The 72,089-nt window shown below is 37.3% G+C and overlaps 3 protein-coding genes and 1 pseudogene across 3 annotated transcripts; all 4 read left to right on the top strand.

Moving 5' to 3' along the window:
* The first annotated feature begins 14,394 nt into the window (after positions 1–14,394).
* LOC142855773 (taste receptor type 2 member 124-like) lies at positions 14,395–15,324 on the top strand. Its single transcript, XM_075982183.1, has one exon. It carries the CDS (start codon positions 14,395–14,397, stop codon positions 15,322–15,324), a length of 930 nt encoding a protein of 309 aa, XP_075838298.1.
* An 8,469-nt stretch (positions 15,325–23,793) lies between these two features.
* Positions 23,794–24,729, top strand: LOC142855774 (taste receptor type 2 member 102-like). The gene is given in 1 exon segment (XM_075982184.1): positions 23,794–24,729. A coding segment is annotated over 1 exon segment (930 nt). The 5' UTR covers positions 23,794–23,799.
* Positions 24,730–44,042: 19,313 nt separating this feature from the next.
* Positions 44,043–47,089, top strand: LOC142855909 (taste receptor type 2 member 14-like). The gene is made up of 2 exons (XM_075982517.1): positions 44,043–44,436; positions 46,596–47,089. Exons 1-2 carry the CDS (start codon positions 44,043–44,045, stop codon positions 47,087–47,089), a joined length of 888 nt encoding a protein of 295 aa, XP_075838632.1.
* LOC142855908 (peroxisomal membrane protein PMP34 pseudogene) lies at positions 44,432–45,480 on the top strand (annotated as a pseudogene).
* Positions 47,090–72,089: the final 25,000 nt, after the last annotated feature.

The following is a 72,089-nucleotide window of genomic DNA, read 5'->3' on the forward strand; positions in this document are numbered from 1 at the left end:
TCAGCCTGGTCTACAGAACAATTTTTCAATACAGTCAGGGGAACACAGAAAAATTATGTCTTATAAAAACAAAAATCAAAAACAAGCACAAAAGAGCAGGAATTTTGAGGCCTGGGAACATGAGAGAAAAAGAGCAACAGCTCCATGCCATGCTTTGCGCCTGGGGAAAGCAGGGCATAAATAGGTTATGGACCGAGTACCCCAGCCATGCCAATCTTCGTGGCCTACCCTGACACCTGGAACCATGGTGACATCCAAGCCTACTCATTGACTAGAACTTTTCAATTGTGGAGAATTATAATGTTACACATCCAAAATGAAATTATCTTTGGCAATCCTTAGTCTCCTTAGTAGCAATCTATTGTCCAATTGTGTGTCTGATCCCTACTCTTTCAGTTATGAGTAAAACCCTTTTGCATATACTAACAAAACACTCACATCTACTAACCTCAAAAGTTATGAATATCTTCAAATCATACGGAAAAGCATTAGCAGAGTTTTGTTCTGTGAGCGGTGGGCCCGTCCCACCACCTGGCTAGCTTTACCCAAAATAATTACACGGAAACTGTATTCTTTTGAACACTGCCTGGCCCATTAATTATAACCTCTTATTTGCTATCTCTTACATATTGATCTAACCCATTTCTAATAATCTGTGTAGCACCACAAGGTGGCTTACCAGGGAAGATCTTAACCTGCCTCTGTGTTGGGTGAAAGAATCATGGCGACTGACTGACTAGGCTTCTTTCTCCCAGCATTTTGTTCTGTTTACTCCACCTACCTAATTTTCTGTCCTATTAAAGGGCCAACACAGTTTCTTTATTTAATCAATGAAATCAACACAAAACAGAAGACTCTCCCCCATCATTTTCCCTTTTTCTGTTTAAACAAAACACCACTCTGTTGTAGGAGCTGCAGGCCGCTTACCACTGCTCAGCTCCCGGCTACTGACTAGCTTTACCAGAAATAATTACATGGAAACTGTATTCTTTTCAACACTGCCTTGGCCTTTTAATAGGACAGAAAATTAGGTAGGCGAAGTAGACAAAACAGAATTCTGGGAAAAAGAAGCCGAGTCAGACAGTCGCCATGATTCTCTGACCCCAGATGAATGTAGGCTAAAATCCTTCTTGGTAAGCCACACCTCGTGGGGCTACACAGATTATTAAAAATAGGTTAATCGAGATGTGAGAGTTAGCCAATAAGAGGCTGGAACTAATGGGCCAAGCAGTGTTTAAAAGAATACAGTTTCCATGTAATTATTTCTGGTAAAGCTAGCCATTGTCCGGGAGCTGAGCGGCAGGAAGAGTCTTGCAGCTCCTACAACAGAGTTCCATCTGTTTTTCCGTAATCCACTTACCAGCTGTTCATACCACTGCAGCACATGTGAGAAATGCCTTGTTTTATGATTTTCTTTTATCTGTAACTAGAAGAAGTTCATGCTACCATTTTCATGTTGATTTTTTTTTTCTTGGGCAACCTGAATTTGTGTTCTTGGCCTATGGTCACAAGTCTTTGCTTCAGAATGAACTCACATTTTCTTATTAAATATTTGCTTTGCATTTGCCTCTCTGAGAGACAACTCAGAAAACTCCAACCTTACACATAAGGAGGTTTAAACAGAATCTGTGTACATACCCTGGAATTTTTTATGAACCCTCTTTGTTTCTTAGGAAGTTTTTTGCTTTTGTTTTCTGTAAGTGTACTAGAGTTTTGTTTTATTCGTTGCCCCAAGCTTATTTTGACAGACTAAAATGTGTATTTAAGACAAAAGGAGGATGTTAGAGGAGAAAAGCGTCATCAGAATGAAAAAAAGATAAAAACTTCCAAAATCATGCAAATTGGCTTTTTGCATATCATTACATGAAAATTGAGTATTTGTTCCAGCATTGGTCAACTATAAGACTGCAGATTGCTTTGTTCAGAACATCCTGCATCTGTTCCGAGCAACTCTGTGTCTGGAAAATGACAGTGTCCTGGAGACCTTCATGTTTCTTGGCTTAGCATTGTATCAATGTATCATTGTATCAATGGGACAATATTTTGTAATATTCAATAAATACCACTGCCACTTGAAATTATTTCATTAAGGAACTTAAGAGTTGTTTTAGACTTCCTGCATTATTTATGGACAATGGGTGATCTCAATCAGAGCCTCTCTGTGGCCATTCTCTTTGCAGGATTCATATTTGGAATCTCAGCAAATGGATTCATAGCAGTGGTGAACATCATGGACTTGGTCAAGAGAAGAAATATCTCTTCAGTGGATCAGATTATCACTGCTCTGGCCATCTGCAGGTTCACTGAATTCTCATTTTTAATTATAATTGTATATCTATATAATGTCTGGTCAGATTTTTTGATTAGTGAGAATATGATAAAGATAATTACTGTTTTATTGACAGTGTCCAATCATTTCAACATCTGGCTTGCTACATGCCTCAGTATCTTTTATTTTCTCAAAATAGGTAAATTTTTCAACTCTATCTTTCTTTACCTAAAGTGGAGAGTTAACAAGGTGGTCCCAGTAACACTGCTGGCATCTCTGTTTCTTTTATTTTCTAACATCATAGCTACAGACATACAACTTGATTCCTGGTTTGATGGATTTAAAAGTAACATGTCTTATAGTTCTATCTTGGAGAATTTTGTGCAACTTAGCAAAATTATTTTATTTACCAAATACATATTCACATTCATACCCTTAACTGTGTCCTTAATGACATTTCTCCTGCTCAGCACTTCTCTGTGGAGACATCTGAAGATCATGCAACTCAATGCAAGAGAATCCACACATGCAAGCACCACAGCGCACATCAGAGCTCTACAAACTGTAACTGCATTTCTCTTGCTGTATGCCATTGTCCTTCTGTTATTTTTTGTTCTAATTTCAAGATTTGAAATCCTGGAGAGAAGCATGCTGCTTTTTTATCACCAGATTATTGGATATGCACATCCTTCAGTCCACTCTTGTGTTTTGATCCTGGCAGACAATAAGTTGAGAAAGGCTTCACTTAAGGTACTGTGGTGGCTGAGGGGCAAACCCCAAAACACTCAGCGCCTTGGTTCCTAAAATAGTTAGGGAATATGCTGCAATTTCTGGGGATTGTCAGGCCACACGAGACATTTGCATGCTGGAAATTTATGAATTTCTATTCATTGCTTTGGAGAATAACACTTTTGTAACCTGAAAATGTATGGTTGGAGTGAACTCTAATTCAACACACTGCGTTCATAGAAATATATTTATATAAAAGTACATTAGTATAATTATATTCAGGGATATATTAATATAAGATGATTAACTATTAGACATCATTCTATTAATAAATATAGAGAATTGTCACCATGAGGCTTTCTGAATGTTTAAAATGAAAAAAAAAAAACCTATGTTATATACAGGTACATATGAGAAATAAACACTATGGAGAGAACATTATAGCTTTATTTTAATAAATGTAACTTTTAATGTTACAAATCCTAAACATTTTAAATTAGAAGATTAAAATACGTGTTGGAATTCAGGTATTCTGCATACCTGAATTCAAATGAAAATTCCAAGAAGCATTTTTTAAATTTCTCCATATCACAAGGTCACATCATCCTCATTATCCTATTAGAGTCTTTGTTTCAAATTAAAGAAATAAGGAATAAATCATTCTGAGGTACAACTGTGGCCCTTAGGCGGTACTCATTTTGTGATGCAGTCATCAGGAATGTAAGAAAACATTTGAAATTTAATTTGTAAATGATGAAATTATGACTGATAGTAGTCTTCTAATTCAGTATCCTTCTAGGAAAGTGTACGTCCTTACTTCATTGCATCATATACCTATGAGGTGAGAAACAACTGAATTGTGCTATGAATAGAAATGTAAAGAAGCCTATGGGGCACAGTCATATCATTAACAGGAAAATGATCTTATTTGACAGAAATGAAAATAAAGTAAACAAAATTGGTAATCTGTTCAAGTATGTTCAAGAGTTGAAATAGAGGAGATAAAAATGATCATGTGTTCTGTATTTTCACTACTAAATCTTCATTAAGTTATCAACCTATTTCTAGAAATGGAAAATTCATTATTTATTTCTGTAAAGAAATGCTTTAAAGTGTCGAGTTCTGGTTTGCAATCACTTTTTATGTTCTCTTATTGTTGTTCATTAATTCATTCATTCATTCATTCAGTCACTAAAAAGTCTTACATCAAATATTGTATGACTATAACAATTGTGATATAGCTGGTATTTCTCTTTGCTGATGGAGAATGCCATTGAAGTAACGATAAGCATGCTACTTGCATTTTTGAGAAATATTGATGAAAAGTGGTGAAATAATTGCCAGGGGAAAGAACTGAGTCAGGTCCACCTTGACTAAAGATCAGAAAGTTTAAGCTTATTCTTTTTTCTCAAAGTTGTTGACAATAGGTGTGGCTACAAACAAGAGATCCTGATTCAGGGTGTAATTAATTAGCATTTTGATTACAGAGGTTGATCTACTCTCTCTTGACCAAAAGATCAGAGAATTCAGTTTTATTCTTTCTCCTTCAAGGAGATCAGCAGGAAGTGCTAGGATATTTGGGCTAAGGGTTTGGTAATTACATGTCCTTTCCAATGAGCAAAATGCTTGACTGAGGATGCTCTGTTTATTCCTTATATCATGTTAATGAAGTCTGTTGCCTGCCCCTCTGCTTATACAGGTATTTAAGCATGTGGAAAATAAATATAGGCAATGTCAGTATTGATGGAATTTCCCTTCCAGTACTGTTTTGTGTTTCTGTCTTTTATTTCTTTCGTATCTCTGTTCCATTTGCTTAATAACTCTAATCCTTACTCCTACCAAGGCTGAACCATGACAGGCAACATGAGAACATAGGGCCACCTCCTGCCAATGGTGGGACCACCAAGACTTCTAGGAGCTGCTGCCACAGTTAAGTCAATCCCTGCTCTGCACTGAGTCAACCAATGAGCTGCAGAGGGAACTTGCACGCCATGTGGCTCAATAGAATGTTGCAAGCTGAGGACCCAGGTTCCCTGAGGGAAGACCAAGCAGCAGAGAATGCAGCTAGCTGTCCTAGCCTTGCAAAGAGACGTGGGCCACAGCACAGCTCTGCCCATCCAAGTAAGCATCTGTGAAAATGTAAATGATCAAATTGCTACCTGACAGCTAGTGATACTTGTAGCTTGGATTAGAAAGATAGCTTAGAAAGATTAAATGATTTCAGAAAATATTTGGGAGTTATCCAAAGGCTATGCTCCTATGTATTGTTGTTTACAAGGGATATTGAGCCTCTTGGTTAGGTTACTAAAGGGAATAATAATTCTAATTCCACCAGTAAGCTGACATAAGCTGATAAACAAATTACTGGCCCTATAAATCAAACAGTTAACGTGTCCATAGAGCTCTGAAAACACAACTTTAAAAAAAAAAAACAGGGGATTTATATGCTTATTCTATTATGGAAAGACCCAATCCTATTTTAATATGGGTTGAGGGTATGTTTGTGCTTTGTTTTTCACAGGAAGAAACTGTCTGGAAAATAGAGGAGTGCCAGTCCTGATGATATTGTAGCCACTGGTTGCCCCACAAACACGTTGGAGTGAGAACCTTTGTTCCTGATTATCTCATCATGCTACAGTCTGAGACAGGAAGAAAGATAGTAGTGATGATTGGTGATACCTGTTTTCTTGGTGGACCTACTGAACAAATTTCTGAACCTCGGTGTATCTTGTTTACTTTGGAACTAATTCTAGAATGTTGATGGAATGTTTGGCAGTTTATCCATACTATATCTTGGGATTACATTTTTCTCCTCTTGTGAAAAAGACTCATTATGGAGACAAAGATCTACTAGAGTCCTTATTCAGGAATTGGGAGGAGTAGCCTAAAAGGTTTTGTTGCTGCTCAGAGACTGGTACAGTTCAAACTTATTTTTTGAAACTTAGAAGCAGCAATGCAAATGGACTATAGGAGAGAAAAAACCCTCAAAGCTCCCCGATCACAGAAACCTTTTCTTGTCTTCTGATTAGACTGGATTTAAAAGAACTGTGATTTGACAAATTGTGTGTATATTATTTTTTTCTATATTGTGTGCTAGAATTATAGAATTGACCTGTTAATGTTTGTAACTGCTTTAGTTCATTATGAAGATACTACTGATTATAAAAAGGTTAGAGCTTGTCTGAAAGAATCTTGATATTGCCAACATATCCTTAGATTTGATATGCTTAAAAGGAAAAATTTAGATTTTGATTGTAGCTAAAATTTTTAAAGACATCCTAGAATATTTAAAAAGGCAATTCCACCTCTGATCTTCCTCCACTCCTTTGTTATGAGATATTATATCCATAAGAGTATATGTACCACAAAGCATTATCTGCTTGCATATCATTATCTTATTTCTGGTTAACTCTCTTGACAGAAAACTGGCTCAGACGTACACGGAACCCAGAGATGACCTCTTCCATAGCTCTTTATTTACAGAGGCCAGTAGCCAATGACAGATAAAATCTTTCTCCCCCAAAGGACATATGTGACAGAATGTATTTATTGAGGACAGGTAAGTCTGAAAAATGGGAAAAGGGCCCCTAAGACAGGCACGGTCATGTGTCCTATAGCAGAAGCACAGGATTTATTGCATAACTAAAAAAGGAGTAATTGCCAGGGCCCACAGATGTGAGTCCATTCCACCTTGACAAAAGGTCAGAGAGTCTGAGTTTATTCTTGATTTCTCAAAGTTGTTGACAATAGGTATAATTACAAACAAGAGATACTGTCCTAGGTTGTGATTAATTAGTATTTTGAGTATATAGGTGGATCTGTTCCACCTTTTTCATAGTTTAAAATATTCAAGTCTATTCCTGCTCCTTTAAGGGAATTGGCAGGAGGTTCTAGGGACTGACTCTCTGCAGGATACTTGGTCAAGGGTTGTGGTTGCTACATGTGCTGTCCAAACAGTAAAGGGCTTGACTGAGGATGCTCTGTTTATTCCTTATATCATGTTAATGAAGTCTGTTGCCCGCCCTTTGGAGTGAGGTATATAAGCAAGTGGAAAGTAAATGTGGGTGATTTCAGTATTCGCTGAATTTCCCTCCCAGTGTTGTTCTGTGTTTCTGCCTTTTATTTCTCTCACATCTGTTCCTGTTGCTTAATAATTCTAATCTTCATGCTCCTACCCTGGAATGAGTGAATCCCTGGAGGCTGGTCCATGACAAGTATAGTGGGTAATGTTTTCTTCATAGCTTTGTAATAGTTGCATGTACAGAATACAATCTGTCATGTGAAGATGAGAATGTGATGTTAGAAGATGTAACTAGACGTGGATGAAGCTGTCAGCTGTGAGTGCATTAAGAATTGTCTGTACCTGAATTTCAGATAAAAAATCTGGAGACAGAGGTTGCTCCCACATGGGATTCTGTTAGTAATGACTGAGAAAAGGCACATTTGTTAAATGTGTTTGTAGCTCTTTCAGGGGACCCAATGAGTTTCCTTCTCAGCAACCATATTAGGTGGCTCACAGCAATCTGCCACTACAGTTTTAAGGTATCAGATGTTCTCTTCTGGCCTCTCACCTGTGCTCACATGACAAGACAATACCAAACCCATTATCAAAGACAAAAATCAGTATTTTAAAAGTAAGATGGGAATTTGTAAAATAATGTATAATTTAGTTTTCAAATTAAATGTTATAAAGTTTTATGAGATTGGGTGCCAGATGATAGACACATGGCAAGGTATAACTGCTTTTTATTTACAAGATGAACAAAGTTGTTTGAACTGTCAGATATACTTTTGGTTTTAATTTTATTATTTTTGTCATTTGTAGACAAAATTATAACACATAAAATGCCATGTTTATTTTATTTCTTAGTTTTAATGATTTATAAAATATCTTATTTATATTAGATTATAAAACACAATGATTTGAATATTCAAAACACTAAGTGATTGTGATGTTATCTGATAGTTCAATTTCCAGATGGAGAATGCCAATGATCTAAGAGCCTGTTACTGTCTTAAGCTTTGAGACAAATGCTTCATTATATTATTTGAAGGTAGCACTACAATAAATCCTGTCATAATTTTGACATGTTGTACATTCTATGAGTTTAACCATTATATAAATTCATGCATCTATACGTATACATAGGCCATAGTAAGAATCACATCCTTTAAAATTTCCTGGTTTTTCCCCTCTGCGAATAGTCATCATGATTCCATGATTACTGAAAAAAAATAAAACGACATGTGATTTCTGCTTCTAAAGATTTCCCTTTCCTAGAATGATACTTTGGGAGAAGAGATGGTAGATAAAGAAGTGTCACCTTTCATTCAACATAATGTTCTTGAGATTAATCCATATTTCGTCAAGGAGTTGTATTTTATTTATGGGTAAGGCATAGTAGTTTGATAATCACTCAGAAGATATACATCTTTTCTTGCCTTGGGCACCAAAAGTAAGAGGATTGGGCAGATGTTAGATGCCAGCTTTCACCTGGCTCCATGGTGATGGTAGTGAGGAGTAGACTAAGGAGGGAGGTCTGCCTGCCTCCTGGGATCACCTTAATGTCTGGATAAGATATCTATGTACCAAGGGCCATATGTGGATCTCTGGGCCTACAGTACCTAGGGTCTATGTTTATATCTATGATTCCTGTTGCTGTTGAGTGCCATGCTGACTCCAGGGGGATAGACTGCCTCTTGGGGCTGAGATGAGGTTCAGAGCCATTCTGCCACTGGGATTATACTGATCTTCTGGCTTTTGCTGTCACTTAGGGCAAGAGTAACATCCAGGCCTAGGCTGCTGCAGGGCACCATGTCTGTGTTTGTGGACCTAGTGCAGCTGAGGTCTATATAGATACCCATGTCCCCAAGGTGCTACCAAAGTCATATAAAGCCTGAGGTCTGGGCCACATCCTGAGACATTGTTGATGTCCAGAGGCTGTGCTGCCATCATGAGTTCCATAGCTACTGTTGAGCTCTAAAGCCCCACCAAGGAGGAGGTCACCCCAAGAGACACTCCCGGCATGGTTGATGCAATAACAAGAGGAATTTTCATTCTGCCACGGCAGAGGTCCCTGAGCCTTGAGTGGAGAAGGACACCTGCTTTGTCTATTACGAGCTCTTTTAAAGGAAAAACCATAAAATCAGGGAGTGGGTAATACAGAATCAAAGGGAAAGTCCAAAAATCATTTGTCAACTATTTTGACAAGTTCATTCAATGGTCAGCTAACTCTACTTGATCAATGTTATGGCGATTACAAGGAGGAACACCTGGAGGTCGTCTCACCCCAGTTCCAGGGTCTGGGTCTATTGAAGAAAGACTACAATGGGAATGGAAAGTATTCAAAGCTCCAGTACATGCGTGGTTGGTTACGAGGGTCCTGGTTCCCAGGAAGGGGGGTGCAGTAATGCTAAGGACCTGGTACCCAAGTAGGGGGGTGCAGTAATGCTAAGGTGCCTCAAAGTCTTTCAGTACTACTCAGACCAAGGATGTTGACCAGGCCAAACTGCTGCCTGAGGCCATGTCTGGGTTCATGGTCCAGTGGCAGTTGGGGTCTGCATTGATCTATGTGGCACAGTTTATCACTAGGGCCCATAAAGATGTTCATGATATGAGCCTAAATCACAGCAGAGGTCATACAGATTGGTGGACTGTGCTACCACCCAGGTCCAAGTTGCCATTCAGGTCCAGGCTACTGCCACGGGACATGTCTGGATCTGGGGTAGTGTAATGGCCAGAGTCCAGATTGACATATGTGTCTCTGGTTGCCCCTAAGTGTCATGAACTAAGAACTCCAGGGTCAAACCAGCAACCTGAGTCTGGATTTGTGACTGAGGATGCATTCATGTCTGAGAGTCTTCGCTGCTTCTCAGTGATATGGCTACGTTTAGGCCCGAGTTGCAGCTGAGGACCATGTCAGAGTCTGTGGCCCTACTACAGCCATCCTCTGTGCTGATGGCCAACGCTTCTGTTACCGTCGAAGGCCTTTCAGACACCCAAGATCAAGGGCCAAGTTATTGTCTTGGGGCCATGCTGCTGCTGGGAGATATGGTGATGTCCAGATATAGCTGCTGTTATGAACCATGTTCGGGACCACGGTTCTACTGTGGCTGGGGGTTTGACCTGAAGTCCGGCTCCTGCACTGTCACTAATGGTTACATAGAGCCACAGGGCTGGGGCTCCAATCTGAGGCCTTGGTAGTTTTCAGTGATCACACAACTGTCATAACCATTACCACCTGAGTAATCTTTTCCTCCACCTAGAGCCACGATGTCATCAGGGCCTGAGCTATGACCAAGGGCCAAAGTATGGGTCTATGTTCCAGCAGAAACTGGGGTCTGTGTTGACATGTGTGGCCTGTGGCACCTCAGGAGGTCTTAGGAATCATACAAGATGAAATCAGAGGACCATACTGAGACAGTCCCACTCTTCATTGCTTTGGGACAACTGGCCATGCTTCTTACCACTCAGTACAGCAAGAGAGCCAGCTCCTTCACTTGAAGAGGGAATCTCCCTACTCCTCACCACAGGCAAGGGGCGGACCTACTCTGAGGGCATGCGTGTTGTGGAGCTGACTTTGCCACCACACTTGAGGTGGCTCCATCTGACCTGACTAGCTAACACCCAGTGCAAGAACTGGGCCTTGGATTGAATCTCTCTAGCATCTACTCCATCTAGGTCCTACTGGAGCTCATGAAGGTACTGGTTCTACAGAATGATACCTGCAAGATCTCTAAGACACAGGATACTCCAGAAGCGACTCAGTGAAGATCCAGTGAGTATGGTGAACCATAAACCAGAGGCCTTGAAACAGACCATGATTCATTGCAGTGGACAGTTGCCAGTCAAACTGAAGGGACAAAGGGGTATACTGAATGACATATTGACATCTCCAATGCTATCAGAATGGATGAAGAGATGATGGAGAAACATGAGGGAAGGAGAAGTAGAGATTTTGCTATTTCAGATGGGTTTTTTTGTTGTTCTTGCTGTTCTGTGTTGGTTTAATGCTTTTTTCCTCTTTCCATTTCTTTCTTTTTGTTTTGTTCTTGCTTTTGCTTGCTTGTTTACTTTGTTTCCTCTTGTTTTTTTGGGGGGGGAATGAAACAGGGATTAGGTTCTTTTTTTCTTTTTTGGGGGATACAGCAGAGATGAGCAGAGAATATGGAGGGATCAGGAGAAGAAACTACCAACGATTCAATAAAATAAAGTGCTAAAAATTAATGTTTACATTGTATTCTTATACATAGATAGCTAACATTACTGGCTTGTAAATATTACCATGTTTAATCCCAGGAACCGTAGCACATTTTTTATGCTTAAAGAAAAAGAAGAGATCATGATTCTCTTTCAAGGACTCACAGAAGCAAAGTGAAACACTTGAAACATCAGTACACCGATGAGTTGCTCCCAGCTTTATCATGGTCATGCAGCCTTGCGCCATGACCTGTAAGAACTGGATTCATCTCTCTCTGTATATATCAGCATTTGTGAATACTTCAGGGCCTTGGATTGAATTTCATATTTCCTTATAAGTAAAGCCTGCGCTGTCCTTTATGTGACCAGTGTTTGCAGATTCCTAGTGCCATTATGATGGAGGAGGGTCATCTGTCTATCTGTTGCTTTCATTGGTTAATTAATAAAGAAACTGCTTGGCCTGATAGGGCAGAGTTTAGATAGGAGGAGTAGACTGAACAGAATGCTGGGAAGAAGGGAAGTGATCCAGTCGTCATGATTCCCCCACCCTAGACAGACACAGGTTAAGATCTTTCTTGGTAAGCCACCACCTCGTGGTATTATACAGATTATTAGAAATGGGTTAATCAAGATGTGAGAGTTAGCAAGTAAGAGGCCAGAGCTAATGGGCCAAGCAATGTTTAAAAGAATACTGTTTCCGAGTAATTATTTTTGGTAAAGCTAGCTGGTGGGCGGGAGCTGGGAGGCAGGAAGTGCCCCGCCGCTCCGTCTATACCATTAAAGTCTAGGGAATATCACTACATTTTTTTCCTAAATATAATAGAAAACTCTCATTTGCTCCTGGAATCAAAAGATATAAAGTAGTATTTTTTCAGACCTGTGAGATTAAAATTAAAAAGCTCCAATACAGTGTATCTACTTATTCAGACATTGTAAATATCTAAAGCTAAAAAATATTATTGTAGATTTTTTATTTTGCCTGAGTGAATATAGAACTATCATGAGGAGAGTCTTGGGTTGAGGTGAGACAAAGGAAGGGGATATCTAAGCTCTCTGCTTTCCAGATATCATAGGGGATATGAATATGATAACATTCTCTGGCTGGTGTGGCATGGGTGGTTGATCCAGAGTTTACAAATGTCACTTGTAGGCAGCTACATTATGTGCCTCTAATACCTATACAAAGTTTGTGACCTTCTGTAAGGAAAGATCTTGATATAAAGAGGAATTCCTATATTACAACCTAAAGCAAACTGTTCTAATCCAAAATGGAAGAGAAGACCCAGCTGAAGATGAGATTAAGAAATGGTAAAAGTAATTGTTCTTTTAATGAGATATGTGCTTACGAACCTAAAAGACTTCCCACTTAGATGACTGGCTCACAGGGTTCACCTGCAGTGCCTTTCTGCTTCCTCCTTTCTACCCCAGAAAGCAAGAAGATTACTAAAGAAGTAGATAACCACCTTGTTCTTTAGGTCAGGGAACCTAAGGTTAGGGGGAACTACATCTAGAACACCTTCCCCCAAAATGCGGTTGGAACAAGCAAAAAAAATTATAAATAAAAATAAGAGAAGATTTAGTAAAGTGAAAAGAGAAAATACATGTAGAAGGTTCAAAGTTTGCTCAGCAGAAAGAACAACAACAAAAATCTGTATTCTACATCCGCCAATGTTTTCATTGAGGTGGGAATAAAGGCTATGTATTCTGCTCTGGGATGTGAGCCTAGCATGTAGAAAGTTCTGTATCATGTCAGTCGAGTCAAGGAAACAAATAACTGACGATATTCCACAGCTGTCAGTTTTGAGTGATGATCAACTAAAGTCTGGTCTACTTTGGCTCAAATTTAGCTTGCTTGAGATAGGAAATAGTTGTCCTGTTCACTACCACAACATTTCCTTTTAACTCTTTCTAACTTTGCACACAAAATGTATAACAAGCTGAATTTATTCCCTTCATTCTGCTTATTAGGTTTTGGGATAGTTTAGGGGCCCCAGATACTTGCCCAGTCCTCTCTGGATTAAGCATTTGCAAACATTTTGAGGATTGCTTTTTGATATGTTAGCACTTGCAGATATCTTGAAAATCCCAGTTACTCCACTCACTGCCTAGATTTTTTTCTGATGTCCTCTCTTTCCATCTCCCTGCTGCTTATGGCTGCTGACATCTGGAGCTCACCTACTCAGCAAATCAAATAACCACTTTCCTTTCTCAATCATTCCCTTCTGCCTCAAATTTTGAACTTCCTTGATAATGCTATATAAGATTGAGAATATGGAAAAAGAACTTTGTACGCTGCCATTGGGAACAATACAACTTTTTAAATTTGTAAGTCAAATTTGAAAATTAATTGTAAATGTCAAAGTGTTCTGTATGCCACCTGAAAAATTTTGAGTGATTAATAAAATGCAAAGCTTTTCAATTCATAAATTGCTAATTTACTAAATATTTTTATCAGGTAGAATAATAATATTTTATATTAGTCAAGGTTAAGGCAATATTTATAATATTTTATTAATATGAATTTCAAATTAATCATCTTACTTAAGTCTGTATTTTTGAATTCTGACTTCTTCTTTTCTTCTGGCAGAGAAATGTTGACTCTTTAAAATGAATCTCTCTTTCATTGTTTGAAGCAAGTTTCTGCTCTCAGAGTAGAAAAAATGGAGGCTCAGTTCCATTGGAATCTGAAGTTTTGTTGACAAACACAAACCTGTACCACAAGTCTTTTGCGTCTTCAGTGGCTTAAAATACTCTTGAACACAAAACCTCCTTTCAATTTTATATTTGCTGAATCAGACTTTTGGAACTTTGTACTTTAGAGCTCAAGTTGGCACAACCAAATTTCCTAAATCTGAAACATGCCAAAGATGCAAAAGAGTGGGAAAGAGTATTTCTTAATTTGCATATCAGCAAATTTGAGCTTGGTTTCCACATCATCTGCTGGATATTATAGCCCAAGGCAAACATATAAAAACATTAGTTAGGACTCATTGGAGAACTGCAGAAAAATACCTAACATGAATATGTGCAAATTCAATGCCAAATGGGAGATGACTGTCTTGCTTAAAATAGGAGACTGGAGAAAGAGGAGGACAAAGAGGAGGAAGAATTTAGCTGCACATTGAACCATATGCCAGACATTTACTCAGCACATGATAGGCGGTGATATTAGACTTTGAGTTTTCTGTGTTTCATCATGGGACCTATACTGCACAGCATCTCCACTACTGTAGTAGCTGCAGAGTTCATTTTGGGGAATTTGAGCAATGGATTGATAATGGTGAAAAACTGTATTGACTGGGTCAATAAAGGAGAACTTTCTCCAATTGATCAAATCCTCATTATCTTGGCCATTTCCAGAATTACTCTCATTTGGGAAGTACTATTTATTTGGGTTAAAATTCAATCAATTTCATTTATTACCAAAGAAGAATTAAAAATAGCTATGTTCTGCATTATACTCTCTGGCCACTTCAATCTCTGGCTTGCCACAGCCCTTAGCATCTTTTATTTACTCAGAATAGCTAATTTCTCGTGGCAGATCTTTCACTACTTGAAATGGAGAATTAAACAACTGATTGTGGGGGTACTGCTGGGAAGCTTGGCCTTTTTGTTTGCAAATCTGATAAAAACGAGCATCACTCTTGAAGAGAGATTCCATCAATATGGAGGAAACACAACTGTGAATTCCATGGAGACAGAGATTGCACTATTTTCAGAGCTGTTCTTATTCAACACAGCTATGTTCTCTCTAACACCATTTTCATTGGCTTTGATCTCTTTTCTTCTGTTAATCTTTTCTTTGTGGAAACATCGACAAAACATGCAGCTCAATGCCAGAGGACAAGGAGACCCCAACACCAAGGCACACACAAATGCCATGAAAATTATAGTCTCCTTCCTCCTGCTCTATGCTACTTACATTCTGTCCCTTCTGACAGCATGGATTGCTGAGAAGCATCACATTGAACTGATTCAAATTTTTTGCATGATAACTGGACTCATGTATCCTTCAGCCCATTCATTAATCCTCATTCTAGGAAATGCTAAATTAAAGCAGACTTCTCTTTTGATACTGAGGCATCTGGGATGTAGGCTGAAAGAACAGAAAATCCCGATTACATGAAGCATCTAAACAACATGCTTTGTTGTAGAGAAAAAAGAAATGAGCAAGTAGTTCAAGAACTTTTTTCCTTTGCCATAAAATTTATTGTTGTAAGCCTATATCGACTCAGGAACAGAAAACATAGTTATTTTAATGCTTAATTTCAATGAAATCAAAACAGAAGTAATAGTATGCTATTTTACCCAGAACTCCTTTAATCCCAGCACTCAGAAGGAAGGTAGATCTCTGAGTTCAAGGCCAGTATGGTCTACATAGTGGTTTTCAGGACAACAAGGGCTACAAATTCAGTTCAACAGGTTCAAATTTTGAAAGATCTTCTTTCATAAAATTATTTTCATTATATTTGAGAAATCATGGGACAAGAGTCCCTGGAGTTTTATGCAAATCACAAAAGCTCCACTATAACCATTTTGCCTACAGATAAATATATCCTAAAAAGAAGTGAGTAATAATGGTAAGAAACTAAATCAGCTTGATGGAAATACTGGGTAGCAGATATCTGATTATGAATCTACATTATGTATTCTTGGTTCTGGTGGCTATAAATGCATCTTATTTTAAAGCATGTAGATCCTATTCAGCAAGTATATAGGCTGTAATAGTATATATGCTATATTGAAAATAGTAGAATTTATTTACCCATTTCACTTACCTTTCCTGTTGCTGTAACAAAATGTTTTAATTAAAATAAATTTATGAAGAAAGTTTTATTTCGGCCTACAGTTCAAAAGTATTGTATTCCTTTTTTTTCTAACACCATGAATATCACTGCAGTCTTTTTTTCAAAGTGTATATACAATTTCATCTTACCTAAAAATGTTAACTATTTATGACGAACATTTTTGTATTATATACAATTTATAACCTTTTAGAGGAAATCATGAATAGTTACCCTTACCAGTTAGAAATGGCTACAATTAGTTATTTATATTCTACTTTTGATCTTCAAACCTGTTGGCTGTAAGTGACCCATTTTATGTTATACATTGTAGAAGGCACTTGATGTAATTATTTTATTAGATCAAGAAACTATGTTTACTTGAATTAAGGATTTTGAATGAAGTTATTTAGAACTGAAATAGAGAAGTTTTGGCTTATTAATTTTGCTCATAATTACAGTGTATAAAATAATTTATAAGTATGGAAATACTGCGTTAAAGTTAAACCTTTTCATTGATCAATCTTACCTCAGGGTTTTGAAATTATAGTAGTTACTTTACTGACCCTACTTCATTGACCCAGAATAGCCCTGCAAATCGCAAACATGGAAATCATGGAGCCTATATGGGTCTGTGGAAATATATTTTGGTTGTTGCTTGGTGTTTTTGTAGAACTCCTAATAGTAGGAGTGGAGGTATCTCTGACCCATTTGCTTGCTCTTGGGACTTTTTTCCTCCAGCTGGGTTGCCTCATCCAGACTGATAAAAGGATTTGTGTCTAGTCTAATTGTAGCTTGTTATGCTTTGTTCAACTGAAATCTCTGGGAGGGCTGCTCTTTTCTGAAGGGAAACAAAGGAGGAGAGAATATGGAGGACAGGGGACATGTTAGTAGGGGGTAGGTATTGGGAGGAACAGAGGGAGAGAAAACAGAGGTTGGAATTGTGTGAGAGAAGAATTTTAAAAAAAAACCTCAAAAACCCTTATCCATACGTTACTTCCAACCTTTATGGTGGATATTTGTTTTTCTCACAGTTGCTTTCTACATGTTGGCTGCTTTCAGCAAATGAAAAAAGACTAACATAATTAATAATAATATGATAATATAAAACTATAGCCTTTCTATTGAACTATGTTGTACATCTGCATAAATGTGTAAATTAAACCAAGCAATTTAAAATGAGTATTATTAGCATGCAATGACTATAACAAAATAAAAAATTTTCTATGATTATATTATTGTGGTTCCCGGGTGGTCCTGGTAAGTGGTATTCCAGAACTGTAATGGATAGTACATTGAAGATAAGCCACTTTACCTTCTGATGACCTATAAATGGTTTCCAGTCATTGACCATTATAAATAAAATTTATTGGTATTAACTATCCTAGGTCAGAGATTCTTCAGCTCTAATCTTCATTTTAATTTACTTAAATACACATAAAGCAGTTATATTTGCTGCTATTGTTTTTCCTGAAGTTTCAATCTTTAAGAAGTGCAATGCGTTCATTTGACTCCTTCTAACTTTGCATGCCTACAGGCAAATCATTATCCTTGATATCAACTGCAATCATTTATAGGTGGATCTTTATCTATAAATTTAATTCAATCATTCTCAATATAGGATTGTTAGTCACATTATAAAGATGATTGTATCAATTTGGCTAAATTTTAATTTGTTTCTGATAATCAAATGCTATTTGATTTTGAGAAAGAAATAAACCCTTTCAAAACCATAAGATTTTTGTGTTTCTGGAGTTGCTGATATTTTTCCTAAACATACAGTATTCTGATTCATTTTTTTCTCAGCTTAATTAAAAATAAATGCAATCAAAATATTACTAATATCATCCAAATGTAATATTTTCCTATGGCATGAGAAAATTCTTAAATATGTTATATTCCTCCTGACAGTTTAATAACTGTTTACTCTTCTTATTTTGTTTATAATGAGTTAAATATCAGTTTTTGGTTGCTGTTGAAGAAGGATTCAAATATTGATTCAATGTTTTATTAATATTTTAAAATTATTTTATATTATACATCTTATTTAATTATATGTTACAACCATTATGTATTTTAGTTATAGGTCCTATAATTTATTATTACTAATTCAATGTTTCAGCACCACATATAGTAAACACTGAACAAAATGCTGATCAAATTATTATATTAGACACTTGCTTCAAAATCAAAACCTCACATTCTCATTTTTCTTAAAGAATTGTGCTATATCTGCTTATATGGTTTGTTTAATCGTCCTGCTGAAATTACCGGGTGCGAGCCAGAACAGATCACAAAACACACAACAAAACCCATATGAAGAGCTTATTAAAAAGAAAAACATGTGCATAAAGGCCTGAGAAAGTTGCAAGGAGAGCATGGAGTGGACATGTCCAGCTTTTAAAAGCTACCTCGTGTATGCACACAGGGCCTTACTTAGCTGGGTCATGCATAGGTGATGTGATCATGTTGAATTTATGTCACATAAGGCCTGAGGATCCTGAGTGGCTATGTAATTTGCCTGACTGCTTGTTGGTGCATGGATGGCCCTGGAATGTCGAAGTACTAGCCACAGCACTGTGTGATGGGAACCATAACACCTGTGGTCATAGAAGGGTGTATATTGATGAAAGGTTTTTACATCCCAATAAACCTCTCCACTAATGCAATAATCAAAATCAGACCAAATAAAACTGATTTTTTTAAAAGAAAAAGCCCAGGTTTAATGGATGCCAGTGCTCCTAGGTGCCCTCATAGGCCCTCAGAGAGTAGATGGGGAAGGAAGGCCAGAAATCTACATGTTTGCTCTCTGGGAAGCAGTTTAAATACCCTGTGGGAGTGGTCTTGAACATCACTGAGGAGGGGCTACCATTTGGCGGGCTTTCTTGGGGGTGGAATCTGGACTGAGGCAACTCCCATAGGAGGAGCTAGTGATGGGACTTTCTAGAAGTTTTGGATATATGGATGCCAGGGGCTGAGGTGAAGCCTTAATCTAAACATTCCATACTCTTTGGGCATATGCGTTTCAGCATCTGGGGTGACACTTTCAACCAAACATCCCATACTCTGTGGGTATAGAGGTACCAGTTCAATTCTGGCTACTTCCTACAGGTATAGAAGGAGCAGTGGGCTGCGTTCCGATATCCAGCGGGCAATACCTGAAATAATTACTTGGAAACTGTATTCATTTAAACACTGTCTGGCCCATTAGATCTAAACTCTTATTGGCTAGGTCTTACGTATTGATTCAACCCATTTCTTATAATCTGTATATCACCACGGGGTTATATCTTACCAGAAAGATTCTAACCTACGTCCATGTCGGGCTGGAGCTTCAATGGCATCTGCCTGACTCTGCTTTCTTTCTTCCAGCATTCAGTTCTGTCTATCCCACCTACCTATGTTCTGACCTATCAGACCAAGCAGTTTCTTTTTTAACTGACCAATGAAAGCAACACATAGAAAAAAGACCTTCCTACACCATTTCCACTTTTTTCTGTTTTTTAAAAAAGGAAGGCTTTAACTTTAACATAGTAAAATTACATATAACAAAACAGTTATCAAGCAAGAATTACAGTTACAATATTTATATCTATTTTATCTTTTACCATAACAAAGGAAAACTATAACTAACCATTTTCAACTCCATCAAAGACTCCAGAAGGATAATATTACCTAAGTAAACAAGAAGTGAGAAACTTCCAAAACTCTAGTAATGACAGAGACATCTCGTTGCCTGGACAGTCACCCAAAGTTCCTCTGTACCGTAGGGGCATCCATCTTCAGCCTACAGGCCCATAGTATCCAGCAGACATTTCCATGAAGCAGGAAATTTTAAAGGCAGTTCAGTCACTTTCTTTTGTGTCCTGCAGAATGTCTCACAGACAGACTCCTTCATGAAGCAGGAACCCTGAAAAACCATCTCACCTTTAGGCAAGTTCAGCAGTCCTCTTTCTGCAGGTTCTTTGTGCCCAGATTATGCAACAGTTCAGGCAAGAGCAGTTTCTTGCCCTAATGGCTATCAAACTCCATAAGTAGGCTCTTCGATGCCCTTCTTCCTCTTGAAGTAGATTGGTATTGCCAGGAGCAGACATGTCTCACTGTCATGAAAAGCCCTAAGTTATTAAAACATTAAGTGCCATATTCTGAAAGTCTTTGAATGCCTATCTAACTGAAATATATCTCTATATCTAGAAAATCTAACTAACATGACTACAAGCTTGGTTATTATTGATGATTATTCATTAACAGCCCATATTTCCTAACTATACATTATATTTTTAAATGAACTACATAATCACAATACCTTAATCAAGATCAGAAATACATATACATATAATAAAATTGACCTTAAATTTCTATCAATAAGGCAAAATTTATACCAATGTAAATTATTCATATTTATATCATCTCCCCCTTTAAATGTAAAAGAACATTTATAAACAATATCTAGGAATATGGACTTAGTTGTTTTTCTCCAAACTTTTTCCTGCTGTATAGGGCCACTGTTAATCATGTCTTTAATGGTGTATCCTGTGTGTCAGGTTCTTTTCAGTTGGCAATTGAGTGAAGTAATTTTTTGAGCGTGTTCACAGCAATCTTTCAGGAGGGCGTGGTCTATCATACCATATTGGGATAGAAGCAATCCACATGGTCTCATCCTCTGTGAAAACAAAAGAAGACCCTCTTTTCCAAAGCATCATATTTTTAGATCCAAATTCTGAAGTCAAGATAGCTTTATAATACACATGTTGGATTAACTTAGCAGACCACACAATAAAATGTCTCTCTGTATTTAGTTTCTTCACAGTCAAAAAATTGAAAGAACATACAATATACAGAATCCAAACTCTCTGTGAATTTTCAATTTTTACATGGCTTATTTTTCTTTATTTCTTTTAATCTATAACTATCTGTACTCTGCCTCTTTAAAGACTTTACCCATTTTTTAAAGCATTAACTTTATTCTCTATATTCTTTCTCTTCTCTCTCCCAAGTCTACGTATGTCTATTTAACTTTATGACCCATTTAGAGGTCTTTTATGTCTGAATCTGTCCTACTGTGAATCTGTAATTCTTTACCGCTTAGGTGTACTTCTTAAAACGCTAAGTGCTTCTTAAAAACTTTAGCTTGCGCCACATGGGGTAATACGATACCATCTGTTTCCCGCCCAGTCTAAGCCTTAACTGCACAGTTATTATGGTAATTAGGATAGATCATGCCTGAGATCGACACAGTTTAGTGAAGCAGGAGCTGCTCCTGCTTCAACCATTTGGTGCCCATGAGCTGAGTACAGTTCCAGGCACACATCAGTCCCTATTGCCATCAAGCAAGCCTTAGCACTTTACTCACAAAACCCCATCCAAATTCTCTGTCTCCTACAATAGACAGAGGTCACGCTAGGAGCATAGCCCAGAAAGCCGGCATTTTAAAACTGTGCAGCTCTTTTTTTTCATCTCCAGGTAGGACCCACACTCAGCACTTTAACTCCGAGAACGAGATTTTCATCTGAGTTACAGAAAAATCTGTAGATGACTGCACAGCCTGGAAATATCTCTGTGTATGGTGGCGGGAATCGGCCATGCTCTCCCACTTGTGCATGCCTAGTAAACCTGATCCTGCTGCCTGAAGGTGCAGGTGGGGAGTGGTGAGCCATTGGCATTGTCTCAACTACTTTATTCCTGACCCTGAGTGGGCACACAAATGTCCAGGCCCAGAAATGCACCACAGCCAGAGTTTTCACGAGTGTCAGGGCCTAGGAAGCCGCGTTTTAAAATGACACAGCTTTTTTCCTGTTGAGGCTGCTGAGTCAGGAAAATTTCTCTGCGGCATTCCGCCAACAAAAAGCTGTGTTAAACTCTCTCTCTCTCCTTTTTAAGTCCTCTCAGGTTTTACATGGAGTTATCAGATCACGTTGGGCAAAGGACTCTACAATGACCTGTAGAAGTACACAGAGAATGATGTTGGTGCAATTCCATGGTGGAGAGTTTATACAGAATGCACAAGGCCTGTGACTGAACCTCTAACAAAGAAATAAAATCAATATACTGGAATAGGGATTCAGCAGTTAAAAGTACTTGCTGCCCTTGCAGAGGACGCAGGTTCAATTCCCAGTTCTACATTGTGGGGGCATAACCACTGTAACTGCAATTCCAGACCATCCATTGACAGCTTTCGACTGCTTTAGGCATGCATGTGGTATACATACATATATTCAGGCAAAACATTTATACCTATAAATTAAAATAAGTAAATCTAAATTTTAAATACATAACACTATGCATGTATAAACCAATTTTATAGAATCTTTTAAGTTATTTTCATTTATCTATTTAAAACCTTTTTTATTTTTTGAAAGTGCCATACATTTATAGTCTGTATACCAATCATATTAGTCCATACTATTTCCTTACAAATTTCATATTCTACTTATATAATTTTGTTATTAATAATTCCCGATACCCAATTAGACGTACCCATATCCAAATAAATAAATTGTAGTCTGATAAGGCATGGATAATCTAAATCCCGCATCTCCAAAGGAAACTGACTCTGCCTACTGGGATGGACATCAACTTTCAAAACTCTTTCAGTATAGATGGGACTTCAGGTTGCTCTCCCACCTCTGGTGAGATTTTGACAGGCCTGATCTTGTACAGATATTGTACAGACCACTACAGCTACTGTGAGTTGATGAATACAACATCCGTATCATGTCCAGATATTGCCATCTCACAGTTTTCTCCTCATCCATCCCTCTTTAGTGAAGTTTCCTGAGCTTTGAGCAGTAGGAGCATTTGTGATCCATTTAGAGATGTATATTCATTCTACACTGCTACTCAGAATATCTTTTCTATCTCCCCAACTCCAAATAACTAGCTCTTCTGTGCCTGGATTTTAAATTCCTTGATGTATATGAATAAGACCATGGAAAAGAGATAGCAAAGATGATGTAATTTTAGAAGTGGTAATTATCTTCATGCTCTGAAAATCACCTGATCAACTGTATGTGACTAATAAAATACAGACCTTATAAAATCACAAATCATGTATTTATGAGATAAAATATTTTCTCATAAAACAGTAAAGGTATACTTATTTGTAGTCAAAAGAAAGTAGTATTGCAAGTATTTTGTTGACACAAATATCAAATTAGTCATTTTCCTAAGTCTGTACATTTTCTTCATTTTGCTGATTCTCCAGAAAGAGAGAGAGAGAGAGAGAGAGAGAGAGAGAGAGAGAGAGAGAGAGAGAGAGAGAGAGAGAGAGAAAACAGAGTGGTAATGACTTTTCACATGAATCATTCTTTCTTTTTTTTGTTTCCATCTTCTATTCTCAGTGTTAGAAGGATGAAGCCTGAACTCTGGGGAAAACTGAATTCTTATGAAACAATGCAAACTCATCTCTGAGTTTCCCCTAAGTCTTCAATGGCAATATAACCAATCACCTTAGATCTCAAGGAGCCCAACCAAATTCCCTTAATTTGAAACATGATGAAAATGCAAAGCAGAATATATCTTGATTTGCATATCAGCAAATTTGAATTTGTTTTCTTTTCTAAATCATCTGCTGAACATTTCAGCCCATGTGTGGACAAACGTATTAGCAAGGACTCTAGCAAGAATTGCTGAAAAAAATTAACAAGAAAATGTGCAGATTAAATGTCAATCAGGAAATGTTCAGCTGGTTGTATGGTCAGAAAATACAGAAGGATCTGGAACAAAGGGAAGAAAGAATTTAATATCACATTTGGACCACCCATGGGGCACTTGGACAGCACATGATAGTGCTATTAGACACAGATCTTTCTCTGAGCATGGAACCTGTTCTGCATATCTTTGCCACTATAATAATAGTTGCGGAGTTCATTTTTGGGAATCTGAGCAATGGGTTCATAGTGCTGTCAAACTTCTTGGACTGCATCCCTAAACAAAAGCTTTCCTTAATGGATAAAATCCTTCTTACATTGGCGATTTCAAGAATTACTCTAATCTGGGAAATATATATTTGGTTCAACACTATATGTGATCCAGCAATATTTGTGATTGGAACAGAATTAAAAATTCTTTATTTTAGCTAGATGCTTTCTAGTCACTTCAGTCTCTGGCTTGCCACAGCCCTTAGTATCTTTTATTTACTCAGAGTAGCTAATTTCTCCTGGAAGATATTTCACTACTTGAAATGGAGACTTCAACTGATTGTGGGGGTACTGCTGGGAAGCTTGGCCTTTTTGCTTGCAAATCTGATAAAAATGAGCATCACTCTTGAAGAGAAGATCCATCAATATGGAAGAAATAGTACTGTGAATTTCATGGATATGGGACTTTCCTTGTTTTCAGAGCTGATGTTATTCAACATGACTCTGTTCTCTGTAACACCATTCTCGCTGGCTTTGATCTCTTTTCTCCTGTTAATCTTCTCTTTGTGGAAACATCGACAGAATATGCAACTCAATGCCAGAGGACACAAAGATCCCAACACCAAGGCACATACAAATGCCATGGAAATTATAGTCTCCTTCCTTCTGCTCTATGCTACTTACATCCTGTCCCTTCTGACAGCATGGATTGCTGAGAAACATCACAGTGAACTAGTTCACATTATTTGTATGATAACTGGACTCATGTATCCTTCAATCCACTCATTAATCCTGGTTCTAGGAAACTCTAAGTTAAAGCAAAATTCTCTTTTGATACTGAGCCACCTTCGATGTAGGCTGAAAGAAAAGAATATACCAACTGCCTAAGGCATACAGTCATGTGTTCTATATGCTTTATGAAGATAACTCCGTAGAGTCTAGTCATCTTTGAAAAGAGTAAAATGTTCTACATCCTGGTTCTTGTTAGTACATTTGCTAATGTTCTTACATCTCTATTTTCTTAGTTGTGCTTGTCACTGCTTCATGATAAAAGCAACAATGAAAAATGTTCACAACAATATTACACGCTGATCTATTTTAGTTTAGTACAAGTATGGCGAAAGATATTAACTTCTTTGTTCAAAAAGTAAAGAAAGGAAAGGAAAAAGTAAAATGTCATAGCAAGCTAGAAAGACGGCAAACAGCTTGAACATTGCCAGTAATTTTGATTAATTGTTCTCACTTGTCCATTATGTGTCTCATTTTTAACCACAGTTAAATACCAGTACACTTACTTTCCCAAATTTAACCCACTGGTACAATGATCACAGCCAAGTGAATTCATCCCACCAAGATCTTTGGTGTTCTGACCAAGCTGTATACCCCATGACTGCTTCAGAGACATGGAGAAGACTTCTGAGGAAACCTCTTGACACTAAAGGGCTCTAGAGGATGCTTAGCATGTCACCAGCACAAATGGGAAGCAAAATATTTTTAGTTGTAAGCCCTTACTTCCCTTACCTGAACTTTTACCAACATCTTTTTCTTTCCTTTGTAGCCATTTAAGCCCTTTTTGTTTTTAATTCTGTGGCTCATGTCAAGAAAAAGAGCCCTATAATAAGATAACAAATGAATTTAAACATATTCTTCTATTTGATCATCTGGCCATAGACTGCAAACTTTGCTTGCAGATGTTGGAGTAGAACCTCAATTGCTAGCATGAAAATGAAGGCATATTCTCTTTCAAGGTTTTATGAATATTTATCGTCTCCCATGCCACATAATTTGGATATCCAAATAGAGATATCAGTTAGTAATTTTAATTCCTAGTAATTGAACCATGTAGGAAACTGAATAATGGAAATTAATAATTTTGTGATGATATACTTGAAAGTAACAATTTTGAAGTAACCTGGGACTATGATCAAAGAATATAAGTCAACAAAAATTAACTTACACAGTGAATAAAAGAAGAGATATCACAGAATATAAAACCCTAGAGGTCCTGAAATGAGAGCCAGTGTCCAGGATCAACCTCATGACATTTCTTTGTAAAAGCAAAGCTATTAGAGATAATGAGAGGACAGATAGACATAAAGATAGAGGAAGATGTGAAAGATGAAATAGTACCATGTGATGAGGGTCCTTTTGGTGACCCTCTTCAGAGTGATCTGAAAGGAAGTCTGCTCGTGTGGCCATTACTCCTCAGGTCTAGCAATAGCAATAAGACAACATAAGGAGATCAAGGGGATTCAAATTGGAAAGGAAGAAGTCAGCCTTTTGTTATTTGCAGATGATATGATAGTGTTCATAAGCGACCGCAAAAACTCTACCAAAGAACAGTTGAAAAACACCTTTAGTAATGTGGCAGGATATAAGATCAACTTAAAAAAAAACAGTTTCCCTCCTCCTATACACAAGGAACAAAGAAGCAGAGAGGGAAATCAGAGAAACATCACCTTTCATGATAGCCACAAATAGCATAAAGTATCTTGGGGTAACTCTAACCAAGGAAGTGAAAGATCTAGTTGACAAGAACTTTAAGTCTTTGAAGAAAGAAATTGAAGACGATACCAGAAAATGGAAGGATCTCCCATGCTCTTGGATTGGGAGGATCAACATAGTAAAAATGGCACTTCTACCAAAAGCAGTCTGTAGATTCAATGCAATCCCCATCAAAATCCCAACAAAATTCTTCACAGACTTTGACAGAACAATAATCAACTTTATATGGAAAAACAAAACAAAAAAAAAAAAACAGGATAGCCAAAACAATCCTATACAATAAAAGTACCACCAGAGGCATTGCCATCTTTGACTTCAAACTGTATTACAGAGCTACAGTAATGAAAACAGATTGGCATTGGCACAAAAGCAGAGATGTTGACCAATGGAATCGAATTGAAGACTTAGATATTAATCCACAAAACTATGAACACCTGATTTTTGACAAAGGAGCTAAAATTATACCATGGAAGAAAGAAAGCATCTTTAACAAATGGTGCTGGCATAACTGGATGTCAACCTGTAGAAGAATGAAAATAGATCCATATCTATCACCATGAACAAAACTCAAGTCCAAATGGATTAAAGACCTCAATATTAATCTGACCACACTGAATCTGATAGAAGAGAAAGTTGGAAGTAGTCTACAACACATGGGCATAGGAGACCACTTCCTATGTAGAATCCCAGTAGCACAGACAATAAGGGCAATATTGATTAAATGGCACTTCCTGAAACTGAGAAGCTTCTGTAGGGCAAAGGACACTGTCATTAAGACAAAAAGGCATCCAACTGAGTGGAAGAAGATCTTCATCAACCCTGCATCAGACAAAGGTCTGATCTCCAAAATATATAAAAAAAACTCAAGAAACTAGACATTAAAACTCTAATTAACCCAATTAAAATGGGGTATTGAACTGAACAGAAAATTCTCAACAGAAGAAGTTCAAATGGTAAGAACTCTTTAGAGGAAGGTTGACTTCTCTACTTCTCTGATCTTTTAGCTTTTGCCCCAATAGCTGATTCCAGGTTTTTATTATAAAAACCAATTAGAATTTGTGGTATACCTAAGCACCTCCCCTTATATTAAACCTGGATAAGGTGACCAACTATGAGGAGTAGGGACCCAAAAGCCAGTTAAGAGAGTCAGAAACAACCCCTTTTTCCTGTTAGGAGTCCCACAAGAATCCAAATCACACAACTGTAAAGGATATGCAAAATACCAGGTTAGTCTCTGGCAGGCTCCCTGAGTGTGGATTCAGTCTTTTTGAGCCCCTATTGCCCAAAGTTAGTTGACTGTGTGAGTAGTTCAGTGGCGTCTTTGACCCCTCTTGCTCCTACAATCTTTTCTCCTCCTCCGCTGGATATCTGAACTCTGCCTGATGTTTGGCTGTGGGTCTCTGCATCTGCCCCCACCTCTCTGGTGACAACTGGGCCAGGCACCAATCTGGTCACAGGAGACAACCAGTTCAGGCTGCTTATCTGCTACTGCTAGGAGCCTTAGCTGGGGTCCTCCCTGTAGACTCCTGGGAGAGTCCCCTTTGCCAGGCTTCCACCGGACCCCAAATTGCCACCCTAGCAGTCCTCCTCAGAACTCTCCCCTTCCCTCAACCTGATTACTCATGCTTCCATCCCCATCTGCCCTCAGTCCACTCAGGAAATTTTGTAAATCACATACTGTACTTGGATGAAGTACAGTTTGGCTTATGATAAATACTATATGACTTTCATGGAGAATACAAACAAGGAAATCTTTAGCAAAGAAATACTCTTATTAGATTAAAATCATCTTTGCAAGTTTATAACACCATTAAATTTATTGAATACTCATGACTCAGATAAACAGAAGTTTTTTGTTTGCTTTTTGAGGTAAGGTTAGTGGATCCTAGGGTGGCTTTGAATTTGTTTATACTTGAGGATGATATTAAAATTATGACTTACCTGCTACCTTCTTCCAACTTCTATGAATAGAGGCATTTGACACTCTGCCCAGTTTTTTGGCCTCAGATAAAACTCTATAATTCATGCATGACAGAGAAGTACTTTAGCAACTGAGCCATATATCCTGTCCCCAAACACAATTTTATAGATGAATTTATTAAGATAACTGGTTTGGGACATTATCTAAAAGAGAATGGATGCTCTACAGAACATATTTGCATTCTTTCATAGTGGAATTTTTTAATGGGAAATTTATGAAATAGATTCATAGCCCAGGTGAACTTCATGTGGTAGATCAAGAGAAGGAAGATCTCTACATTGAGTTTAATCCTCATTGCTCTGGCCATCTCCAGGATTGATTTACTCTGGTTAGTATTACTAGATTGATTTGCATATGTGCTTTCACCAAGATTTATTGATAACTGAAAAACTTCTCAGAATTATTTACATCACCTGGACACTGAGCAATCATTTAAGCACCTGGTTTTCTACATGCCTCAGCATCTTTTATTTTCTCAAAATAACCTATTTTTCAAACTTTCTTTTTCTATGCCTAAAATGGAAACTTAAAGAAGTGGTTTTCATGCCCTTAATGTCTCTGGTTCTTTTAATTTTAATAATTATGATTTTTAATATACATGTTGATATCTGGATTGATAGATCTAAAAGAAACACTTCTAATATAAATAATCATCAACATATTTTCGAACTCTTTATTTCCCAACGTAATGTTCATACTCATACACTTCACTGTGACCCTGATTGTTTTCCCCCTGCTCATCTTCTCCCTGTAGAGACATTTGAAGACCATGCAGCTCAATGTCCAAGAATCCAGACATGTCAGCACCATAGCCCACACTAAGGCCCTGCAAATGGTGATTGTTTATTTCTTCATGTACCATTTGTTTCTGCCAATTCTGACACAAGTTTGAAAGTCTGAATTTCTGCATAAAATCTGATTATTCATTTTGGACAGGTCTCTATAATAGCATTTCCTTCTGTCCACTAATGTATGTTGATTCTGGGAAACAGGAAGCTATGGCAAAGCTCTCTCTCTCTCTCTCTCTCTCTCTCTCTCTCTCTCTCTCTCTCTTTGTTCTTGTGGCTAAGGTACTGCCATCCCAGAGATGTGGATCCTGGGGATTATGAATATTCTAAGTGGAATTCACATTACAAGATATTTTCGTTGTTGTTGTTTTGTTTTCTTGAGATAGCATTTCTCTTTAGCTTTGGAGTCTATCTTTGTCCTGGAACTAGCTCTTTTAAACCCCATGTAGCCACTGCTGGCGACAGATATGCTTGAACTTTGCCAGTAAACAATGAGCCTCATAGTAAAGTACAGAATAATAGAAATGGGTCAATTCAAGATGGAAGAGCTCGCCAAAAAGAAACTATGTTGTAGGAGGTCATGTGTCTCTTTACCAGCCACCCAGACTCCAGAAACAATCACACAGAAACCATATGATTTGAAATACTGTTTGGCCAATAGATTAAGCATATTTTTGGTAACTCATATTTTAAATTAATCTATTTCCATTCATCTGTGCATCGCCACATGTCTGTGGCTTATCCAGCAAGGTTCTGGCCAGCATCTGTCTCTGGCAGGGTTACTTGGCATATCACTGACACTGCCTTCTTTCTCCTGTTGGATAAATGTACATAGGCTTGGGAGAGAGAATAAAAAGAATATCACAATTATAAAAAGAAGTAAATGGTTTTAAAAAAACAAAACAAAGTCTTTAAAAGAGACATAGTACAGATAGTCATAGATTATAAGGAGTAAAGGAAAATAAACCACATCAAAATGGAAAATTAACAGAGAGTCTGCATTATGTATATTATTGTTATCTTTGAATTTTTTGACTGCGAAGAAGTTAAGTACAGAGAGACATTTCATTGTATGGGCTAAACCAGAATGTATATTATAAAGGTATCTTAACTTCAAAATTTGGGTCTAAGGATATGTTACTTTGGAAAAAAAAAGGTTCTTCTCCTGTTTCAGCAGCAGATAAGAACCTGTGGATTGCTTCCAGACTAATATGGTTTTATGGACCAAGACCACGTAAAAAGTTGCTGTGAACACCCCAAAAATACCCTAAAAATTACTTTGCCAAATAAACAGCAGGAAGCAGTTTGAAGAGAAATAACTATGCCCACATTCCCAAATATTGTCTAATTGTTTATTTATATTTAAAATGAGGTATGCTATAGAGATTTGCATTGGTATAAATCTTGATTTATTGATACATATTTAAGGTCAATTTTGTAATGCGTATATGTTTTTCTGATCTTGAATAAGGTATTGTGTTTCTGTAGCTCATTTAAAAATTGTAATGTATAATTCAGAAATATAAGTTAATAGATAATCATCTATAATAGTCAAGCTTATAGTAATGTTAGATTTTCTAAATGTATAAAGATACATTTCAGTTAGAAAGATATTCTTCAAATCTTTCAGAGACATTCAGAGCAGGCATTTTAATAATTTGGGACTTTTCATGACAATGTGACACATCTGCTCCTGGCAGCACAAGCTACTTCAAGAGGAAGATGGGCACTGAAGAGGCTCCTTATGGAGCTGATTAGCCATTTGAGCAAGAAACTGCTCTTCCCTGGGCTGCTTAACTGGACATGCAGGACCCAAAGAGAAATGACTGCTAAACTTGTCTAAAGGTGAGATTATTTTTCAGGGTTCCTGTTTCATGAAAGAGTATGCCAGACATTCTGCAGGAGACAAAAGAAAGTACCTGGAAAACTGCCAATATAGGCAGAACTATCTTTGAAATTTTCTGCTTTTTGGAAATGTCTGCTGGATACTATTGGGCCTGTAGGCTGAAGATGGATGCCCAATGATACAGAAAAAAGTTGGGGTGACTATCCAGGCAGCAAGATGTCTCTGTCAATTCTAGAGTTTTGGAAGTTGCTTACAATGTACTTCTTGTTTACTTAGGTAATATTATACATTTATATCCTTCTGGAGTCTTTGATAGAGTTGAAGAATTTATAATTATAGTTATAATTTTTTTTTGGTTATGATGAAAGATAAAGTAGATATATATAATGTAACTGTAATTCTTGCTTGATACCTGTTTTGTTATATGTTATTTTACTATGTTAAAAATAAAGCCTTCCTTTTTGTTTAAACAGAAAAGGGGAAATGGTATGGGAGATCCTTCTGTTTATATGTTGCTTTTATTCGATAATGAATAAAGAACTGACTTGGCCCATACCATGGGAGGAAAAGGGAAGACTTAGATAGACCTGATGGAGCTGCCAGATACAGATGCTGGAAATTTTATCCAATAAGTCACAACCTTGATTAATAGATTAATAGAAATGATTTAAATTAAGATAAGAATTATTCAACTAGAAGCCATAACTAATGGGCCAAGCAGTGATTTAACTAATACAGTTTTTCAAAATTTTTTATTGAGAAAAAGAAAAAAAAGTTTCTGCCTACTCCCAGCCTCCCATTTCCCTCCCCCTCCTCCCACTTTTCTCCCCCTCCCCCAACTCCTCTCCCCCTACCTCTTCAGTCCAAAGAGCAGTCAGGGTTCCCTGCCCTGTGGAAAGTCCAAGGTCCTCCCCCCTCCGTCCATATCTAGGAAGGTGAACATCCAAACTGGCTAGGCTCCCACAAAGCCAGAACATGAAGTAGGATCAAAACCCCATGCCATTTTTCTTGGCTTCTCATCAGCCCTCATTGTTCGCCATGTTCAGAGAGTCCGGTTTTTTCCCATGCTTTTTCAGTCCCAGTCCAGCTGGCCTTGGTGAGCTCCCAATAGATCAGCCCCACTGTCTCAGTGGGTGGGTGCACCCCTCGTGGTCCTGATTTCCTTGCTCATGTTCTCCCTCCTTCTGCTCCTCATTGGGACCTTGGGAGCTCAGTCCATTGCTCCAGTGTGGGTCTCTGTCTCTATCTCCATCCATCACCAGATGAAGGTTCTATGATGATATGCAAGATATTCGTCAGTATTGTTATAGGATAGAGTCATTTCAGGTTCCCTATCCTCAGCTGCCCAAAGAACTAACTGGGGACATTGCCTTGGGCTCCAGGGAGCCACTCTAGGTTCAAGTTTCTTGCCAACACTAAGGTGGCTCCCTTAACTAAGATTTGTGCTTCCATGCTCCCCTATCCCACCTTCCTTTATCCCAATCATCCTGTTTCCCCAAGTTCCCCCCATCCTCCCCTTCTCACTTTTCTCTCCCCATCTCCCCTTACCCCTATCCCACCCCAACCCCAAGATCCCATTTTTTTCCCCGGGAATTTTGTCTACTTCCCATAGCCAGGAGGATAACTATATGTTTTTCTTTGGGTTCACCTTCTTATTTAGCTTCTCTAGGATCGCGAATTATAGACTCCGTGACCTTTATTTATGGCTAGAAACCATTTATGAGTGAGTATATCCCTTGTGCATCTTTTTGGGTCTGGGTTAAGTCACAAAAAAAAAAAAAAAACCCTACACCAGTTTGGAATTTGATTAATAAAAACGTTATTTATTTAAGGGGGAAAACTTACAGATCACTGTCCTAGATAACAGCCCTCCATGTGACCAGGAACAGAGTCTAGCACCTGGAAGTGGGAGCTGGTAGCAAAAGAGCTAGCATAGGGCCACCACTGCTTTTTTTTTTGAATTTTTTTTAAATTTATTTATTTATTAAGGATTTCTGCCTCCTCCCCGCCACCGCCTCTCATTTCCCTCCCCCTCCCCCGATCAAGTCCCCCTCCCTCATCAGCTCGAAGAGCAATCAGGGTTCCCTGACCTGTGGGAAGCCCAAGGACCGCCCACCTCTATCCAGGTCTAGTAAGGTGAGCATCCAAACTGCCTAGGCTCCCCCAAAGCCAGTACGTGCAGTAGGATCAAAAACCCACTGCCATTGTTCTTGAGTTCTAGTGTGGCGGTTTCTCAGGAAATTCGGGATCAACCTACCCCTGGATCCAGCAACACCACTCTTGGGAATATACCCAAGAGAGGCCCTATCATACCACCACTGCTTTTTAAAGCAAAAGAGACCATGAGACCGTGCCCTAGTGGGCTGGTATCTTAAAGGCTATTGGCTGAAGGAGCAGAATGTGCTCGCACAGCATGAGGTATCAATTAACTTAATTTGTAAGAGGTAGTTAGTAATAAGCCTGAACAATAGAACAAACAGTTTATAATTAATATCAGCCTCTGTGTGTCTATTTGGTAATGAACAGCTTCAGGACTAGATGGGACAGAAACTTCTGTATACAGAGAATATACATGAAAGTGGATTAAATTTGACCTGATTGGATTAAGAAAGCATCATATTAGAATTATAATTTAGGGACGTTAGTATCAGGGATTATTCGCAGTATCCAGAAGATCAAGGTTACAAAATTCATTGTAATGTGCATTAGTATCTGAATGATATATTAATGTGAGCTTATTTTCATAATTGTTAATGAAATCAAGTATTTTATCTCAATTATTTTAGCAGAATTTTCTTTAAATTCTTGCTAAATACTTGCCTTATAGAATTCTGGTTATTTCTCAACATTTTACAAAGTTATAGTGTGTAAATTTCATTTAGGAAACAATATCAGAAAAAAATAAGTGTTTTAATAGGAAAAGAGAATCACTAAATAACCCATAGCTATTAGATCTTGTCTGTGTTCAATCCTATAATGATCTCAACTACTTATTTAAGATTTGAAGAATGACTTTTCTACACTAATATGGAAAATCACTCTGTAAAATTTTTCTATACTCTTTGAATCTTAATTTTAAAAATTACAGATGTCTGTCAACAGAAGACTGGATTTAAAATAGTATATTTACACAAGCAAGTATTTCTCAGGTGTTAAAGAAAATGACATCATGAAATTTGAACACGAATAGAACTAGGAAAAAATTATCTTGAGTGATAGCTTAGATCCAGAAAAATAAATACAGTGTTTATTCACTTATATGTGGATTAGTCTTTGAATAAATTATATCCAGGCTATAATCCATAGGCCAAAAGTGGTTAGGTATAGAGGACATTATTAGGGAGACACATGAAACTCCCTGGCAGGGGTAAACAAGAATAGATTTAAATGGAGGACTGGGAGTAAGGGTGAGAATTGGAGAATTGGGAGGGAAGGTTGAGGAGAGATAGAATTTAGGAAGAAAATATGGGGAGAGACAGCTAGGATTGAGAAGCAATTGAAGGATGGCATGGAAACCTAGCACAGTGGAAACTTCCTAAAATATATTTAAAGGCAGTCCTAATAAAGTCTCAAAATAATAAGTGAGTCTCTGGTTCTTGTGCCTTCTCTTGGTGATCTTTTCCTTCTCTTGGTTCATCTTGTTCAACTTCAATGCGATACATTTTTTAAAATCTTGTATTTCATTTTGTTATGTTTTGTTGTTATCTCTTAGAAGACTGTTGTTTTCTAATGAGAGACAGAAAAAGAGAGGGTCTGTATGGGAGAGGAAGTGGGGAACAACTGGGAAGAGTAGAGGGAGGGCAAAAGTAAATCAGGATATATCACACAAGTATAGAATCTATTTTTAATAAAGGGGGAAAATTCCCTGATAATTGTTACAGATCTGTGTGTATTCTAAATTTAAAATTACAGCCTTATTTTGATATAGCATTGCATACAATATGGTGATAGATAAGATTACCTAAGTTTCTTGATAAGATATGAAGATTATATAAACTCTTGGAAATAAAATCTATAAAATCAGTCATTTAAATAGAATATAAAAATATTAATTCAAAATTTTTTACAAAAATAAATGTGTTTTATGCTAATTCATAGCATTAGTTTTAAATTTTAGAATTCTTGAAATCTTTTATCATATTCAGGGACGTGTAACTGCCATTTTGGTATTTTATTCTGCAAAACAATTCTCCATGAGACATCACAATCCATTTTTGTTTTAATGTCTAAAACTGCCAAATCATAAAGGATACCCAAGAACTAATTACTATACCTACAGTTCAGAATATTGATAAGACCATGTCAGAGATGCTTCTCTTTGCAGTAGCAAAACAATTTTTCTATGCTTATATTTTTGAATTAAAACCTCCTATGAAATTATTATTAATATTTTACCTCTAATAAATTAAAATTTTGATATATATTAATATTTTTATATGAAACACTGCCTTTTCCCTATATTAAGCAATGTGACATACACATTTGTTTGCATTAGTGAAATTTGAAACCTTCCAATAAAAATTGAAATTCTGCAATTATACACAATGTAATGATAGTTATCACTCAAAGGGGAAGCAATAAAATGCAATTGTTTCAAAAATAACTTGTATAAAATTTACCAAGCCAGAAAATAACTGATTCATATATTTTTAAAACATTGATATAAAACATTGAGATAAATTTAAATTTTTTTCTTTTGAAAATAGTTTTTATGCAATATATTCTGATTATAGTTCCTCTTCCCCAAGCAGTCTCAGATTCTCTCCACCTTCCCTACCCACCCAAATCCATACTTTTCTTGTTCTCTCTCATTAGAAAACACCCAGGCATCTAAAAAATAATAATAAGTAAAATAAGATAAATTAAAATTATCCTTAGTGGCTTCATTTAAAATATATTTTCAAAAAATGATTTGACTATTTCCTATATATTCCTGTACATTGAAACTATTACTAAAGTGCTTGTTTGAGATTTAATCCTCAGTGTGTCTGTTATAAATCACTAGTGAAAATGTAACCATTCAGTGGCTCTGTATAGAGCAAATTATGTATATCACATTTTAGGCATGAAAATAAGCTCATATATTATATGAAAAAACAGGCAAACACTTACAGAAATTGCAAGAGAGTCTGTATTCATTTGCATGCCAGCAATAGTATTCGTATTCCACCCTAACCCCAGCCTGAATGAATTCCTTGCTTGGAAAGGTAATAAGTTATGTTTTATTGAGCGATATTTGGAGAATAAGAATATGCTTCACAAATGATCTACTGAATTCATCCTTGAGTATGCCTGGAACTTTTCTGTTGGCAAACTAATCACAAAATATGCAAAAACTTTAGTCCAGTCTAAAAACTGGATGCTGATAGAATATTAGATCAGAGAAGTTACGACCAGTTTGATTAGTCAGGGATTTATTTTCCCTCACAATGACTTATCATTTCCACACTGGAGAACAAAAACAACCAAAACAAAACAAAAACATATGTGACACCATAAGATAAAATAAAATATTATATATATATACACACACACACATTGTATATGTGTATGTATGTATATATGTGATATATAATCACAAAACAATTGTGTCTTCTCTCTTTTTTGCATGGAAATTGTTAAAAAATATGCATATTGAGCAAACACAGTTGCTAAGACCATAGGAAGACAGGTGCCAAAATGTTTGGTTACCATCTAAGTGTCTAACCATCACCCATATGAAAAGCCAGGCATGGCTGTTTATGCTCACAAACCACAAACTGGAAAAGACAGGCAGATTCTGAGAGATTGCTGGTCAGTCAGCCTAGGCAAAACAGCAAGCCTTGGGGGCAAGACGAGACTCTATCTTAAAGTGATGTGGGAAGGTCATATGTCAATCTGTTGATTTCATTGGTTAACAAAGAAACTGCCTTGGTCCATTTGATAGGCCAGCCCTTAGGTGGGTGGAGTAGACAGAACAGAATACTGAGTAGAAGGAAGTGAGGTCAGAGATGATGAAGCAAGCTGCCAGGTCAGACATGCTGAATCTTTCCCGGTAAGACACCACCTCGTGGTGCTACACAGATTACTAAATATGGGTTAAGCAAGATATGAGAGTTAGCCAAGAAGAGGCTAGATATAACGAGCTAGGCAGTGTTTAAAGGAATACAGTTTGTGTGTTGTTATTTCGGGTGTAAAGCTATCTGTGTGGGAGTTGGGCGGGATGAAAAACAGGCCCACTCGCCTCCTTCTACATTAAAGGAATAAGGTAGAGACTGACAGAGAATGGCATCCAATATCCTTTTCTGAACTTTACAAGCACATGCCTGCTCACTCACTTGTGTGCACTGCACACACACACACACACACACACACACACACACACACACATTTCTCAGTGCAATACTAAGATTAACTAATGAAAACACATGCTTATTATGATACAAGTAGATACATAGATAAGTGGAATTGAATTTAAACCACATGAAAATATGTGCAGATAAATCTATCTGGTTTATGAAAGAGTTGCCAAAGAGTATATATTTTATACAAATCAGTTTCTTTAACAAATGGTGCTAGGAAACAGGGTGTTCACAAACATCAAGCTGAAAATATATCCCTATCTGTCATTTTGGAAATAAAAAGGAATGAAATAAAATGAATAAATTAAAACTTGAATGTAAAACAAACAAAACTAAAAGTCTCATAATAGTTATTTTTAATTTTTTAAAATTTTTACTACTGTTGCAGCAAAATACCCAATATTAAGAGTATAACAGAGAGGAAGGGTATTATTTTTACCTATGGTCCGAGGGTGCAGTCCATCATGGCACTCATGGCAATGAGAGCAGTTGCAGATGAGAAGTGCTGGTGACTGCTCTTCCTTTCTTTTGTTCATTCTATGACCTCAGTCCACAGCATGGTTCTCCTCACATTTTGGTGGGTCTTCTCACTCAGCTAAACCATTTTGGAAGGACCTTCACAGTCACATTGTCCTAAATTCCACCAAGATTAACCTTCTGATACTACCAGAAGAAAATGAAAGAGAGATACCTTCAAATTGTATACATAGTAGACAACTTTCTTAAAAGGAGTATAACTGCTTTGAAAATAATAATTCACACCGAGGATTCGACCAAATTAAAAAGATCCTGCACAAGAGAAGAAACAACCAACATTGTGAAAGGGCATCTTAAAGAGTGGGAGAAAACCTTTGTAGGCTACACAAGTGAACAGAGACTCATTAGCCAGAGTAAACAAAGAAATAAAATAAAATGCCAAAGTAACAAATATATTAATACATAAGTTCTTTATACAGTTTGGATAGGAAGTGTTCCTACCCACAAGGCTTATGTGCTGATTCCTGGTCTCTTCTGGTGAATCTAATTATTGAGAATTGATCTTATTTATGTCTTTTATCAAGCTAAGAGGTCAATAACTTGATAGTTTAACATATAGGTGAAACATATGAGAAGTATATGATGTCTGATTTTCATGGGAGTACATGAAAAAATTGTTAATCCCAGATACATCAATAAAAACAGGCAAAAAAAATTAATTCTGCCCAATATGGCTTGGGCATGATTTTTCTTATGGTTACTCATAGAAACAAAGGCAACTCACAGACATAACATTGAAAAAGAATTTTTCTCCATTAATTTTTTTTTGTTTTATTTTTTTGAGACAGGTTTCTCTGTATCTTTGGAGCCTGTCCTGGAACTAGATCTTGTAGGCTAGGTTAGCTTCGAATTTACAGAGATCTGACTGCCTCTGCCTTCTGAGTGCTGGGATTAAATGTGTATGCCACCACCGCCAAGTAAAAGTCGAAATAACAATAGCATGTCACACTTGGAGCTTAAAGTTTCATAACACACCACTCTTCCTCCAGGATTTTGATTATTTTTTTCTATCTCTGTGAGGGTTTTGGACCTTTAAGAAAGTAGTATAAATGTAGGATATGTTATGTCATTTAGAGTTGTCATGAATCTCACAGTCACTGCCACCCATTGCTATAAGGAGTTACCTTTAACAAGGCTAAGAACCGGTGGTGGTGAACAACTTTAATCCCAGTACTCCGGAGGCAGAGGCAGGTGGATCTCTGTGAGTTCGAGGACAGCCTGGTCTACAAGAGCTAGTTCTAGGACAGGAATCAAAAGCTATGGAGAAACCCTGTCTCGATAAAAAACAAAAACAAAACAACAACAACAACAAAAAAAAAGGCTAACAACCAATCGTAAATATCACTATAGAATGCAGTTTGACAGAAACAGATCTATGCATCTATTTAACAAAATGTGGCCAGTAGCATCCCCACTAAGTCCTATAATCTCCTTAGTTTGTTTTTCTATACATGGGCTTTGTTTTGTGAAGTGGGATGTTGATATAATTGGAAAACAATGGCTTGCACACAATAATAATCATGTCACTGTTACACCACTGGGCATTTCTTGGCATTCTGAAAGCACTAACAGTAACAGGCTTTTTAATTATCAAGCAGGACCATGAATGACAGTTCTGAAACTACCTGCATAGTATTCTCTGCCATTCACAAGAACTAGCCATGGAACTTCCAACTTAGATACAGCTCAGTTTTTCAATGTCCTGAAACCAGAGCAGTAGATAGCTGTGGCTAGGTCATACCATCTAGTTCTCACGTAAGACCAGCAGCAACTGCAGTGTCTGGCACTGCATGAATGCGCTCAGGGAACTTTATAAAAACTAATAAGGAGGTAGCACTACTCTGGGCATATAAATTTTATTTAATCATATATGACAACTCAGAGGGTTTTTTTCAATTCACACAAGACATCTTTATTTAAATTATTCCATTGTTGCTTTCTATTTATGGCCATGGGCTGCTAGATAGTCTAACTTTGTAGGGTATCATCTGCACCTTACTCAACCGAAAATTCCTGATACTTTCACTGTTGTGCTCCACCTCTGCAACCTAAGCAGACTGATTTCTGATCATTGTTTATTTAAGTGTAATGATGCTGCTTTCAAGTACTGTATGTGTGTGAGTATGTGAATGTGCATTAGAATTATATATATATGTGTATATATATATGTATATATATACATCATATGTGTGTGTGTTAGCATTATATGATATATGCTTTTTATAAAAGGTTGGTTGGGTAAGATCTCTGCAGGTGAACTACCCAATGTCATTAGCAAGGGTAAAACATCTTGTTATTCAGTAGTTAATGTGAATATGAGGAGAGAGAAAATATTAGCAAGGTACCCTATAAAATGAAAGATGATATCATTGGAATCAATTATTCTGTCTACAGAGCTCATTTTGAGTGGAGATGACTGATGGGAGATGCTATCTTAGTTATTTTTTTCTATTCCACAAGTACTCTCCATGATCTTTATACCTCTACTTGATCCTTGGGTACTACTAGGTTTATTTTCCTATAGACAAGAAGCTCATCAGGATTGGATGATACTGTTTCAACTGTTTCAGGACCATAGGTTTTGTCATGGATATAGGTTATAATCTCCTTGGTATGATAGGATTTGGGATAGTGTAGTAACCAATATTGAATCTCTTGGGCATGCCTTGAATTCTCACAGAGCCCTGGAATTTGGTGGAAAATCATCTACTGGAAAAAATTTTGTTCCACCCTACCTCAGTATCCACCTCATTGCCACTTGTGTTCCTCAATGCTTCTAAGAAGCCATACATACCCAGATTGGTATCTATCCAAAAAAGACTAGTTTTCAGATTACTAGTGCCCAAAAATTCTGCAAATCTGTATTTGGCCTTCTGTAGCACTGCATGCTCCTCACCTTTAACCTTCAGGCAACATCTCCCCTGAAAGGTTCTTTCAGGCCCATAAACTTTTCTTCCTTCAGAACACCCGGTAATACCCTATTTTTTTCTGCCCATAAAGTAAAGGACGCTTGAAGGATTTGTATCTTGTAAAGATTGTGTCCCATCATGGGGCTCGGTAAACTTTCAGAAGCCTCTTATTTAGTCATGTGAATTAGCTAACACTGCTTCCCTCATACATAGTTCCTTAAGTCTACTGAAGTTTATTAAATACATGTCTAATTTTACTCCCTTCCTCATACCCCCTCAGTCATGTGAAGTAGCAAGCTGATACAGTGATCTCATCCTCTGCTTTATCAAATTTACCTGACAAATCAAAGGATGATACACTAGCACTGTCCACATGTCTGCTTTCCATTTTAATTGATCTTTTACAGAGACAAATGCATTTCTATGCATACAGCTGCCACAGAACTGAAAGTCTTGTCACCACAGGAAGGCCAATGCAGCTTCACGACAATCTTGTTTTGTATGTATTACTTTATCAGATTACAGTGTATTTTCTGATCCAGCCTTTTTATGCATCATCTTCATATTCTGTTTGTGGACTGGACTCATCAATTATATATAGAAGATATATAAAATAAAATACCTCGGATTTATCTTATGGACTTTTTACCTACAGTGAGGTTAGATATCATTCCATGTCACAAGGAGGATAGCAACATTATAATTACCCCCACAGTTGTTTACACTCATATGGTTTAGCTTCTGTTGTATATCTTATCATCCAAGTCACGAGCAATGTAAGTTTCCTATATACTCATTTTCAGGTCTCTGAGTACCTGATGAAGTACCAAATGTGGAATGATTTTTTTTCTTGGGAGGTGTAAACTATATCTATTATTTCCAGATAATGCACTAACGGGAGATCAAAGGAACAATTTCACTCATCCAGCTTAGTGAATTAATGACTATAACTGAAGTTACTTATAAGAACATGATTTCTGGATTTCTTATAGGAACATGGACAAAATATGGACACCTTCACTTTGAAAGAAGAATAATTCTCCAGCAATTATTAAATAACTATTTATTCTCAGATGGGACCACTGTCCTAGTTAGGGTTTCTTTTGCTGTGAAGAATAACCATGGTAAATCTTATAACAAAACATTTAATTGGTGCAGCTTACTACAGTTTCGGAAGTTCAGTCTGTTATCATGGCGGAGAGCATGGCAGTGTGAAGGCAGACATGGTGCTGACTTCATCTTGATCAAAGAGCAATGGGAAGTGAAGTGAGACTGGTTGGTATCTTGAGGTAGGAAACCTCAAAGTCTACCCCCACAATGATATACTTCCTTCAACAGGGCCAGACTTACTCCACAAAGCCAAACCTCCTAATACTGTGACTCCCTATGCGCATATGGGGGCAAATTATATTAAAACCAACATATTCTACACCCTGGTCTCTATAAGCATTTAGCAGTTTATCATAACACAAAATGCATCAGTCCAATTTAAAAAGTCTTCATAGTATACCAAAGTCTTAATATTGTTTAAAATTCCAATGTCATTTTTTCCCTGAGATTCATGCAATCTCTTAACTGCAATGCCATATAAGATCAACATCAAAAAAGCAATCTCATATTTCCAAGATATAAAGGCACAGGATATACATTACCATTCTAAAGTGTAGGGAAGGGAGCAAAGCAAGGGAATACTGGGGAAAAAGCAATATTATAAACCAGCTGGGCAAACTCTAAAGTCTGCATATCGATGTCTGAGGTCAAAATCAATTAAGATCTCCAATTCTGCTCAGTCTTATTAAATGCAACATTTTTTCTCTCTCTCAGGCTGGTTCCACTCACGGCTAGCAGCATTCTTTGGCAGATATCCCATGACTCTACCATCTCTAACATTTTGGGGTCTCCGAGGCAATCCAGGCTTCAACTTCACCACCTTATGCCACGGCCTCTCTACCAGGCATCTGGAAACAGCCCTGATACATGCCTGACCTCAGCAGCTTTCTTAATCTTGGGAGCAAAATTCACAGCTCCATTGTTTTATCCTTAGCTCCAGAACTATGTGGCTGAAGCTTATAAGTTCTGCTGCTTACTGGGCTTGGAACATCTCCCCCTTGTTCAATTACACATTCATCAGCTTTCTGTCCTTCACGGCCTAAACTTCACTGTCCTAAAACTAAATGTCTAAACTAGTCTGGCCTCAAACTCAGAGATCTGCCAGCCTCTGCCTTCCAACTGTTGGGATTAATGGTTTGTACCACCACACCCAGATCTAAGATTTTTAAATCCTGACTTACAAGCTGGAGATTTAGCTGGGTGGGATCTTGTTCTGAGGTTACCACTCCCTTTATTCCATACCTTAATGTTTATCTCCTTGAACACAGCACCTAATTCCATTTCTTTTCTCCTCAGGATTTACATTTTCTGGCTCCTTTTCATGATAAATATTCATTAGAATTACCACTAATAACCATATGACCCAGTCTATACTAGGTTGTATTGAGATTTCCTCCACCAAAAGAATTAATCCAAATCTCCAAACTTTAGACTCAGGCACACTGTTCAGACAAGGAAAAAACGCAGCCAATTTCTTCATAAAAATGTCACAAGAATAATATTTAGGCAACATATTATCACAATCTCCTACCCAGAAAAGCATTTAGTACATCTTCAAGAATCTTCATTTAAGTCTATAACATATATTTGAATGTTTTTACACAATTGCTTAACAACTAGAACATTACTAAGAATGAGGTCAGATCATAATATGCGTAGAAAAGCAGAATATATAGAATTATCAAAATCAGGGGTTTCATTCAAAGTAAAAGTAGAGCTAGTAGTAGTCACTGTAGTAGTAATATGTGATCCATTGCTCAGCATTTGTAAATAATGCTATCTTATTAGGTTGCAGAGTTAGTAGAAAGAATTAAAAGTAATTTTGATTTTGTAATGCTGATTTCATAAAATTAAGTAACAGGTTACCTTCACATACAAGGAAAGAAATAAAAAAATTGCAAATGAGCCCATCTTTATTTGCATTCTAGCATATTGGAATTCAGTAGTTCATTCATCTCTATGGACTGACATGTTACACACACAGCACCTAGAGAAGTTCAGTCAAGCTGGAGGGAAAATGTAAGATTTTTATACTAAAACTAAAAGTAAGTCACAAGTAAATTTTCATTTTTATATTTTAACACTGTGTATGTACTTTCTTTAATACAGAATATTTCTGAATTTTACAATAACCCACTAAGAAATATTCATCTTTGGAAACTGATTTTTGGGGTCACCTAAAGAATGGCTACTATTCTACAGAACATACTTACAATCATTTTCCTTGTTGAGTTCTTCATTGGAAATTTGGGGAATGGATTCATAGCGCTGGCTAACTGTGTGGACTCTGTCAAGAGAAGAAAGATTCCTTCGGTGGATCAGATCCTCACTGCTCTGGCCATCTCCAGATTCTCTCTACTATGGGTTATATTTCTAGATTGGTTAGTGTGTATAAAATTCTCCCCCTCATTCCTGACTAGAAACATATTAAGAATTACTCAGATTTCCTGGAATATAAGCAATCATTTCAGCATCTGGCTTGCTACTAGTCTCAACATCTTTTATTTTCTCAAGATAGCCCCTTTTTCTAACTCTCTATTCCTCTACCTAAAATGGAAAATTAAAAGGGTGGTTTTGGAGACGCTCCTGAAAGGAGCCCACGTTGCGGCGTCTGAGGGGGAAAGTGTGGCATTATGGTTTCTGTGCTGTCCTACGAAAGCCTGGTGCATGCCGTGGCCGGAGCCGTGGGAAGTGTGACTGCTATGACAGTGTTCTTTCCCTTGGATACTGCTAGACGTCGACTTCAGGTTGATGAGAAAAGAAAGTCAAAAACTACTCATGCAGTGCTCCTGGAGATTATTAAAGAAGAAGGCCTCCTGGCACCATACCGAGGGTGATTTCCAGTTATCTCCAGTCTCTGCTGCTCCAATTTTGTCTATTTCTACACTTTTAATAGCCTCAAAGCAGTATGGGTCAAAGGTCAACGTTCTTCTACAGGAAAAGATCTGGTGGTTGGATTTGTTGCAGGAGTGGTGAATGTGCTGCTGACTACTCCACTCTGGGTGGTGAACACCAGACTGAAGTTGCAAGGGGCAAAATTTCGGAATGAAGACATTATACCAACTAACTACAAAGGCATTATCGATGCATTCCACCAGATTATTCGAGATGAAGGAGTCTTGGCTCTGTGGAATGGCACCTTCCCCTCCTTGCTGTTGGTCTTCAACCCTGCCATCCAGTTCATGTTCTACGAAGGCTTAAAACGGCAGCTTTCAAAGAAGCGGATGAAGCTCTCCTCTCTGGATGTGTTCCTCATTGGGGCAGTAGCCAAAGCGGTGGCCACCACAGTCACGTACCCATGCAGACGGTGCAGTCGATTCTGAGGTTTGGCCGTCATAGACTAAACCCAGAAAACAGAACCCTGGGGAGTCTTCGGAATGTTCTCTATCTTCTTCACCTGCGAGTCAAGCGCTTTGGAATAATGGGACTCTACAAAGGCCTTGAAGCCAAGCTGCTCCAGACCGTGCTCACAGCTGCCCTCATGTTCCTGGTGTATGAGAAACTGACAGCTGCTACCTTCACTGTAATGGGCCTGAAGAGCACACACAAGCACTGAGGTCCTCCACGGAGCAGTGTGGAGATGCACATGCTGCACAGAGAAGAGTGGGGCTCTCCTCTCCTCTCCTCTCCTCTCCTCTCCTCTCCTCTCCTCTCCTCTCCTCTCCTCTCCTCTCCTCTCCTCTCCTCTCCTCTCCTCTCCTCTCCTCTCCTCTCCTCTCCTCTCCCCTCCCCTCCCCTCCCCTCCCCTCCCCTCCCCTCCCCTCCCCTCCCCTCCCCCCTCTCCCTCTCCCTCCCCTCCCCTCCCCTCCCCTCCTCTCCTCTCCTCTCCTCTCCCCTCCCCTCCCCTCCCCTCCCCTCCCCTCCCCTCCCCTCTCCCCTCCCCTCCCCTCCCCTCCCCTCCCCTCCCCTCCCCTCCCCCCCCTCCCCTCCCCTCCCCTCCCCTCCCTCTCCTCTCCTCTCCTCTCCTCTCCTCTCCTCTCCTCTCCTCTCCTCTCCTCTCCTCTCCTCTCCTCTCCTCTCCTCTCCTCTCCTCCTCTCCTCTCCTCTCCTCTCTCTTCTGGTTCCATCCGCACCACAGTCATTCCTGTCATTGGCTCGAAAGGCTCCAAAGGCTAAACAAGGAGTAGAGTTGGCTAGGCCTATTGCCAACTTAATTTTTATGGTGTTTGCTTGGATTTGGGGGTGGAGGTTAGACTAATATTGAAATATTGAAAACCTGAAAATGTAAGTTTGAGGGTGTTTATTAATTTTCGCAAGGGGTATGGACTTTCCGCCTGAAGTTTTTCTCAACTTTGCCACTTGTTCTCTTTCCCCGAACGCAGGTTCTGACAAGTCTAACGTACCTTCTCAATACTTTTATGTGTCTTAATCTTGGTAAAGGTTTTCCTCACTGAAATAACATGATGACTGTGCCATGGGCATGACTTTATTTCTGTTTGACTCTTCTCCTCCTGCTCAATGAGAGTTAAGTGAGCTATTTATTTTGTGGGGAAAACGAAAATGATTAATCCTAAATAATTTTCTTAAAATTTGTAAATGACAATTATTCCTTAGTGTTTGATATAGTTTTTTAAAACACATATTTATTTTGGAATTGTCTTTTATTATAAAAAAAAAAGTCCTGATGTTGTATGTCCACCCATGCGAGCTCCAATCAGACTCAATAAACTGTCAGCGCGCGCACACACACACACACACACACACACACAAACACAAAAAAAAAAAGGGTGGTTTTGATTGCATTGTTGCTATCACTGGTCCTTCTGTTTTTGAATATTTTTCTAGTAATCAAACATATTGATACCTGGATTGATGGATACAAAAGAAACACATCTGACAGTTTAAGTTCAAGTTTTGTAGAATATCCCAGGTTTATTTTATTGCCAAGTTTAATGTTCACATTGATACCTTTTGGTGTATCCTTGACAGTGTTCCTCCTCCTAATCATCTCCCTTTGGAAACACATCAAGAAAATGCAGTATTACACCAAAGGATGTAGAGATGTCAGAACTTTGGCTCACATCACAGCCTTGCAGAATTTAGTTGTCTTCCTCCTATTTTACATCACTTTCTTTCTGTCTCTAGTTGTGGAATTGTGGACATTTGATATAGAGAAAGAGCTGACTCTTCTGTTTCTAAGGGTTGCTATAACTATATTTCCTTCCATACACTCATATGTCTTCATTCTGGGGCACAGTAAGCTGAGACAGGACTTGTTTTCTGTATTGTAGTGGCTGAAGTATTGGTGTAAACATATGTAAAATTTAGATCCATAAATCAGTCTACATGTCAGTTTGACTATTTTATAGGAGAATAGGTTCAAAAGAAATTATTGAATTTCTAAATCTGTGCTTTTCATATATATATTACAAAACAAAGCCAGGCAGTGGTAGTGCACTTCTATAATCCCAGCACTCAGGTAGGCAGAGTCAGGCAGATCTCTGTAAACTGAACACTAGCTTGGTCTACAGAGTGAGTTCTAGGACATCCAGAGATACACAGAGAAAACCTGTTTCAAAAAATGAAAACCAAACCAATACAAAGCAAATAAATGAACAAAAAAATCCCTTACAAAACAACTTGTACAACTATTACACTCAGGGATTTTTGTGGAAGAGGAATCCGAAAAATTTTAAGAGCCACAGGAAAAGGGAGTCATCTATGGTATTGTGTCTCTAGGTAATGTCAGAAACTACCCCAAAAGTGTCACCATCATGACTACCCAAACATGAGCTGGACAATAATAATGACAAAAATTCTAAAGTTAACTGAGGAAAGACCATGAGGCATCAATCCTAGACAAAGAACTATAGGCAACCAAGGAATGCTGAGAGTGTGAGAAATAATGTTTCCCAGGAAAGAGCACAGCAATTGCTTATCCAATACTAAATGGTCAGCTCTGGAGATACGCAAACTAACAAACATACTGAGTGGTTTGCATTTATGTTTTTATGTGTGTGTGTGTGTATGTGTGTGTGTTTTTATGTATGTATAAAACAGCAATTAATGGAAAAGGAACCCATGAATTTGAAAGAGAACAAGGAGGGTTTGGAAAAATGTATAATGTTATTAGAATCAGAAAATATAAAATAGTATTTTTAAAAATAAGTAAGTACCTCTTAATATCAACAGCAAAATTCACTGAGAACAAAATCAGAGATATTCTCAAAATTTAATATACCTATAGATAAAATGAAGAAAGTACTCTACAATAAAATGAGAAAAAAATATGAATCTTTTGAACTAAAAGGTAAACCTGTCAAGCAAAATATGCCCACTAGTGGCACAGTTTCAAAACATACTGCATTTACTCTTTGGCCAGGGTTGCTTTGGGGAACTGTAGTTGGTTTAACACTTCAAAGAAGAAGAGATTATCTACGCATAACTGTAACCTACTTGTTGGGGTTTCTGTCCCAACTGGTGCCCCACAGCTGGCAAGCCCCAAAGAAAATCACACAGAGATCTCCATAAGTTATAAAGCTGATTTGCCCATTAGCTCAGGCTACATATTAGCTCTAGTAGCTTGTTCTTATCCATGTTAGCCACATGGTTCGGTACCTTTCTCAGCAGGGCAGCTAACATCTTACTTCCTCAGTTGTCTGTACAGGACTGGCAAAATTAACTTCCTCCTTCTCAGAATTTTCTTGTTCTCATTGCATCATTTCTACTTCCTATCTGGTTTTCCCACTTATACTTCCTGCCTGGCCAATCAGCGTTTATTTAAAACATGATTGACAGAATACAGAAAATTCTCCCGCGCCACATAACTCTCTGAAGTGTGACTCTTGGAAGTCTACTTGCTGAGATTGTTGTTGATGCTTCCTGTTTGTCTGTCCTTTGTTTACTCTTCAGCTATCAAAAAGGATGAGATGTACACTATGTTACAATATAGCTCCCATCCTCACAAGTCAGCATTCTCTTTTACATCATCCTTGTTGTCAAGGGAGTCATGGGATAGACACTGTTGGGAAGAGAAGCATACAATTTGAACACAGCTTTGCTGGACAAGAAGTAGACAAAGAATGAGAAAGATTCTTACAGTGCTAATGAGCTGAATCATTTAAGTGTTTGTTTCATGTGACAATAGAATTGTCTTCCTGCTTTTACAGTTTCAAATGACAAAGTTCAAGTTGACTAAATACCTGCATATAATATCCTACAATATAAACACAAAACCAATGCTAAACATTTCCTTGACAACTAATATAACTTTTACCATGAGAAAGATGCATACTGCAAGTTGAATAGAAGAATATCCTAAATTATTAAAGTGAAAAAGAAACAATTTTAATTCAAATAAATATCTATTGGTGAATGTGGGTGTGTTTATGAGAGAATGAATACATATATGTTGACAATAAACATACATACATTTACAGAGTGTATTAGAAATGAAACAAAATATTAGATAATTCAATCAGAGAAAGAACGTTGAGTAACATGTATTGAGATGTAAAAGACATAATTTTTGAGTTTTAAAAAAATATATGCACTGAAATGTCAGACATAGGCATCCTATTGCCTTTGATATTTATGAGGACTTTTGAAATACTTAACCCCAACTCTAAAGGGAAAAATACAAAAAATGCAAATAAACCCCTTTTTATATTGTGTCAGGGAAGTAAAAGTCAACATTCCCTTTAGTATCTGAGAAGATATGGATGAACCTTGGCTGGTCTTGGTGAGAAAATTCGAGATTATTCTGATCAAGTTAAGAAGTGAATAACTATAACATACTGATTTTTGACTGGTTTGATATTGTGTATGTCAGTTTTAACACCGAAGAAATGACTGTCTTTTGTCAAATATATGGAGTGAGTTAGACAAATTAAAAAATGTTAAGTAGTGATAAATGACATTTATGCACTGTCTTAAGAATGGGTGTGGCTATACAGAGCATACTACTCATTTTAATCATGGGATTCATTGTTGATGTTTGGATAGCTTAGTGAGCATCATGGACTGGGTCAAGAGAATAAAAACTCTTCAGTGAATCAGATACTTATAGCCTTACTTTTCTCCAGATTCATTCTCCTCTGAGGGTTATTTCTAGATTTTTTTTTGCTGTGTATAATTTATGCAGATATACTGATGGCTGAAAAGACATTAAAAATAAATTGTGTGGCATAGCCCCTGACCAATCATGTTAGTAACTGACTGGCTCCCAACCTTAGCATCTTTATTTTCTTAAGATAGGCATTTTTTGAATCTTTTTCTATACAAAAATTGGAGGTTTAAAGACGTGGTTTTCATGGGCTTTGCTGATACCCACTGTCCACTTGCTTTGAAATTCAATAATGTTAGTCAGTCATATTGATGCCTAGTTGGATAGACCAGAAGTCACATTTCTTTTGTTTTAATGTAAATGACTTTCTAACTTCTCCCTGTTTGTTTTATTCACCACTTTTATCTTCAACTTCATTCTCTTCAGCGTGTCTGTGGCCACTTTCCTCCCACTCATCTTCTCCCTGTGGTGACATCTGAAGATCATGCCACACAATGCCAAAGGATGCAGAGATGTCAGCTCCAAAGCCCATATAAAGGCCTTTTAATCCAGCTTCTTTGTACTTCATTGAACTTTCTCTCTCTGACTGTATGCACTTCAACTTTTGAAATGGATAACAATCTGATGATTTCCTTTGTGAGGGATACAATCATAACATTTCCTGCTGTCAAGTTATTTGTCTTAATTATTGGAAATAATAAGGTCAGACAAGCCTTACATCCTGTGTAATAGTGGCTAAGTCTAAGGACTAAAGATACAGAACTCCCAGTTTCATAGGAAACTCCAAGGATCAGATTGCTTAACCTAAAGAAAAATCACACATAATTCTAATACTTATAAAGTTGTTCCTTTGATATAGTCTCTTGTATTTTACATTGTGGTTTTGCAAAAGTGTGCTTAGAATAAGGAATAACTATTTTTCTCCTTTTTAGTAAAATGTAGTAAAGTTAGAAGTCGGCTTTCTTACTCAACTGGCTTCTCTAGTTTACTAATTTTTTCTTCTCATCTGCAGCTATAAAAATCCATTACCTACAATAAGATTTTTCTTTTGGGCCACCAGCCAGCTCCCAAATCCTGACACAGAGACTTCTTATTGGTTAAGAATGTTCAGCCTTAACTGTTCTCTTATTTTATTTATTTATTTTTTTAAAAACTATCTTTTTCATTTTACATACCAATCCCAGCTCACACTCCCTCCCCTTCTCCCATTCACTCTGCCTTCCCTCCCTCCAGACCCCATCCGCTCCTCAGAGAGAGTAAGGGCACATTGCTTTGGGGAAGGTCCAAGGCTCTCCCTACTTTATCTAGGTTGAGCAAGGAATCTACCCAAAGAGAATGCATTCCCAAAAGGCCAGTACAAACAGTAAGAATAAATCCTGTTGCCACTACCACTGGCCCCACAGTCTGCTCCAGCCATACAACTGTTACCCACATTCAGAAGGTCTAGTGTAATCCTATGCTTGTTCCTTCCCAGTCCAGTTGGAGTTGGTGAGCTCCCTTAGTTCAGGTAAACTGTTTCAGTGGCTGTCCCCATCATGGTCTTGACCTCTTTGCCCATATTCTCACTCTTCCCACTCTTCAACTGGGCTTTGGGATTTCAGCGCAGTGCTCCACTGTGTGCCTCTCCCTCTGTTTCCATTAGTTGTTGATGAAGGTTCTGTGGTGACATTTAAGATATTCATCAGTCTGAATACAGGGCAAGGCCAGTTCAGGGCCTCTCTCCTCTATTGCTTAGGACCTTAGCTGGGAACATCCTTTTAAGTTCCTGGTAATTTCTCTAGAGCCAGGTTTCTTGCTAGCCCCATAATGGCCCCCCCAATAAATATCTGTTTCCTTGCTCTCATCCCTGTTCTTTCTCCAACTCATCTATCCCATTCACTCAAGTTTTCCTTTCACCTCCCATTCTTCTCTCCTCTTCCTCTTCTGTCCCTCCTTTTCCTCCCACCCCCATGATCCCAATTTTGTCAGGCAATCTTGTCTATTTTTCCTTTCCAGGTAGATCTATATATGTTTTTCTTAGGGTTCACCTTGATACTTAACTTCTCTAGGATCAGGGACTATAGGCTTTTTTATCTATGCTTTACAGGTAGTATACACTTATGAATGAGTACATGCCATATTCATCTTTCTGTTTCTGGGTTACCTCACTCAAGATGTTTCTTTTTCTAGTTCCATTCATTTGCATGCAAGTTTTAAGATGTCTTTTTTTTCCTGCTGAGTATTATTCCATTGTGTAAATGTACATTTTCTTTATCTATTCTTTCTTTTTTTTGGTGAAAGGGAAGCAGCAGACTTGTTTATTTAGTGACAGGGAGAGTTGTATGTACCCTCTCAGTTCCCAGGTGTTCAGATCCTTTGACATCCTCACTGGTTAGGAATGATAAGGGCCTCTTGACAGCATCAGGCAGACTCCAGATTGACTCATACCTTGGTCTGGTAGGCCTTAACTTCCTACATAGTCACCTTTTTTAAATTACATTGATGTTCAGTAGGAGCCAGTGTTCTTTGCTTAGGTTCTGTTGACCCCACCACAGAAGGGCTCAGCAACTGGATTGTGCCTGTCTTAGATAGCCCTGCCAAACATGCTACCCATCATTGACTAACAGCCCTCAAAGAGCATTCACTCCTGGCAAACTGCAAGGGGGATTGAGGGGATGGGTGGCAGTGTCTTGAATTTTAGTTAACCAAACATGCATAACTTCCTGTGGAGGATTGCAAAAAGGATGATTAAGAGCCATTAACACCTGAAGATGAACCTTAGTTGCTACCCGCTGTTGTGTCCAATATGTTTTAGGAGACATTTAAAAAGAATAAGAATCAACAATGCCCTTCTGCCAATTAAAGCATATATAGGGATAAAATAGCTTTTTTTATTATGTCAAACTTATTTTAAAAAACTGATGAGTCACAGGACATAAATAAAATATCATTACTGCATGCTTTATTTCATAATATGGTTGTTTCCAGATTTTTACTACTACAAACAATACTGCTATGATTATATTTGAACAAATGTACTTATGTTCTTATAGTATGAGTGAGCATTCTTTGGGGGTATGTCCAAGAATGGTATTGCTAAGACCACTTCTTAAATGTAACACCAGGAGCACAGACACTGAGGATAATAATAGATAAATGAAACTGAGAAGCTTTTGTAAAGCAAAGGACACAGTCAATAAGACAAAAAAAAGGCTACTAAATGGGAAAAGATTGTTACCAAGTCCACATCAGACAAAGGATTGATCTCTAAAGTACATAGAGAACTCAAGAAATTAGACATCAAAATTCTAAATAATCTAATTAAAAAATAGGATACAGAAATAAACAGAGAATTCTCAACAGAAGAATCTCAAATGACCATAAGACACTTTAAGGAAATGTTCAACACCCTTAGCCATCAGGGAAATGCAAATCAAAATAACTCTGTGATACTATCTTATACCAGTTAGAATGGCTAAGATCAAAAACACCAATGATAGTGTATGTTGGAGAGGATGTGGAGTAAGGGGAACATTTACTGGTGGGAATGCTGGTGGGAATGCAAAATTATACAACCATTCTGGAAATCAGTATGGCAATTTCTCAGAAAATTGGGAATCAACATACCTCAGGACACAGCAATATCACTGTTGTGCACAAATCCAAAGGATTATTTTATATTTTAATGTTTCTCTTCATCTATGTTTTGCCTCAGGACTTTTTATCTTTCTTCTTTCTTTACTTTCTTCCTATTTTTTATCTTTCATTCTTTTCTCCTTCCTTCCTTCCTTCCTTCCTTCCTTCCTTCCTTCCTTCCTTCCTTCCTTCCTTCCTTCCTTCCTTTCTGTATGCCCTACTTTCCTGCTGTCTCCATGGTGCCTGTCTGGCTTCTGAACCTGGCTATGTCTGATTCTTTCTTCCACATTATTTTCTCTTTCTTCTGTCCTCTCTTCTCCTATTTACTCTCTCTGTCCACCAGCCACACTTATTTCACTCCTGCCAAGTTATTGGCTTTTCAGCTTTTTATTAAACATATTCAGTGCCTTAGGCAGGCAAGGTGAAACAGATACAACAATCTCTACATAATTAAAAGAGTACAGCATAAAAAACTAACACATTTGCATAGTAAAAATATTCCACAATTATCTATTTATACAAATTTATAGCATTTATTTATTTTACTTATTTACCAACTTTCCTGTTTTACTGACTATATCATGAACTATCTCAAACACACACACACACACACACACACACACACACACAATTACTAACTGTAATAATTGGCTTTTTTGTTAATTTGTTTATAAAAGCATTTCCTTTGAATCTTTTGGATGTGAGACTGACATCAGCTTTGATATAAATACCTTTTAAACATATTTGGGGATAACTTTTTATGTTGATCTTTTCTAAAAGAATAGCTGTTGATAATTTCTAAAGAAGTATTTTTTATTCATTTGGATAAATGTATTTTCCCTTGTCCTCTGACTGTTCAGTAAAATGGCACATGTTAGTAGTGTAAATTGAGCAAGGGTAGTTTTCATAGTGTGGGCAGTCTATAGTAATTAACAGCACCTAAATTCTATTAGTAATTTTTTAAAGAAATCTGAAGATATCAAGCATAAATTGAAATTTAGAAACTATCTACAATGCAATAATCAGCAATATTCAAAGTGGTAACTAACCAAATTCAATGATTTCAAAAACAATTCTATTATTATGTGTCATTACGCAACAAATATACCACAACAAAAATGTTTTTCAGATAAGTCTGGCAGTCCTGAATTCAGGTTGTAGACCACTCTAGCCTTGAAGTCAGAGATTTGCCTGCTTCTGCCTCTTGAGTACTGCAATTAAAGATGTGTACCACCACCACCTGCAATTAGTAGTTTATTCCCAATTCCTACATCATTTTATGCAAGTGAATTTTACATTCACAGGTACTGGTGTCCTTGATGGAAGCTTGTGGGAAAAAAATTCTGTGTTTCTGTTTGAAGTATCAAAATCTTACCATGAACAAATCTATTCTTGGGAATTGAGAATAGTCAAGTTTCTTATTATATAAATATGTGTGGAATAAAATAGCTTTGAGAGAAACCAGAAATACTGAAGATTATTAGGTAATCTTATGCTGACATATAAAAGTCTGAGCAAGGTGGAGGCAGAGACTCAGAATTCTCACTTGTGAATGAACTCATTCATTTCAATGTCTATTTCATGAGGCAACAGATGTGTTTCTTTCTGCATCCACAGGCACAGATGAAGTATTTCAATTTTATTGACCACCTGTATTTAATAATATATACTTGAAAGCATTTTAAACAAATTCTTAATCATCCATACAATTTAAGCATGAGGTATACATTTACTATATAAAATTAAATGAATTATTAAATTTTAATAATAAAGAATTTTAACTCAAATAAAATATGTTTTTTGGAAAATACTTGTTTCTCTTCATTTCTCTCTCTCTCTCTCTCACTCTGTGTGTGTGTGTGTGTGTGTGTGTGAGAGAGAGAGAGAGAGAGAGAGAGAGAGAGAGAGAGAGAGAGAGAGAGAGAGAGAGAGTAATGAGAGAGAGAATATAGGTCTTTATAAACAGAAAATTTAGTTTTTCATTTCTGAATATGTGAGCAATAATGCAATAAATAGCTGGTAAATTTTAGAAAGAGCATTTAATAACATATTCACATTTGCTCCTTCAGGCTGTTTTCAAGCTGTAAAGAAAGCTCAGTGCTCAGAAATTAGCATATTACATAGTAAGATTCAGTCCTATTAAATATTCAAACATGAGATAGGTTAGCTATGTGGCCAGTGAAGACATGCAAATGTGTACACATTTACTTACTTGCTGCATTTTGGAATTTGATTTCATCATTAGTGACAAGACTGAGATGTTGTTGCTAGGACACAGAATCTGCATGAAGTGCAGGTGAACTATGACAAAAGCTACAAAGTCTTTGGCTGCTTTGTGGTGTCCATTTTAAGCATGGAGAATTTTCTTGAACGTTCGTGAATCAGATATTTGTCTCATTTTAGATAAATTCAGAAGAATCAACCGTGAATACTGGCATTGGGGCATTGTCTTAAAGAGAACGGGTGTGATGATAATGATCATGCTTACAATCATTTTTATTATGGAATTCATAGCTGGAAGTTTGGGGAATGGATTCATAGCTGTGGCAAACATTGTGGACTGGGTCAAGAGAAGAAACATCTCTTCAGTGGATCAGATCTTCACTGCTTTGGCTGTCTCAAGAATCTCTGTGCTCTGGGTAGTATTCATGGACTGGTGGGTTTCTACACTTTACCCAGCTTCTTTGGTTACAGGATATATGATGAGAATTATTTATATTACCTGGACAGTGACCAATCATTTCAGCACCTGGCTTGCTACTATCCTCAGCATCTTTTATTTTCTCAAGATAGCTGTTTTTTCTAACTCTGTATTTCTCTACCTAAAATGGAAATTTAGAAAGGTGCTTTCAGTGGCAATGCTATTGTCTCTGTTCCTCTTGTTCTTAAACATCCTCAAGATAAACACCAACATTGATATTGTGATTAAGGAAATTAGAAGAAATGCATCTTACGCTTCGATTACAAGAACTTCTCTACAGTTCTTTAGGTTCCTCTTATTCCCCAGCTTTGTATTCATATTCATCCCCTTCACTGTTTCTCTGATGGCTTTTCTCCTGCTCATCTTCTCCCTGTGGCGACATCTGAAGATCATGCAGCACAACACCAAAGGCTCCAGAGATATCAGCACCACAGCCCACATAAAGGCCCTGAAAATGGTGGTCGTCTTTCTTATGCTTTACATCTTTTTCTTTCTATCTATAGTTGCAGTAGTTTGGACATCTGATTTGGAGAATATTCAAATCACCTTTTTTGCAAAGGCTGCTCTAATAACTTTTCCTGCTCTTCACTCATGTGTACAGATCCTGGGAAATAGTAAACTGAGACAGGCCTTGCATTCTGTACTGCAATGGATGAGGTTCAGGTCAGACAAGAGACCTTCGCATTCCTAGACCATTCAAGACATTAGTTCATATATTCTATAAGAAATCAATTTATGAGAAAGGCTTGGTTTGTCTGTATAGCTTTTATATTAAACTTTATAAAATTTGACCAATGTGTTTTGAAAAATCACTGTCCAAACCATAGAGGTTTGTAGTATATGTCAGGTGTTCATCTTAGTATAGTTTGATATGGAAGAATATTGACAAAGCATGATTAAGCACAAAAAATCTTTATAGTAAATATATTATGAAGTTTTGATTAGTTTTTAAAAATTTTACATAAGTAAGTCTATGACATCATATATATATATATATATAATTTATATTTATAATATGCATGTGAGTATTGATATTAAAAAGAGGGCTTCATTTGGTTGGTCCTACAATTCTGCCTCGAGGCATTCTGCTTTCTCTAGCCCTCTCGAAGAACATTCCTCAAAGATGTTGCACTATAGTCTCAAAGGTTTGATATAAAATACAGGAAATAGTGTCATGGACACAGATGATCCACAAAATCTCATGCAAATTGTTGAAGAACCAAGACCTACTAAACAAGTGTCTGAACTCTAACATACACTTGTGTATCTTTAAACCAGAATTGATGCACTTGAGGAAAATTATACAAGCTAAATCAGAAACCTATGCACTGTGATAATATAAAGTAAATCCCATGACTGCTTCTTATGCTTTCCAGACACACACACACACACACACACACACACACACACACACACACACCGATTTTCACTTTATCCTATGCAATTGCTACTGCTATTACTGTTGCTTAAAGTTTGTATAGACTTTGTGCCTTACTGAAACTTAGAGAGATAATGTCAGATCTGGTGATGCTGACTGCATGGGCAACTTTGACTTTATGACATTAATCTTGGGAAATGCCAGATGTATTATACAGACTTTATAAATAAAACTATTTTATACATATGAAAATTGAAGCTGATATTTTAAAGTATTTGCTTTAATTAGTAGGTTTTGTATTGATTTTTATTTTGATAATGCATTAAAAACTTATTGTCATAAAAATTTTTAATTAGAGAATTATATGCTTTTTTCACTAAGCAACTGAACTACATTATTAAAAATGGGATTTACAAGTGCTTCTGGCAAAACACAGACTGGGAGTAAAGTGAACTAGTGAAGGCAGCTCAGATAACAACATATTTTCACCCTATTTTATGGTTTCCCATCTTACATTTTTTTTTCTTTTTCCTTATTTTCAGAGAGGATTCCTATTGTCGTTCAGGTTGTCGGGAATTCAGCTTCTCTTGCCTAAACTACAATAGTGCTGGAATTATAGGCGTGGGGCTAAATGCCTGGCATCTTTTTAACCTAAGGCCCTTTGAAGGCTCTGCTTAGAGAACAGCACTGGAGGGCGTTCACATGTGTTGGGAATCGGCCCGTTGGCCGGTGTGAACTAGGTGCTTAGTTATTTACGGTAAGCCCTGGTTCCCAGGCTTGAGCTCTGATACTCTAGCCTCCATGTGAAAAGCTCCTGGCAACCAATGTTATTATTTTAACCCATGAGGAACACTCTGTTCCTCAAAAGAAAACATAAAACAGCCCACTTATCAGGGAGCTGGATCAATAGATTTAAAATGCTTTTTGTTAGAGAATAAAAGTACAGTGACTTCAGCTATTGCCAAAGGAAATCATGAAAACAAAGCCACGGACATACATTAAAGAAAAGCATGGCTGTTTCCTATCTCCTATAAAGAGACATTCTACTCGAGTAGGATCTGATTTTCCTAAAACTAAACACCTTTGGGGATTTCTGGCTTAAATTTCATTGATGATTGTTGGGGTACGTGGACCCCCAGACCCTGAACTTCCTGTGACTCCCTTGCCTGCTGGGGTAAACAACTCCGGCTAGTAAGCAAAACAACTTGTTTGCCTGTGCTTGAGGCTGCTCTGAGCACGGGACCCTCAGGAGGTCCTGATGACAGGGGCGTGGTTTCTGGTGGCTTGCAGCTGAAGAATCTGGAGAGCTAGGGCGTGGCTATTGGTCAGGGAAGGCACTATATAAGCTGTCCTGGAACACAATAAAGTAGGCATTCTGGGGGAAAAAAAATTTTTTTAATTAGTTAAATTGTTTTAGGTTTATCTACCTCCCACTTCTTGTTTTCAAATTTATGACTTCATACTTTACTAATTATTGTTATATACATGCATATATGTATATATTTCTAAATATACACATACAACCTTCTCAGTCTGTATAATGTTACTAGTATGTTTCTGGACTGACCATTTGGTACTGGATAATGAAATGGTGTTGTCTTCATTGAATAAGACTCCACTTTCAGGATTTCTTAATTTTCTGTATTTCTTTGTTGATGGTTGAGGCCTGATGAGCTTTCCTCTGTCTACTTTGGCATGTCTATTGTTATCGTTCTCATTCAGTTCAACAACTGCATTTTGGTTGGTTGTAGTTGTTTGTAGCAATCTCTCTCTGTTGCTTAGAAAAGTTTCCTTGAGGGATAAAATTGATGTTATATATGAGTAGAAGAACAGCTATTTTTTCTGCTTGAGTAAAGTAGCAGTTGTAGGTTCTCCCCCAAGATTCATGACTTTACTACCCCTGTGTTGTTAGTTTGGTTTCCAGTACTAAGCAGGGTGTTCCCTCATTTTGACTGGATCTTAAGTTGAATTAGATGGTGTTTGATAACTGTCAAGGCATGCTTGCCACCGCACCCTTAGAACTATTGTGCTATGACTGTCATTATTGCGGTTCATAGATATCATAGCTGTAGTGAACAGTTTCTTGTTTTCATCCTTTGAAAACTTACACAGCACCTTTCAGTACTATGAAAGCTGGTCTTCAGAAAGGAGGCATTCAGATCAGCTCCAACACAGGGTTCTCTGGGCTCTACTCTTCATGGTTGAACATCTTTTCGATGTATGCCTCAGAAGACAAAGACATTACAAGAAAATCCACAGAAACAACTAACCTGGCACAGAGTCTCACCAAACCACCACAGAGCCTTCATGGGACCAACTTAGGCCCTCTACATATATGTGACAGTTGTATAGCTTGATGAATTTCCAACAATGAGAGCAAGGGTTATCCTTAACACTTTGGATGACTCTTGGGAACCTATTCCTCATACTGGATTGTCTTGTCCAGTCTTAATACAAGAAGAAGTGCTTAGTCTTACTGCAACTTGATGTGTTATTCTCTGTTGATACACATGGGAGACCTACTCCTTTCTGAACAGAAGCAGAGAAAGACAAGATTTATGGGAGAAAGGGGAGATAGGAAAAGAGGATGGAGGGGAAACCGTGGCATAGTAGACAGTCTTTGGGTCTTGAAAGAAATGTTTCCAACACAGATAAAAAAGTTTCATTTAAACTGTAAACGTATATTTATACACAAAATCATATGCATTATAAGAGTTTTAGGTACATATATAATAGTAAAATTCCTATTTCAGACATTCTTATTGTTTCCCTACACTCTTCTTGTTCTGTATTTACTGCTTCCCCCTTCCTAATTAGAGACACAAGTTTTTCTATTTTCCAATTATATCACTTGCAGTTTGCTATTCTCCTTTCCATTATAAATGGGGCCTTAAAACTTGCATGTTCTCTCTCTCAGCTTCTGGATTCAACTCCTGTTCCTTGTTCATGCAAACGACTATGATCTATGAGCCTACACCTAAATAAAGAACCCTTTATTATACTAAAGAAACAAAAGTTTAAAAAAAGGAGAGTTAAATAAAGTCTGTAAAGGTGAAAAATACACAGAGAATCTGGATATTGTATGATAGTGTGTTGTCTTTGTATTGTTTGATGGTTGAGGAAGGAACAACAGCTGCTAAAAGACATTTGATAATAAATGCTGCTGGATTAATCCAACATCCATAATTTGAAAATGCCATGATTTTAAATTTTAAGTCAAAAGGTATGTTACTTTTGAGAAGATGTTTTGCTTTTGTTTCCATCGGAAATGAGAGGCTGTAGAATCATTCTGAGTTAAAAAAATCAGATTTGATAAAAGAATACCCCCTCTGGAAAAAAATCTATGATAGGAACAGATAGTCCAGATAATCTGACATTTCAGAGGACCTCTATTGACATTTCCTGTGAGTTCTATCTATATTGAGAACAGTCTCAAGACTGCTAATTGAGATGATCAAGCCAAAATGAATATTACAGTCAGAACTTGACCATAATCCTAAATTTTCTTTAGGTCTCATAAAATTATCAGCATCCCCAGTCAGCAGGAAGTAGCCTAGAAAAGTACAACCCATTCTCAAAAATAGGTTATGGATGTTTCTCTTTGTTTGAAATGTTGGTTACAAGTTGCTATGGATAATAGTCAGGATAAAGCTAAACAAATGAGATTAGATTCATAATTCTTTTTGGTAAAGAAAAAAAGGAAAGTATTGTGGAACAATGGTCTTATATCCTCTAAAGATTTGTCACTTTTATTGGTCAGTCTGCAGTCATCACCCAGCACAAAGGAAGCAAGATGAGAATGCCCCATTGACAAAAGGTACCAAGTCATGTGGCTAACACAGACAAGAATTATGAATTAGAGATATATGAGTTAGCTAAAAATATAACTAAGCTATTAGTCAACCAGTTTATAATTAGTGTAATCCTCTGTGTGTTTCTTTGGGTCTGAACAGCTGTTAGACCAGGCGGGACAGAAAACTCTATCAAAAGCTCCTCCACCCCTGTATTCTGGCAATAGCTCCTTTTTAGTTTCCTGATTACTGCAGTTATTCCAAGATATGTGCATCAGAAAAGCTGAAGCTAGGAGCCTTAGATGAGAAAGAAATGTGACATTTGTCTTTGTGAGTATTAGCTATGTCAGTCAATAGGATATTTTCTAGTTCCATTCACTTACTCCCAAAGTTCATTATTTCATTTTTATTTACAGGTGAATAGCATTCCATTGAGTATGTACCATATTTTCCTTATATACTCATCTGTTAGACATTTAGGTTGTTTCCATTTCCTAGATATTTAAATAGTAGTAGCAAACACAACTGTAGAAATATCTATAGAGTAGAATGTCAAGTCCTTTGTCCATATGCTCAGGAGTAGTAAAGATGTATGATGCTTTTCAAAATTATTTGTATCTGTATGCAATTGCCTGGAGGTCCTATAGATATCAGAGGCATTGAATCCTGTGGGATTTAAATTACAGTTAGTTGTAATATACCCTACCTAGGTACAGGGTACTGAGCTCAAGTCCTATTTAAGAGCACTATTCTCTGAACTGTTGGACCATTTCCAGCCCTATACTCTTTATAAAATTAAATTTTTAATCAGTTTATAAAATAATGGGTTTTCATAATATTTATTTACACATTCTTAGCTTGATTAAACCACTACCTAGATTCTGTTTCCACAATTCCCTCTTAAATCTTTATTTTCTGGTACCCCTCCTCCATTCTTTCTTATTTGTTGTGTTTTAGTATTCACTCCTATTATATAATATAGGTATATATGCAGCGGCATTTTCCATACATAATTCATTTTCATTATGCCTTTCATTATTCTATGATTTCTGACCATTCTACTACATGTTTGAACTTCTTTACACTAGTTTTTTCTCTCTCTGTTTTCAGTTTACCTATATTCTAGTACACTTCTTAGTGCATTTCCCTCCCTCACAATGCCCCATTTCATGCTCCTTTGATTTCATATGTAAACCTGGTAAGACACACAAAAATAGTTGACTAAATGCATGTAAAACCTGAGAAACCTTAAAACTTAACTCTAGATCAAAGAACAGAGTTAAGCATTGTTTGCTAGTGGAATTTTCTTGGATGGGCTTTGTTTCCTAGAAGCAAGCCCAGGCATGGCTTCTTATAAAGAGGTTTTCCTGATTCTGTCTTAGCAAGAAAAAATCACACCATTTTAAAACATGGCTTCCTGGGCCATGACACCAGTGCAACCTCTGGCTATGGGGCATTTTAATGGCATTTGTGGGCCCAATTGTGGTTGGAAGGAAAATAGCTGAGACCATGCCACTGCTCAGTGCTCCCCACAAGGGCATGCAGCGGGATCAGGACTCCTGGGTATGCACAGGCAGGAGAGCATGACAGATTTCTGCCTCCATACACAGAAATATTTCCAGGTTGTGCACTGTTCTGTATGGCAGATTTAGCTATTACTCAGATAAAAAGGGTTTTGTGCTGTATGCTCATTCTAGGGGCGAGAGCACTAAATGTGGCCCCTACCTGATGGCCCCAGAGCATCCACTATTTTAAAAGTGGAGAGAGGTGGAGCAAGCCTCCAGAGCAGCTCTAACCAAGCTGCTTACCACTTTAAAATCTCTGCAGGATAGTAAAGAATTACAAATAACACAATAAGGACAGATTCAGACATAAAAGAACTCTAAATGGGTCTCAGTCTTGGATAAATGTACATAGACTTGGAAGAGATAAAAAGTATAGAGAGTTAAAAAAGTAAATCATTTAAAAAAATTAAAGAGACAGAATTCAGATAGTCATAGATTAAAAGGAATAAAGAAAAATAAGTTATGTAAAGAAGGACTATATACAGAGAGTCTAGATTATGTATTTTATTGATTATTTTGATTTTTTTTTACTGTAAAGGACCTAAGTACAGAGAGACATTTCATTGTATGGACAGCTAAGCTAAACAAGCATTATAGTTATATAGGTAACATGGCTTCCAAATTTGGGTCTAAGGATATGTTGCTTTGGAAAAGAGGTTCTTCTTGTGCTTCCACAGAAGATGAGGACCTGGATTACTTCTAGACAAATATGGTTTCATAGAACAAAACCCCTGAAATGTTGCTGCAAATACCCCAACTAAGAAAATACTTCACCCAACTGCTGACTGAGATGAACCTAGAACACAGGTTCATCTTATGAAAGGCCTGATTAACAGAGCTCCCAAACATCAGTAGTATGGATATACCTATGCCCATATTCTCAAATATTGTTTATAATTGGTTTTTTTACATTTAAAAAAAGGTATGCTATAGAGATTTTCATTGGTATGAATCTTGGTTTATGGATACAAATTTAAGGTAAATTTTGTTGTATGTATATTTCTGCTCTTTATTGAGGTATTGTTATTGTGTATTTCATTAAAAATGTAATGCAAAAAAATAAAAAATGTAATGCATTATTAAGAATATAGGTTAATAGATAATCATCTATAATAGTTAATCTTGTAGTCAGTTAAATTTTCTAGATGTATAGAGTTGTAATTCAGTTAGAAAGGTATTCTTCAAATCTTACAGAGACCTTCAAAATATGGCATTTAAATGTTTTAAGAACTTAGAACTTTCATGACAATGAGACACATCTTCTTCTAGCAGCAACAATTACTTCAAGAGGAAGATGGGCATCGAAGAGGTTTCATAGCAATTTGAACAAGAAGCTACTCTTGCCTGGACTGCTTAACTGGACATGACAGACCCAAAGAAAAATAACTGCTGAACTTGCCTAAAGGTGAAATAGTCTTTCAGCATTACTGCTTCATGAATGAGTCTGTCTGTGAGACATTCTGCAGGACACAGAAGAAAGTGACTCGCAAACTGCCAATAGAGGTGGAACTGTCTTCGAAATTTCCTGCTCCCTAAAAAGTCTGCTGGATACTTTGGTCCTGTAGGTTGAAGATGGATGCCTAAATGGTACAGAAGAACTTTGGGTGACTGTCCAGGCAGTGAGATGTCTCTGTCAATTCTAGAGTTTTTGAAGTTGCTTACAATGTACTTCCTGTTTACTTAGGTAATATTATATTCTTCTGTAGTCTGTAATAGAGTTAAAGAATTTATAGTGATAGTTTTCCTTAGTTGTGATAAAAGATAAAGTAATATAAATATTGTAACTATAATTCTTACTTGATACCTGTTTTCTTATATGTAATTTTACTATATTAAAACCTTCCCTTTTATTTAAACAGAAAAGCAGAGGTGATGTGGGATTTCCCTCTGTATTTTGTGGTTACTATGAATGAATAAAGAAACTGCCTTGGCCTGTTGATAGCGCAGAACTTAGGTGGGGAAAACTGGACACAATGCTGGGAGGAAGAAGGCAGAGTCAGGGTGATGCCATGGAGCCGCCAGAATTAGACATGCCAAATCTTTGCCAGTAAGCCACTGCCATGTGGCAATGCACACATTACTCAAAATGGGTTAAATAAATATAAGAGGCAATAAGAAGCTAGAACTAATGGGACAAGCAGTGTTTTAATTAATAAAATTTCAGTTCTGGGAGGGATGAGCAAGCAGCACCTCCTTCTACATGTCAAGGTATTTATTACAACAACATAAAAACAATTGATAAAAGTCTTAAAAAATAAAGTAGGATTTATCAATTTTCTTAAATTTTGGGTGATAACTAAATAATGTATATTCAAAAAGTTTATAACAAAGATAAACACTAATCATAAACTGATGCTATAAACAGCATTTTTTGAATTTTTGCTTAAGTCTCATAGAAGTATGAATGGTGAATGGATCAGATGGAAAACTATATCAAAATGGAATAAATTTTATGGAAAGAAATGCTTTAGAAAATGTATCATTATTTACATTTTAGCAAGTAAATATTAAAATTCCAATGCAATGCTTAATTTTAAAAATATAGCCACTGTAAAAATCAAAAGATAATATAATATCATCCTTGAAAATTGGTACTTGATATGCTTGAAGCATGATTACTAAAAACTCGGAGTCAGAAAAAGGGTTCATCCTGAAGATTTAAAAAGCAAAACAGACAGACATTGGCTCTTACCTAGACCTCAGTCCAAAATGCTGATCCTGCCTCCCAGAATCTCAGAATGTTACTGTCCATTGAGAACAGTTTCCTCCCATTTTATAATCCTCTCTAGGACTGTGATTAAAGGTGTGCACCACCATCATTTAAAGAATTCCCTGCCAAGCTTTTATGGCAACTAGTATGGCTGCTGGGATTAAAAATGTATGTCATTATGGGTACTGAGATTAAAGGTGTATATTACTATAATCTGGTTTATTAGGCTGACCAGTGGGTGTGTTTCAGCCTCAGAACTTCAGGCAATCTTTATTTATTAAGATAAAATTAAAATACCACTACAAATTCTCAAAAATGGTGCAGATTTTGTAATTTAATTGAGAACTCACTTGGAAGCATGCTTTCAGATTTTTCCATAGGTTCCCATTTCCAATCTCACATTTGGACTTATACACCTATACTAGTGAAGCTGGAATCCATCTGTCTGGGATGAAATAAGGCCAAGGTATCTTATTAACAGAATGTCAGGCCTACAAGACTTTGGTTGTGGTCATTTCTTTATAGAATTCATAGTGGGGACTTTTGGGAATGAATATATATTTACTGATAAAGAGAACTTTCTAGTTCAAGAATAATACAACATCTTTAATGGATTTTATTATCACTTGCTTGGCCATCTCCAAACTGTGTTTCATGTGGACAAAAATTACACGTGTCTTTTTTCATAAATTCTATAAGATATTATTTTACTTTAAAATTTATGAATATTTTAAAATTTATCTGGACACGGAATTTCTTGATGTATCTATATATGTTTTTCTTAGGGTTCACCTTATTACTTAGTTTCTGTAGGATCATGGGATATAGGCTCAATATCCTTTGTTTATAGCTAGAATATACTTATGAGTAAGTTCATACCATATTCATCTTTTTTGGGTCTAAGTTACCTCACTCAGGACAGTGTTTTCAAGTTCCATCCATATGCATGCAAAATTCAAGATGTCATTGTTTTTTTTTGTTTTTTTTTTTAACACTGAGATGTACTCTAATGTGTAACAGTGCCACATTTCCTTTATCTGTTCTTCCATTGATGGACATCTAGGTTATTTTCAGATTTTGGCTATTATAAATAATACTGCTATGAACATAGTTGAAAAACTATCTTTGCAGTATGATTGAGCATCTTTTGGGTATATGCCCAAGAGTGGTATGCTGTGGGACAATGGTCTATACCCTGTCAATGGTATTTTAAAAAGATGCTGATTGGCCAGTAGACAGACAGGAAGTATAGGTGGGACAACCAGGCAGGAAGTATAAGCAGGACAATCAGGCAGGAAGTAGATGCAGGCTCATGAGAACAGGAGAATTCTGGGAAGGGGAAAGCTTTTTCTGCTGTCCTGATCTAGCCACAGAGCAAGCAAGATGTGACTGCCTCACCTAAAAAGGTACCAAGCCACATGGCTAAGATAGACAAGAATAATGGGCTAATATAAGTTATAAGAGCTAATAAGAGGCTTGAGCTACTAGTAGGTTGATTCCCAATTTTCTGAGAAACAGCCAAACTGGTTTCCAAAGTGATTGTACATGTTTGCATTCCCACCAGCAATGGATAAGTGTTCCCCTTACTCCACATCCTCTCTAGCATAGGTTATCATTGATGTTTTTGATCTTAGCCATTCTGACAGGTATAAGATGGGATCTCAGAGTTGATTTGATTTGCATCTCCCTGATGGCTAGGCATGTTGAACATTTCCTTAAGTGTCTTTTAGCCATTTGAGAGTCTTCTGTTGAGAATTCTCAGTTTAGTTGTGTAATTCATTTTGATTTGTTATTTTGAATTTTGATCTCTAATTTCTTAAGTATTTATATATTTTGCATATCAGTCCTTGATTTGATGTGGGGTTGGTGAAGATCTTTTCCCATTCTTTAGGCTGCCTTCATTTTCTTATTGACTGTGTCCTTTGGTTTAGAGAATCTTCTCAGTTTCAGGAGGTCACATATATTTATTGTTGCTCTCAGTGTGTGTGCTACTGGGGTTATACATATGAAATGGTCTTCTGTACCCATGCATTAAAGGATACTTTCCACTTTCTTTTCTATCAGTTTCAGTGTGATAGGATTTATATTAAGGTCTTTAATCCATTTGGACTTGAGTGTGGTGCATGGCAAGAGACATGGATCTATTTTCATTTTTCTACATGTTGACATTCAGTTATGTGAGCACCATTTGCTGAAGATACTTTCCTTTTTCCATTGTATAATTTTAGATCCTTTGTCAAAAATCAGGTGTTCATATGTGTGTGAATTAATATCCAGCTCGTTGGATTAATTCCTGCAGTGGGGCAATGGTCTATATCCTGTCAAATATATTTTAAATAAATGCTGATTGGCCAATAACCAGGCAGGAAGTATAGGTGGGGTGACCAGGCAAAAGTAGAGGTGGGGGAGTGAGAATTCTAGGAAGAAGAAAGTTTTTTTCTGCAGTCCTGACCCAGGCACAGAATAAGCAGGATGTGACTGCTTTGCTAAATAAGGTGGCTAGCATAGACAAGAATAATGGGCTAATATAAGTTATAAAAGTTAATAAGAAGCCTGAGCAAATGAACCAGTTTATAAGTAATGTAGACCTCTGTGTGATTTCTTTGAGACTTAATGACTGTGGGAACTGGGCAGGACAAAAACCTCTGACATCAAATAGTGCCCACATGGGCAACTGCATCCACATAAAACCTAGAGAGCTTGGGAAGTAGTTCTAGACAGAAGAGAATAGAGTTAAACTCAGCTTATTGATAGCAACACTTTCTCTAGTGGGCTCTGCTTGATGGTGGTAAACACTCTCACTTAAGAGAGGCTTCTTGACTCAGCTTTAGCTGTAAACAATTGCAGCTCTTTTAAGAGATCCTGCCACAAAACACTTAGATGGTGTTGATAAAAAGCTGACTGAATGCTTTTTGGTTTTTAGCAGTAGCAGAAAAAAAGCTGTGGCATTTTAAAATGACAGCTTTCTGGGTCATCCTGTTAGTGTAAACTCTGACTCTTTCAGGTAGGGGGTCTGGCTACAGAGCATTTGAGTATGGTTTGTAGACACACTGCTGCAACATGCTTGCTGGCAGGGATTTGAAAAGCCATAGAGTTGTGGCAATAAACTGGCTACAGCTGGTATCTTTGTAATGAGGCTGGAATCTCAGAAATCTAAGGAAGGGGCTGGATCCAGCTGTCAAAGCCACAGCTTTAATCCTCTCCATATTGCTTAGCAAATTAAAGACTTGCATGGTCAGAAAAAGAGAGATATACAGTAAAGAGTGATTCAAAAATGAAGAAAACCTCTAAATGTTTTATAGTGTGTTAAAAATTATAAGCAGGCTTGGAATAGAAAAGAAAAAAGGTTAAAGTACTTTTATAAAAAAAGATAGTAGTTGACCTGCCTCTAATTCCTGTCTGTTTGTCCCACATATACTTTTTGCCTGACTACTGGCCAATCAGTGAAAATATATAATTATGATCAAATCGTGACTGGAGTATTCTGTGAGTCTTGATCATCTTAGGCAGCAGTCTTGAATCTGTTCTGGATGTAGAACTCAGACATCCAAGCCATCTGTACCTACTGGAGATTTCTCAGGTGGTCTTCCGTGATCAAATCTGATTTTTCTTAACTCAGAACTGTGTGAATGCACAGTATCTAATTTTTTGTGGAAACAAAAGCAAAATCTCTTCTCCAAAGTAACATACCTTTTGACCTCAATTTTGAAGTCAAGGTGTTTTCAAAATACCTATCTTGGATTAATTCAGCAGCATTTATAAGCAAATATCTTTCAGCAGCTGTTACTCCTTCCTCAGCATTCAAACACTTCAAAGAGAGCATAATAACATACAGTATCAAGATCTTCTGTGTATTTTCTTTATTTTTATGTAGCTCATTTTATTCTACTCCTTTTAATCTATGACTATCTCTACTCTGTCTCTTTAAAGACTTTACCCCTTCTTTTATTTAAAGCATTACATTTATTCTATGACTCTCTATAGTCTTTTCCTTCTCTCTTCCAAGCCTATGTATATTTATCCAACACTGTGACCCATTTAGAGGTTGTTTATGTCTGAATCTGTCCTATTGTGAATCTGTAATTCTTTACTTCCTTGAAGAGCTTTTAAAATGCTAAGCAGCTTGGTTGCAGCTGCTCTGAATGTTGGCTGTGCTTCTCTTCAATTTTAAAATGGTGGCAGTACCACCAGTGGAAGCTCTGAGGCTGCAGAAGCCACACTCAGCAGTCCAACCCTGAGAATGAGCATATAGCACATAAATCCTTTTTATGAGTTACAGCCAAATCTGCCACACAGAGCACTGCACAGCCTGGAAATATCTCTCTGTATGGTGGCTGGAATCCACAATGCTGTTTCATCTGCCCAAGCCTAGTAGACCTGATCCTGCTGCCTGCCCAGACAGGAAGAGCAGAGCCATGGGCCCAGCCACTGGTGCAAACTCCGGGTGTAGCATTTGTTTGCCCGGGTGTTTGTGTGCTCATTCAGCCTCGGGAGGAAAGTAGCTGAGACCATGTCCTCCAAAACTAAAGTCAGAATTGCAAAAACAATCTACAACCAGTATCTCTCAGTGAGTGAGCAACCAGGGAAAGAAAACAGAAAAAAAATAACAGTGAAGTACCCAGGATTCCTTCACAGCTGGGCAGAGTTGAGGCTCCATCCACCCCACACTTAGACTTTCTAAGAGGCTATACACCAAACTGAACTGTCAATCCATGTCATTCATTGCGTGCCTCCCTTGGGTTTGTTAATTATTTAACAAATTATTTAAGGATGCTTAGAACTTAGTTTGAAACAGTAGATAAGTCATAGGACAGAATAAAATATATTCAATGAAAATATGAGTCAGGAAGAAGTCAGCAAAACTGAGTCAATGCCTGACTGCCTTGTTTGCCAAAATCAAAAATAAAAGAATTAGTTAATAATAAGCCTGAGCTAATAGGCCAACCAGTTTAGGACTATTATATACCTCTGTGTGTTTTGGGACTAAATGGCTATATGATTTAACAGGACAGAAACTTCTGTCAACAATGGCACCAACATGGACAACTAAATTCATTTAAAACCTGAGAGAGTTTGGGAAGTAAGTCTAGAAACACACACAAAGTAAACAGAGTTAAACATGCCTTTTTGGTAGCAGCATTTTCTCTTGTGGGTTCTATTTGCTAGAGGCATGTGCATCTCATCTAAAAGAGGCCTTCTGACTCAGCTTGAGCTTCAAAAACCTTGCAGCTCCTTTAAGAGGCCCCCACCACATAACACTGAAATGGTGTTTATGAATAATTGACAGCATGTTTTTTGGTGGTGATGACATGGATCTTTAAACTCCCTGGAGTTGTGTCAATAAACATGGCTTTGTCTGTACCTCTGCTATGAAGCTAGATACTCAGAAAGCTAAGGAATGGGATGTATCTAGCCATCAAAGCCACGTCTTTAATCTTAGCAATGTCACCCAGCAAATTAAAGACTCATGTGTTTAGAAAAAAGAGATGTTCAGTAAAGATAAATTGAGACAATGAAAACCTTTAAATGGCCACTGTCTGTTTAAAAATGTAGGCTTGGGAGAGAAAAGAAAAAGTATAAAATCTTTAACAAAGAGAGAAGTTGGGTGTGGTGTGACACTCCTTTAATCCCAGGATTTGGGAGGCAAAGGCAGGCAGATCTCTGTGAGTTCAAGGACAGCCTGGTCTACAGAGTGTGTTGCACGACATCCGAAAATGCACAGAGAAACACTGTCTCAAAAAACAAAAACAAAAAAAAGTTAAATTAAAATAAAAGATACAGAGTTTAAAATAAAGCCAGATAAATAGAAATTACACAGAGACTCTGGATACTGTATGTTATTGTGCTGTATTTGAATTGTTTGATGTCTGAGGAAGAAGCAATAATGGCTAAAAAAAAAATCGATTATAAATGCTGCTGGGTTAATCTAACATATATATTTTAAACATGCTATGACTTCATATTTTAAGTCTAAAGATATGTTACTTTGGAAAAGAGATGTTGCTTTTGTTTCCACAGGAAATGAAAGGATGTGGATTCATTCTGGGTTAAGAAAAAGAGGTTTGATCAAGGAAGACCCCCTGAGAAATCTCTGATAGAACTGGATGGCTCAGGTGTCTGAATTCTACATCCAAAACAGCCTCAAGACTGCTGTCTGAGATGATCAAACCTCACAGAATACTTCAGTCAGGACTTGAGCATAATTCTCATTTTTCTTTAGGTACCCATAAGCAATCAGAAGAAAGCAGCATAGAAAACTATGTCCACATTCCCCCAAGAAAGAATTATGATGGTTTTCTTTGTTCATAGTGATGGTTAAAAGTTGTTATGGATAATGGTCTGGAAAAAAAGCTAAAAAAGGAGATTAGATTCCAAATTCTTGTTTTAAAACAAAAAAGGAAAAGTGCTATGGGACAATGGTCTTGTACCCTGTACCCTGTAAAGATTTGTTACTTGTATTTTAATA

The sequence above is a fragment of the Microtus pennsylvanicus genome, chromosome 8 (genome assembly GCF_037038515.1).
Source record: "Microtus pennsylvanicus isolate mMicPen1 chromosome 8, mMicPen1.hap1, whole genome shotgun sequence".
In the NCBI taxonomy this organism is placed as follows: Eukaryota; Metazoa; Chordata; class Mammalia; order Rodentia; family Cricetidae; genus Microtus; species Microtus pennsylvanicus.

Coding starts and splice junctions, on each gene's coding strand:
- LOC142855909 (XM_075982517.1), top strand. CDS start 44,043: ATGGCTACTATTCTACAGAACATACTTACAATCATTTTCCTTGTTGAG. Junction 44,437..46,595: donor AATTAAAAGGGTGGTTTTGG/AGACGCTCCTGA, acceptor GGGTGGTTTTGA/TTGCATTGTTGCTATCACTG.
- LOC142855773 (XM_075982183.1), top strand. CDS start 14,395: ATGGGACCTATACTGCACAGCATCTCCACTACTGTAGTAGCTGCAGAG.